This window comes from Sinohyriopsis cumingii, chromosome 1 (genome assembly GCF_028554795.1).
Source record: "Sinohyriopsis cumingii isolate HCF-2022 chromosome 1, ASM2855479v2, whole genome shotgun sequence".
NCBI classification, from domain to species: domain Eukaryota; kingdom Metazoa; phylum Mollusca; class Bivalvia; order Unionida; family Unionidae; genus Sinohyriopsis; species Sinohyriopsis cumingii.
This window is the reverse complement of record NC_142961.1, coordinates 88047731-88109195: the sequence shown is the minus strand read 5'-3', so window position 1 is coordinate 88109195 and position 61465 is coordinate 88047731. Positions and strand designations below refer to the sequence as shown.

The 61465-nt window shown below is 34.7% G+C and overlaps 1 protein-coding gene across 5 annotated transcripts; it reads left to right on the top strand.

Moving 5' to 3' along the window:
- Positions 1-6876: 6876 nt before the first annotated feature.
- LOC149807301 (armadillo repeat-containing protein 7-like) lies at positions 6877-47921 on the top strand. 5 transcript variants are annotated; one of them, XM_089965024.1, is made up of 8 exons: positions 6880-7050; positions 15268-15366; positions 22028-22096; positions 28442-28508; positions 38961-39031; positions 39770-39861; positions 44310-44435; positions 44476-47921. In XM_089965024.1, the coding sequence occupies exons 1-8, from the start codon at positions 6942-6944 to the stop codon at positions 44500-44502; spliced, it is 660 nt and encodes a 219-aa protein (XP_089821150.1). In that variant the 5' UTR covers positions 6880-6941; the 3' UTR covers positions 44503-47921. The 5 variants fall into 5 exon arrangements, 4 of the variants coding, with proteins under 4 accessions (XP_089821141.1, XP_089821159.1, XP_089821150.1 ...); XR_016422301.1 differs by having other exon boundaries at positions 6881-7050; positions 44310-44778; positions 44814-47921; XM_089965015.1 differs by having other exon boundaries at positions 6877-7050; positions 39770-39849; positions 44310-47921.
- Positions 47922-61465: the final 13544 nt, after the last annotated feature.

Sequence of the window (61465 nt, the reverse complement as noted above, 5' to 3'; positions counted from 1 at the left end):
TAATATACTCTTTTCTTAAAATCAGGGTCACTTTTAAGTGTAGCATAATATCTGCTCAAAATAACTACATTGTCGTCATCGGGTTGAGGATCCAGTTCTTCCCCAAGTTACTTGGTCCTTTACTCTACGTTTAATGCAGTATTTGTTATTCTTAACTTCTACATCTCTAAGGTATCTATTTTCAATGATAAAAGTTGATTTGACGGTGTTACCTTTTGTAAGGTCCCAAATCCCAGAGTCATCGAAAAATTCACATTTTTCCCTGCCTTTATCCTGTCAATGTTCAGGTTGTTCTCTTCCAATACGAAGCAGTTGGGTTGTCTCCTGCAGGAACATCTGTATGTATGTCGTTTTTGTTATTTTTAACGATTAAATGGTAAGCTTCATCAGATGAATGTCATTTGCCTGAAGGTAATGGTCGGACATTGTCGGGACAAGGTAAAAGGATTTCATCTGTAGTATCATCTAAAACAATATGCGTATCGCTTCCATTTTTTTTCAGTCACGAAGCTGTGGTAACCAGAGTTTTCATATTTTCTTGCTGGTTGGTTGACTACAGTTTTGATGCCTGATGTGTGCAAAAATGTATCAGTGTTGTTATGATCATCTAAATTGGATTTGCTGATATTTGTGACCATGAAATCGAGGCCCGTGTTATCTTTTATTAGGAATGTCGCCTGCGTTTTCCAATCGGTAACTGGCGTGATTATATCATTTGGCATGAAGTGTTCAGTATTTTGAATCAGATCTTCAGTGGTACCATGTATGAACACTGGGAAAAAATGGTTAGCAGTCCATGTGGGCCTTTGGCCCGGCAACCCATTCTACTCCATAATATTGTAAGGGGTTCTTTGTTAGCATCGGGCGAGAAGAATTTCTTCAGTACTTCAGACGCTTTGTCAATCGGTCCATTCATTGCAGGATATAGTGTATGTATTGGCAACCCAATTACTGTTGATAGAGCCATAACTGTCTATATCGAAGAATATTCGCCGTCAGTGCAGCACGACCTGAGTGACTCTTCAAATGAAGGTAAGTAGTCCATAAGTTGGTCGAAATCAGGTCTCGACGTGTATGTATTGGAATTGAGTAACATTTCTATGACGTTCTTAGCCGAAGTTCCGTCGATGATTTTTCACCACCAGTAAGCGCGATCGACGCAGCATTAAACAGACAATTGCCATTTCCTGTGGTCATTAATGGGATGCCGATAGAGCCTAATTTGCATTTCCCATGATGTTTTGTGCATCCTGTCGATTTCCACAAACGCATGCTGGATTAACGATTTGCCGTAGAAACTGAGAGGATTTATCCTGACTGACTCACGTTTTCAGCATACTGAATATTCTTTAAGCCGTGTAGCGGTGCCCACTATATAAAAGAGAAACAGAAAAGACATATCAGCATAAATGTGATAAATACTGCATGGGTCAATTAATGTTGTACCTGATTTATCTATAGACTATAGTAACTATAGGCGAATGCTAGCTATTCGGCCCATGGCTGATTCTACCCAATTTATTTATACTTGTTTAAAATATTATATTTCTCATTATTTCCCAGGTGCGTTGATGAATGTCTGATAATCATTAAAGAAACGAAACACCAATTGTACGCATGATAATGGTGATGCTATTCTACAACTCTAAGGTCTTAAAATTAGTATCAAGATTGAGCAAACACGAATAAGTTTTATAAAATTTACAAATACAATTTATTTGCCTAAAATATAGACAAACAATATAAAAACTTGCTGTATGGTAAATGAATTCCTATCATCCTAAATGTTCTATCAGTTCTAACAGTTTCATAAATAACTCTTTATACAATTTGTTTTGTAAATATAATGCGAAGAAAGCACGGTTTGCTAGATAACTCGATAATTAATAATACGCATTATTGTTTAATAGTGTTAACGGTTTGCACGAAAAATCGATAATCAATAACTATGCATTATTGTTTGATAGCGTTGATAATGGCCTAATTTAGGAAAAAGTTAACTTTATATTTCTTTTTGAAACATTGGAAATGTATTTGGTATTTAAAAAAATGTAAATGCGATAGCTCAAATCTTTTGCTGATTTCTGCAAGAAACTTGTTATTTCATGTAAATTTAAACGATGAAATTCAACTTTTTATATTCTCTTACTATGCTTGCGAAAACATTTATAACTTTTAACATAAACCAGGTATGTGGGTTTCATTGATTTTCTTTCTTCTTTAAATCAGTCTGTATTTTGGGACGAATCATCCCATAATTTCCGCCGAATAAGTGTGTTTCCAATCAGCCATGATCCGAATCAGCATGTTACCTATAGCGGCAATAAAACATATACAAGATATTTGCGGAAAAGAAATCGAGGCTAATTCAATTGTAAGAAATGAGTTTGTTTAATGTACTGCTGAATTTTGTTATAAAATTATAATAAGGATGTAGTAGACATCAGGTAGGCTAGGTATTTTTATGGAGTAATTGCAATAACCATGACCCAGACGCTAAGAAATATGTTTACTTAGATTAATAATGAGAGCATATAATGAATTCATAAACAATAAAAAGATAAAAGTAATGTTAAAAGGGGAAGGGTCACAATGTTTTGTGGGTTTTTTTTATATCATCGAAAATGACGATAATTTTTTTTAATAAACAGAATCTGACAAATTATAAATAGTTCGATAAAACTTAACATTTTGAAAATTATCTGACATCTTGGTCTATCAGATATTTTCCTTGAGTCTAATTGTTGGATTTTAAACATTTTTCGAGGTATATGTTTTAAATGAGAGATATACAACTTACAGATTTATGTAAGTTTTGCTTTATCTTCCAGATATAGGAGTATTATGTATGATATAATCTCTTGAAACATAAATGTAATATAAATCAAAACAGTTGCTTGAATCAGTAGTCAAGGCATGCAATACTATTATTAATATTAACATAAATGCAAACCAAAATAAGCAGCATATTGAACAAGCACACTAAAGAAACAATACATAAAAATGGATAGGCCTACACTTGTAAAGTTATACTAAATTTGGTGCTTCCTACACGCGTCATTATTGAGGAAATAAATAATTTAAATTCCTAATGTCATGCATATAGAGATACATTTTAAAACATTACTAACTGATTAAAGTTACATGTGCCAAGCGATTTAATCCTTCGTTGTAGTTGTAAGTAGATGTACTGACCTCTAAGACGAAACATTTGTTGCAAATATATAGGACGTCAAAATGTTCAGTAAAATAGCAAATTCTTCCATAGACAACTGTTCAGACTTTGAATGATTCCATTGACGGCAAGAGTCACAATGAATGCAGTTAGACATATAGTTTAAACGACAGGAACCGCACGGGAGAAACGCAGCTCTTCCAGTAGTAGCAATTACCCGCTTTTTTTGAAACATTTTGAAACTTGTTTGTCAAAGGACAACAATTCAAACTGGATGAAAACTTGCACAAATAACTCATGAGTTATATATATATATATATATATATATATATATATATATATATATATATATATATATATATATATATATATATATATATATATATATATATATAACCAATCGGCCAATTCTGCTTGTCGGGTAATTCTTGAATCATTAATGAAAGTACCGCATGGTCGGCAAATGTCCTTTAGTGTTGCTTACTGTAACTGTAAGATCAAACACTCAAGCCTAATTACTACTCAAAACACCTGGATGTAAACCAATTTTAATCACGAGTGTTAGGGGTTGCAAACATCTGTTTATTCCGGAACTCAGTTCAATACCCTTAACTCTTTAAGCGCATTCCTGCCCGTACTCATAAAAGTCGATAGATACATTTGATGTTAACTGCCAATATATGTTGTTATTTTAAGTTGACGTAGAGTTGTTCTTTTTTATATTTATTTCCTTGAGCAAATGAATTTCAAAATTTTAAGACATCTCGAAGGCTTATGGATGCTTCTTTTAAAAATGATCGCTGTCAACCAACCCACCCTCACCCCAAGGGCTAAAAGTCCCAGTCAAGTGTGTGTGTGTGTGTGTATATATATATATATATATATATATATATATATATATATATATATATATATATATATATATATATATATATATATAATGGTGGTGGTGGTAACTTTTTGGTAGCTGTGGCCTAATACATTATTATTTATTCCACGGTAATTTTGGTCTTAGCACGTCAACCTTGATTAATGGAACGAACATATAGTATGTACTTTCAGCTAGCTCTATAGCAATATGCTCCAGAAAGCTCTTGTAAGTTCTGAAAGAAGCGTGTGTGTGCAGAAGGACAGGGCCAATACAAATCGGACGTTCGTTTGTACTGTTTCCGACAACTATTTGATACGTTATAATGTCGTTTTACTCGTCAATAACTCTTTGTGCAATTTGTTTTGTAAATATAATGCGAAAAAAGCACGATTTGCTAGATAACTCGATAATTAATAATACGCATTATTGTTTAATAGTGTTAAAAATGGCCTAATTTATGAAAAAGTTAACTTTATATTTTCTTTATTGAAACATGGAAAAGTTATTTTGGTAAAAATAAATGTAAATGCGATAACTCATATCTTTTTTTCTGATTTCAACTAGAAACTTGATATATTAAATAAATGTAAAACGATGAAAATCGACCTTTTATATTATTTTACTATGCTTGCGAAAACATTCATAACTTCGAAAATAAACCAGGTATGTGTGTTTAATACTTTGTATTTCTTCTTGTAATCAGTCTGTAATTTCGGACGAATCAGCCCACAATTTGCGCTGAATAAGCATGGTCCCAATCAGCCATGATCCGAATCAGCCTGATACATAGAGCGGCAAAACTGAGGAGGGGTGGCAAATTTTTAGTTGTGTTTAAAAATAAATGCCTCTTTTGAAACGAACAGTGACGTACTAATACAGGAAAATACCATTTATTATTGGATTCAGGCTATGTCTACGAGCTGCGACATTTGCATTGCATAAGACATCTTGAGATAAAGAGACAAACGTCATTTCCGTCAACGTTGACTAACACTTTTTAAACAACCCTTCAAATAAATCAGTTTTCGACCAGCGTTCCTGCGATCCTATTCACAAAGGATTTTAAATCCAGTAAAGGCATCATCTTTGCTCAACATATGACAGAGTTTTGGCATGTCCTCTCGATTAGCTATTGAGACAGAGTAATTCATACATTGACATAATGAATGTAACATGTAGAAGACCACTAACTGTATTCATTTCAGTAAATACGTCTTAGTATAAGGAATACATTTTATTTTTCAATATACAGCATAAGAAGAGCAACAACTTGGTGGAGGGTTACCCCCCCCCCTCTCTCTCTCTCTCTCTCTCTCTCTCTCTCTCTCTCTATATATATATATATATATATATATATATATATATATATATATATATATATATATATATATACTAGGTAATCCTAATCATTAAATGACCTTTATATTCAGACAGTTTAGATAAATTACATCTGATATATCAAGCATGATATTGATTAAAATCAAGGAAATTAAAGAGCGATTAGGGCTACTTAAAATCAAGAGAAATCACTCCCGTGGAGTTTCAAACACTTTTTTTGGTGATGTATTCTAGACGTCTGTCAATAATTTTGATGCACGATTTGAAATGAAAATTTGTATTTAAACAGTTTATAAAAACATAAATGAGAGAAGTATGGTGCAGTGCCATTTAATGAGGAAATTATGTAAATACAATATTATGAAATTACAGAGATTTGAAGCATAAGAGTTAGTTTCCGTAGGTTATCGGAAATAGGGCCATCGACCAATGCTATCAATCATTGATAGTAACAATGTCCATATGTGTTTTTGCTTTTTTTCTCCCTTCATGCTTCTTGGCACGTTTTTGCGAGATTTGGTGCGAATATATGTACAAAATGTGTTCTCTTTGCTACGTTTCACTGTCGGACTCTAGTCCAACATACTTATCCGACCTCACCCATGTGTACACACCAGGAAGATACTTACGCTCCTCTTCTTACAGTCGTATACTCATTATTCCCACTATGAAAACAAAGTCATATGGACAACGTTCTTTTGCATACCAGGGCCCAGCAACGTGGAATGAATTGCCCACCGAACTTAGACACAAAGACACAGTGATCGCATTCAAGAGTGCTCTCAAAACTCACTTATTTCGACTGCAAGAACAAACTTAAAGACCTAATAATGTTTCCTACCTTAAATATTCTCAGCATGTTTTTTAAATAATGTTTTCAAATTCCATGGTATTTCTTTTGTAATCATATCATTATATGTTGTTTTTTTTCATATCTTATAGGTGTTGTTTAATGTTGTAAAGCGCTTAGAGCTTCTAAAGATTAGAGATTAGGCGCTATACAAAGTCCTCATTATTATTATTATTATTACTGGGGTTTTCTTTGATAGTCTTGGGGTGTCATAAGGTGTCTTGGGGTGTTTAGAGAGACCGACAGTTAAGGTGCAGAGCATTCGATAATAAGGACTGAAAAGACTTTGGTTAAAGAAAGTTCGTGTAAAATTTCAAAAGAACAATTTATATTTAATTTAAAATGAATAAATGCGCATGCATGACCCAAGTGACTTGTACTATAGCCACTGACAGTTTGCACAACATATAATTCTTAATATAATCCAAAATGTTGTTAGCGAACAGTATCCGTGCGAAGTGTCTGACTTAATGGTATGTATTATGTTTAACTGAGTTAAATCATTCATAATAATTTGGTTACTCTTCCGTTATACATTAATGGGTTGCCGTGCAGAATAGTCTTTTATATTCCGGGTACATTGTTTCCGTGCGAATAGTCGTGGTCAAATGTTGGTACACGGTGGCCGTGCGAATAGACACTTCCTGCCGCCCGTTAATTAGGGAAACCCCTTCCAAGGGGATTCCCAGTACACATACGTCTTTAACATGTTTAGCTCAAAAGAGCAACTGGAAAAAAGAACTGGACCTTATGGAATTGGAAGATTTAGTTATTTACAGTCATTAGTAACTGAATATCAGAATACCACAAGCGATGGTTGGCAATTCTTTGATATTGTGCGAGTTTTTGTTGTTTGTGATATTGTTTATTTTCTCGAGCACGCATTGCCTGGAACAGATGAAGCGATACATAACATTTTCCCCTCGACGTTAGTCGTCATCAGGTTGTTTTGCGTTGCCATACATCCTCTGTCCCCCCCCCCCCCCGCCACTTTTTAGGTCTTTAAAATTCTATAGCCTGGAACGCTGTATTATCTCGGTACTTAATATTCTAATCAGTACTTATTAAAATTGTTTTGCCTTTGATGCTTACTTATAATTCGTAACGTTTCAATGACTTTCCCTCTTTCTGTTCCTATAAAAAAAGAATCGTTGTCAATCGCAGCGCGTACATGTATTTAAAGCAACATTTATTGGCTGACCCAGATTAACGTACCATGGGGAAACAACTCTTTATTATATGCTCATGTTTGTCTCCGTGAACTTTACATTGTCAGAATCGTTAAGTATTTTACGATATTGCATACCTTCATATTGCACTCATGTGCAGGATACATGTGCCCACTAGTGTATTAGGAACTACTTTGTAAACAAATCATGTACACTCGTGTTGCAGATGCTTTATGTTTTCATTGATTAAATTTGTTTCTGAATGAACTAAAGCAGATGTTTCATGGACTGCCACATACCAGCTGCTTTGCTACATTCTGCACTAACGTTTTTGATACAGTGCTTCAGATTTTGGCGATGGTCGCCAGATTTCATAAAATTGCTGGGTACCTACAAATAAGATGCAAGTTACAAGGCATAGTCTGTCTCCTTTAGCTGGTAATAAAAATGGCAAAAATATAAATACAGTTTTAAATAAATTTCCTCAAAATGTACTTTCTTAGTTCTGCAAATTTGAATTACATGAGCCATGTCATGAGTTCTCAAGCTTGATTACATATTTCGAAAATGGTACTGTAATTTCGACTATATTCCAAGTACAGTTGCATCCTCTTTAATGCACTCAAAATGAAATAAGCATTAAATTCAGAAGTGTCTTTTTGATAATTGCAATTGAAAGACTTCATATTTTCCCACATTATGATTTCAGATAGTCAATGACAGAACAAGCACACTTGCAGATGTTAACATGCTTCTCCTGCGCTGCTTCAGTCCAACGTATTTCATGTACAATTTGCACAGATGAATCCAGTCCATAATCACAAAATTTTGTAGAATCGACAAAGTACCAAAATCTATTCATTCCAGATCAAATGGGAAACTTGTTGCACAGTATGAATCCAAATTTAAATTTGAAGCAGACAAAAATGCAATTTTTTTTCAAAACTTATGTCTAACGCACGACAATTTCAGAATTATCTTGGTAGAGTTATGTATGCATTAATAATGTTGTTGTGTAAGGATGAATCTGTGCTTGTGTATTTAGTTTGGAATACGACATACATTCATTTATTTTGTTTCTTTTAGTGTATTTTGTTTATATAATTAAGCCTTAGGTAGAATAAGAAATTGAGCATATAATAAAAAGGTTACAGCATTTTTATGGAAAAATATGAACTCGTTTTGTTGGATGGATATACTGCACTCCCAAGGTCATGCAGTATTTCCATCCAAAAAACTTGTTCATATTTCCCATACAAATGCAGTAACCTATAAATATTATCGCTGTATTTGCCTAACGTATGTATGGTAGCACGTAGGTATTTTAATAAACATAAAATACAACTTATCTATGAGAATAAATGTCCACGCTTGTACTGGCATACTATTTCCACAATAAACAAAAGGATCCAATGATAAAATCAAACAAACAAATGTAATTCAAGTGTAAATCGTGAATAACATTACAAATTAAAAGCAATTATTGTTTAACTTTTTAGACTGTTCTGATGGCCTAGTGGTTGGAGTGTATGCCTCAGAAGTGGGAGGTCGAACCCTGGCCGAATCATACCAAAGACTTACAAAATGATATTGACAGATGCCTCACTAGGCACTCAGTATTAAGAAATTAGTGTTAGGACTGTTCGGCCTGGTGTCAGGATAATGTGATTGGGTGGGACATCATGCTACATGTCTGCGGCATGATGCCCCAGTGCTAGACATCACTATAAACTGCAGACATCGTAGCGATATGAGTGAAAAATTGTTAAAGCTACATAAAAAATCCTAATCACACACACATATTTAACTTTATATAAATTTTAAATGCGGTGTGGGCAAAGAAATGTAAATATATAACAATTATTATTAATATTATTATGGAAATATTACTGATTTCAAGAAAGTTCAACTGTTATTATATTCTTATTTATGTATGAGAAGTATGATCATAAGCAACATTTTGTTAATTTTGGTCCATATTGGCTACCATGAAATGAAGTTGCAACTGTAATTTTGTAAGGACATCTATGTCACCATCAGTATATGACCCATAATAATAAAACATTAGCTGATACACTGAATATATTTTGTAATCAAAGCCAGTGCATGTATCGCAAGTTCGATGGAGATTTTTATATGATGATCAACAAAATTGCATGCACTTAAAAAAAAGTGATGTTCATTCTTTTTCATTGTAAACTAATAAAAATTGTTTCTAGAAGACATTGTGCTGTAAGATATTTGTTTCCTTACTGGCTACAGCTATACATCTGTAAACAACAGCTAGATGGTGCGTGTCCAACATTAATAGGAAAATCCTGTTTGCTGTGACAATATAGAGCCCGCGATAATACATTGTTGGAATATACAAGTACCGATAAAGATACACCCCTCTCAGGAGTATCCTCTTTTATTTGAAAGTTCAAATATGGTAACCCTAAGGTGGTTAAGGTTTGCATTTTCACTTTTATCATCATCACACCATGTAACATGATATGATTTGAATGTGATTGAACAATGATAAAAAAGCAAAATGAAGTTTGGTTGAAGTGATTTTTAAATGAACAACTGGTATTTACATTTTTTTCTATTTATAGCACAATTGAGGTAATGAAGTCACTTGGTCATACTTGATTAGACAGCTTGAATAAAACGAGAATAGTAATACACAGAATGAAAGTGTCAAATATCACAGTACAAAATTATTCTCCAACATTTTACCATATATTTACTTTGACATTTATTAATATAGATTTTGACAAAAAAAATGTTTAAAAATTCTTTGCAGACCCTCTCCATGTGACCCTCTTGTGTGCATGTGATCTGTTTTAGGAAATGCAACAGCATATGTCTCCCAAACATCAGTCATTAGAATTTCCCCCCCTCCCATTATTTAACTTCTTCTCTGTCAAGAAAATTGCCCTGATTTAATTGCCTTCTGGATGTTTGTATGTGGCATTTTTCTCTTTTACCTCATTTCATGAGTCAGTTTCGTCTTTATTTACTTTAAAACACATTAGTATATTAGTGGATTATTGTTCACATGTATGGGGAAATGTCATAAGACCTTAAGTAATAATTAAGGGGTGACATAGTATGCCAAATTTATTTAGATATGCATTCTATAGTCTCACAATCATGATCTCATTTTATCATACCAGTCCAATATAGTAAAATCAGAGTATTGCCGAGTGACGTCATTATATGAATTATGATAAAATTTGGTAAAAACTTAATAATTCCTACCAAAATTACTTAAATCAATGTTTGTTTTGCTTTTAATTATTATTATTATAACAATTGCAAATCATAATATCAGGGTATAGACGGAAAACATGTAAACACTTGCGTATTTCTATGTGTATTTCAGTTTTTGAGCTTATTTCGGTGATTCTAGTAACTGGTCTCTTAGATTTTTATAATTGATGAGGGACTGATGATTTAGTTGGGGTGGGGTAAGGGGTGGAATTGTTTTGAAAAGAAAATTCGTCCTCATGTAGCTTGAAAAATTATATACTTGCTCTGCTTCATATAAAAAAGAAACTAGTGATATAAGCATTATATTAGCTGAAGAACAAAAAAAATTCTTGCGTTAAAAGAAACAAGTATCATGGCTAAAAAGAACATCTAAGGCCCCTCCCCCCTCTCGACAGATTGATATTTCTTCAATAGAAGTGACAATTTTTTGCATAAGTTTCTGTAAGAAGTCAGTTGTGATGCTGTAACAATACATTGTGTTCAATTACCCTGTGTGAAAATCAATCCTCTTATCAAAATTGTCCTATGTTTGGCCCCCTCAAAAGAGGTCTGCAAGTTTTCAACCTAAATATCCAACGCATCATCCCTAAACTGAATGAGATAAAGTTGATATTACAGCAAACTAGATCAGTCAATATTCTAGGTCTATGTGAAACATTTCTTTCTGATGATACTGATGATTTGGCTCTCCAAATACAGGGGTTCAACTTTGAAAGAAAAGATATGGAATCCATAGGGGGTGGGGGTGTTCTTCTCTATGTAGACAGTTCCATTACGTGTTGATCTAGAGACTATTGGGGTTGAGAGTATCTGGATTGAAGTAACCCTTGCCAAATCAAAGCCAATACTCTTATGTTCAGTTTACAGGCCACCTAGTTCCACATCTGATTGGATTGATAGATTTGAGGTGCAAATTTTAAAATCATTACTAAAGGAAGATTTAGAAACTATCATATTAGGTGATTTTAACATTGACTACATGAAAACTCCAGCATTAAAATGAATAGGTTACTTTGAAACTTACAACTTTACTCAATTAATTAACACCCTACCTGTCTAGAGTAACAGACAAAAGTGCTACTATCATTGATCATGTCTATACTAAAATACCTGACAATATAAGTGAAATTAATGTGCCAGTATATGCACAGAGTGACCACTACCCAATCTGTATAACTAGACATGTTCCCAAATCATCTAAAAATGGTCAACACATTGAAATACAATGCAGGCACTTTTTAAACAGTTTGATGAGGAAAAGTTCTTAAATTATTTAGTTTGCAAACCCTTCCAATCAGTCTGCAATATAGCTGATGTCAACACTGCCTTAGACAAATGGTATCAGATGTTCAGTGCAGCTTTAGACAAGCATCCCCCAATTAAAAATAAAAGGGTTAAACACCAAATTATACCTAAATGGATTACCCCTGAGATCAATGAGGCTAGGCACCTAAGAGATAAAATCCACAAGAAAAAAGACATGAAAACTATAGAAAGTGGAGGAATAAAGCTAAGTACCTGATAAATAAGGCAAAAGAGAACTACTATAAACAGACTATAGATGAAAGTAAGAATACCAAGACATTCTGGAAGCATCTAAAAGAGCTGAACCCACCCATGAACAGTTGTTTTCCCCCTAGACTTAAGCAAAATGATGATACAGCAACATCTGTAAAAGACATTGTGGAAATGTTCAATAATTTCTTCATAAGCATCTCCAGTAACAGTATTGAGAACCAGACTAACAGCCCAATTGAACATGATGCTCTTCTATTATTTATAAGGGCTAAAATTGCTGATAATAATTATTTTTCAATAGCTAATGTTGGTGAAGTTTATGTTTTTGATATGCTCATTATGGTGAATAATAATAAATCCTCTGGTTTGGATGGTATGGTTCCACAAATTCTTACAATTGCTGCTCCAGTTATAACAAAGTCATTAAAGCATGTCATAGACTTAAGTATAATGAGTGGTAATTTTCCAGAAATGTGCAAAGGTTACACCTATCTTTAAGAAAGGAGTAAAGGAGGATCCAGGGAATTACAGACCCATATCAATTCTACCTGTACTGTCAAAATTATTTGAAAAGCATGTAGCCATTCAGGTCTATAAATTTCTTGAAACTTACTCTCTATTTCATAAAGCACAATCAGAATTTAGAATGTACCACTCCTGCCAAACAGAACTTACCAAATTATTTGATCGTTTGCTGAAGGAAATGGATAATGGTCATATCTCGTTGATCATAAAATTCTGCTGCAAAGTTGAACTGTTACAGGTTCGACAATCCTTCTTTAAACTGGTTTAGATCATACCTAAACCAAAGGTCTCAACTAGTAAGCATTGGCAATATTATCTCAAACTCACCCTATTCATTCAGGGGTCCCTCAAGGGCTCAGTTTTAGGCCCTTTCCTCCTTTTAGCTATATCAGTGATCTGCCAGTAAATAATGAATCCACAAATGCAGATTTGTTTCCAGACAATGCAACCTTGTATAATAATAATAATAATAATGAGGACTTTGTATAGCGCCTAATCTTTAGAAGCTCTAAGTGCTTTACAACATTAGACAACACCTATAAGATAAAAAATATATAATGATATGATTACAAAAACAAACACCATGAAATTAGAAAACATTAAAAAACATGATGAGAATATTTAAGGTAGGAAACATTATTAGGTCTTTAAGTTTGTTCTTGCAGTTGAAATAAGTGAGTTTTGAGAGCACTCTTGAATGTGATCACTGTGTCTTTGTGAGAGAATACTGTCCAGAGTAACACCTAGGTTTCGTACTGATTGTATACATCTAGTTCTAATATGGAAGTTATCCAAATGAGATTATTAAACTCAGACTTTGTTAGAGTTCAAAACTGGGCACAACAAAATACGATGGTAATTAATGAAGGTGAAATGAAATGTATGATTTTAGGGACATCACACAAACTACAGGTTAGGGAACCCAGAACTATCTCTTGCAATAAATAATCATCCATTAGAAAATGTCAAACATGAATAGCTGGTAGGTGTATCTACTGATGATAATTTACTATGGGATGACCATTGTTTTACAAAACTTATCAATATGGTAATCCCATTGTAAATTATTAAGTTTTGTAAAACAATGTCATCCAAAAATTGCCCTACTCAGCAGAATCAAGACATATTTACCTATTCAAACTCGCAGTCTTTACTACAAGTCATATATTCTTCCAACAGTGGATTATTGTTCAAATGTATGGGGAAATGTCATAACACCTTAGGTAATGATTAAGGGATGACACAGTATGTCATAAGACCTTAGGTATTGATTAAGGGATGACACAGTATGTCATAAGACCTTAGGTATTGATTGAGGGATGACACAGTATTTCAGATGACACAGTATGTCATAAGACCTTAGGTAATGATTAAGGGATGACACATTATGTCATAAGACCTTAGGTAATGATTAAGGGATGACACAGTATGTCATAAGACCTTAGGTATTGATTAAGGTATGACACAGTATGTCAGATGACACAGTATGTCATAAGACCTTAGGTAATGATTAAAGGATGACACAGTATGTCATAAGACCTTAGGTAGTGATTAAGGGATGACACAGTATGTCATAAGACCTTAAGTATTGATTAAGGGATGACACAGTATGTCAAATGACACAGTATATCATAAGACCTTAGTTAATGATTAAGGGATGACACAGTATGTCATAAGACCTTATTTGATGATAATGGAATTACACAGGGACTACAGTGCATGATACAGCTCTCTCTCTCTCTCTCATTATAACACAGTAGTTAGGGTCCATAGCTGCCATTCATGGTATGTATCAAACTGTAGGATAGTGATAACTGTTTTGTACCAACCCAAAGTATAGTGATAACTGTTTTGTACCGACCCAGAGCATAGTGATAACTGTTTTGTACCGACCCAAAGTATAGCGATAACTGTTTTGTACCAAACCAAAGTATAGTGATAACTGTTTTGTACCAAACCAAAGTATAGTGATAACTGTTTTGTACCCAACCAAACTATCGTGATAATTGTTTTGTACTGAACCAAAGTATAGTGAAACATGCAGACCCAAGATAACCAAGTGGTCTAAAGCACTTGCCTTTACTGATCACTGCCATCTTGCCTCTGTCCACATGGGTTCACGTATCAGGCTCAGCCTAAGTGGGTAGGTGGAAGAACTTGCCAGTAGCTTCCTGTGGGTTGATGGTTTTTCCTCCACCAGTTATACTGGCTTCCATGCATTGCCTATCATGCATGGAAAATGTCGTTAAGTCAACAACAAAACTTGTATGTACCAAAACCTCAGTATAGCAGGGAATGAGTACATTTTGTCAAATAATAATGTTTTAAAGAGGAATTAATGGTATAATCCTAAGTTTCATGTTGTTTTCTTACAGACCATATTGTCATACATTTGATAAACCAATTCAAATACAATGGTTTCAGTTTTGGTGGTCTATAGTGGTCTCATGTTATATCTGGAATCACATTATAATGAAGCGTGTTATATCAAGGAAGAGATGTATATATTCATTATTCCATGACTTTTATGAAAACATTTTAAATTTATCTACTTTATTTTCAGAGGCAAAGAAAGAAACTCTGGCCAATCTTGCCAATTTTGCCTACGATCCAATCAACTATGAACATTTACGCAAGCTAAATGTTCTTGATTTGTTCCTTGGTAATTTGTACTCCTTCTGTTATTCTAGTTCCATTTTAACCTAACTTTGTGCATTAATATTTGCCTATACATATTGGTCATCCTAACTTTGTGCATTAATATTTACCTATACATATAGGTCATCCTAACTTTGTGCATTAATATTTACCTATACATATAGGTCATCCTAACTTTGTGCATTAATATTTACCTATACATATAGGTCATCCTAACTTTGTGCATTAATATTTACCTATACATATAGGTCATCCTAACTTTCTGCTTTAATATTTACCTATACATATAGGTCATCCTAACTTTGTGCATTAATATTTACCTATACGTATAGGTCATCCTAGGTTTGCATCAGAATTTCCAAATTAGTTACCAAATGTTTCAATGAAAAATGTTGACGTGTTTGATTTTCTAGTGTTCCAGAAAAGTACCTGAACTATGGAATTTTCCATTCCAAGTCTGGGTCCTGTTAAGCTTATTTCATTACCCATTATTATTCATTATTTCAAGACACGTTATTAATTATTATTTCAAGACCCATTATTAATCATTATTTCAAGACCCATTATTAATCATTATTTCAAGACCCATTATTAATCATTATTTCAAGACCCATTATTAATCATTATTTCAAGACCCATTATTAATCATTATTTCAAGACCCATTATTAATCATTATTTCATGACCCGTTATTAATCATTATTTCAAGACCCATTATTAATCATTATTTCAAGACACGTTATTAATCATTATTTCAAGACCCGTTATTAATTATTATTTCAAGACCCATTATTAATCATTATTTCAAGACCCATTATTAATCATTATTTCAAGACCCATTATTAATCATTATTTCAAGACCCATTATTAATCATTATTTCAAGACCCATTATTAATCATTATTTCAAGACCCATTATTAATCATTATTTCAAGACCCATTATTAATCATTATTTCAAGACCCATTATTAATCATTGTTTCAAGACCCATTATTAATCATTGTTTCAAGACCCATTATTAATCATTGTTTCAAGACCCATTATTAATCATTATTTCAAGACCCATTATTAATCATTATTTCATGACCCATTATTAATCATTATTTCAAGACCCATTATTAATCATTATTTCATGACCCATTATTAATCATTATTTCAAGACCCATTATTAATCATTATTTTAAGACCCATTGTTAATCATTATTTCAAGACCCATTGTTAATCATTATTTCATGACCCATTATTAATCATTATTTCAAGACCCATTATTAATCATTATTTTAAGACCCATTATTAATCATTATTTCAAGACCCATTATTAATCATTATTTCAAGACCCATTATTAATCATTATTTCATGACCCATTATGATTCATTATTTCAAGACCCATTATTAATCATTATTTCATGACCCATTATTAATCATTATTTCATGCCCCATTATTAATCATTATTTCAAGACCCATTATTAATCATTATTTCAAGACCCATTATTAATCATTATTTCAAGACCCATTATTAATCATTATTTCAAGACCCATTATTAATCATTATTCCAAGACCCATTATTAATCATTATTTCAAGACCCATTATTAATCATTATTTCATGACCCATTATTAATCATTATTTCATGACCCATTGTTAATCATTATTTCAAGACCCATTGTTAATCATTATTTCATGACCCATTGTTAATCATTATTTCAAGACCCATTGTTAATTATTATTTCAAGACCCATTGTTAATCATTATTTCAAGACCCATTATTAATTATTATTTCAAGACCCATTATTAATCATTATTTCAAGACCCATTATTAATCATTATTTCAAGACACATTATTAATCATTATTTTAAGACCCATTATTAATCATTATTTCAAGACATGTTATTAATCATTATTTCAAGACCCATTATTAATCATTATTTCATGACCCATTATTAATCGTTATTTCATGACCCATTATTAATCATTATTTCATGACCCATTATTAATCATTATTTCATGACCCATTATTAATCATTATTTCAAGACCCATTATTAATCATTATTTCATGACCCATTATTAATCATTATTTCAAGACCCATTATTAATTATTATTTCAAGACCCATTGTTAATCATTATTTCAAGACCCATTATTAATTATTATTTCAAGACCCATTATCAATCATTATTTCAAGATCCATTATTAATCATTATTTCAAGACACGTTATTAATCATTATTTTAAGACCCATTATTAATCATTATTTCAAGACACGTTATTAATCATTATTTCAAGACCCATTATTAATTATTATTTCAAGACCCATTGTTAATCATTATTTCAAGACCCATTATTAATTATTATTTCAAGACCCATTATTAATCATTATTTCAAGACCCATTATTAATCATTATTTCAAGACACGTTATTAATCATTATTTTAAGACCCATTATTAATCATTATTTCAAGACACGTTATTAATCATTATTTCAAGACCCATTATTAATGATTATTTCAAGACACGTTATTAATCATTATTTCAAGACCCATTATTAATCATTATTTCAAGACACGTTATTAATCATTATTTCAAGACCCATTATTAATCATTATTTCAAGACACGTTATTAATCATTATTTCAAGACCCATTATTAATCATTATTTCAAGACATGTTATTAATCATTATTTCAAGACCCATTATTAATCATTATTTCAAGACCCATTATTAATCATTATTTCAAGACCCATTATTAATCATTATTTTAAGACCCATTATTAATCATTATTTCAAGGCACGTTATTAATCATTATTTCAAGACCCATTATTAATCATTATTTCAAGACCCATTATTAATCATTATTTCAAGGCACATTATTAATCATTATTTCAAGACCCATTATTAATCATTATTTCAAGACCCATTATTAATCATTATTTCAAGACCCATTATTAATCATTATTTCAAGACCCATTATTAATCATTATTTCAAGACCCATTATTAATCATTATTTCATGACCCATTATTAATCATTATTTCATGACCCATTATTAATCATTATTTCATGACCCATTATTAATAAGTACCTTCTTTCATAATCCTCCTCTCTAAAAAAAAATTTCATTTCAAACTATTAAAAATTTCATTTCTTGCTAAATTTTTCATTAATGCAGCAGCTTGGTCTTTTTTTAATAAATTTAATTCCTTACATCATTAATATAACCCAGAAACATATTACACCAGATAATGCCAGCAACTTGACTGCAAAAATCAGCAGACAATTGTTTTTATTGAAATTAACTGATATCTAAACAATTTAGTTCTTGCTGGTGATATAGGCAACAACAAAGGAGTGGGGGGGAAAGAAATATCATAGGTCAATATTTATCGAAACTTCAATATCTCTCTTTCTTCCTGCTCCACATTCTGATAGCTCTACTGAAATCAACATCTTTGACAGATGTCACCTCTAGTTGTATAAGCGTAATCTGTTAATGAATTCTGAGCATATTCTGTTCCTTTTCTTTGTATCAATATTGTTCTGTGCTTTCTGAAGGGTCATGTACATAACTAGCTTTTCAAGCTTGAATATGGTGGGAAACTGATCTTTGTGACTGTAATGTACACTTTTCCAAAGATCACATTTACATCTGATCTATGTTAACTTTTAATACTGATGATCATGTAATTGTTTAAAATACTCACTGTGGGATCCTATATTTGTTCACACACGATCTCTTCCCCAAATTTAATTTTTTTTTTCACATTATGTTTCGTACTCTTGGAGAATTATTTTCCATATGAAAAATATGATAAAGCGATTCAGTTGACATAATCCATATATTTTCTTGTCAAAAAGTATCGTTTTATAGGCTGGCTTATATGGTACCATCTATTTTTGTTCATCTGTCAAAATCACTCACTGGTATCTCTGTTAACACTTTCCCAGCTCCAATAATCTGATATACTTCATAATTATAAAAAATTATTGTCATCATCACTATCATCATCAAGTATTTGCTGAACGAAATCGTGATGAACTAAAATAGGTATAAAACATTTTGGGTTTTCTAGCAAGCCTGTATTTTAAACACACATTGGTAAAACTTTCTTCATGAATGGTTCAAACTGTGCCATAATTTTTATTCTGGGGCATGTTGTTCAAATTAAATTTAGTTTCACAACCATGCATGTCATGCTTGAAGAGCCAAGATGTGGAACAGTTGCTACCTGAAAAACAGATGTCAAGACAAAAACAGTTTAATAAAAATTGTATACTTCGCTGAGCACATTTTGACATGTGGGACTTTCAAAAAATTTGTGGGAGTTCTTGTATTTCACAGTTCTCCAGGCATGCAAATTTGTAAACATTTTGTATGATTCGCGTAATGGTACACCCTGACAGCATCTCCACTTAAGTACTTGATATATCTTATGACTTTCCCATGAAGTCTCTCTCTTGATCTTCCTGTTTGTCACACAGAGAATAAGCTATATTGATTTCTGATTGGTGGTTATTGTTTAACCTGGAGCAGAACAAGCAATAACCAAAAATGAGATTTCAATGTAACATTTCAACATGAAACACACTGGTAGTGTAGCTTTCAAATGGACCAAAGGAGTCAAGATACAATTAAAAGTAAAAACTTCACTTGAAAGTGTTTATTAAATGATGAGTTAAGTACTTCATTAAAATGTTGAACACATTTGAAATGTATAGTGTATTTGTGTTAACTTGTAGACGGCGAGTAGGTATTCTCAAATAATCTTTTTCGTTTGTACTAATAAACATGAGTACCTGTGACTGCAAATGCAGTTTCAGATGGATTATAATTTTACAGAATAACATGGCAACTAATAACAATTATTCATGACTGCTGAAGACTAAAATAACTTGTATATGGTAAGTATTGTTTTGTATTGATTCTCCATCTCTTGTATCAATATGTGTATCATTTCACCATAAGTATCAATGAATCGATATATCAATGAATCGTTTTACCCCTAGCTCCCATCAGTATCAGTGGCTACTAATCCACAACGTCACATGCGTTTTGACCTTATACAAGGAAGGATTTAGACTAAAATAAAGACCTCTCTCACCTTCTTGCCACCTTGGACTTGTCTCAGCTGAAGACCTTGGCCCTTTGTATGAAACATGCTAACCCTAGCCCTTTCTTTGCATGGCACTCTAAGCTCCTTCATGTACATTAGAAAGCTGGAAACATTACCAACTCTGGGGTAAGGGGATGTAACTCCCTCGTACCTATTATCCTAGTGCATATAGGTCCACAAACTCTGGACCACTTATGGGTCGTGGGCAGCAGCCGGTGATATATAAATCATATATAGAATACCTGGTAGTTGGTTATGGATGCAAAAAGTTTAAGAACTGTTGTCCCAGTGTATTATGTGTCATGCAACATCTTTATAGAAGAAATCAAACTTTGGAGTAAAATATGTTTCATTAATTGTTATGACTCTATGGTCTTAAACTAAGTAACAGAAACAAGTAAAAACCAACAACTGTTGTAAAGTTTAATGAATAATTTATTTGCCTAAAACACAAAGTGACAATTTAAAAAGAACTTGCATTATTGGGAATTAAATCCCAAATACATGTATTCCTAAAATGTTTATCACAAATCCAAATATATAACTAAATTTCAGAGGTATTCCAAAAATGTTAAAATAATGAATGTGTTGATTTGCCTGTAGTCTCAAACATGGTAATGTGCCAATCGCCTGGAGTGTGGCAATATGCTAAGAATCTTTTGATGTCTCACAATAATATATTCCCAAAATATTCTTGTCTGAATTCACTATAATTCCAAATTAATGTTTTTGTCTTCAAGAATATTATTGATGAGCACTTTTTATTTCCAGCAAATAATAAACAATTCCACTCAATGAAAAACTAAGCATTGCCAATAAAATTGATTCTGCTTCTTGATATTAAAGCAAAAATGAGTAATTTCTTAAGTTAACAAGATTATATAAAAAGCTAAGACACAAAATAGAACCAGGACAAGGGTCAAAAGTTCATTTCTAGAATATTTTAATTTGTCAACAAGATACGGTATATTACTAAAGTTATAATAGAGAATGTGGCAAGCATAAAGTAGACCAGGGTTTTCCATGGGGGAATTCCATTATCATAGACTCAGATGAAGATGAACATGTTTACCTCCATTAATAATGTTCCTAATATTTATTCTGTACTCACAGGGAAATATTAACTGTATTACATTGTTTACAAAATCAGTGTCCCTAGTCAGGTAAACAGTGAACTTGATTTTGGACAGGGTTAAAATACAAATGTATATGACATAATCATTAAGAAAGGTCAACAGATAATAGAAATTAAATATACAAAATAATAATTGCCCAATTACAATACAAGGTTACCCTCCCAAGCCCTCCCAGGAAGAGCCTGCACATCTGCACAAGTAGTGACAGATGAATTGATGGGATTTGGCTCCAATCAAGGAAAGAAAATTCTTTGACTCAGCCAGCAGATCACATTTGGCACATCTGCTGGTAAAACAAGCCTGGAAGTGCTGGATTTCGAAGGTAGCGGATGTTCTCCTAATAAATATAATTATGATCATGTAAGCATTATTGAAGAAACATATTTTACTTCAAAAATTTATTACTTAATTATTGTCTTTCAGATGCTTTGGAAGAAGCCAATGAAAAAATTGTTGAATTTGCCATTGGAGGAATCTGTAATGCTTGCCTTGGTATGTATTTAATAGTGCTGGTAATTTACATATCAGGAATATTTGTTAATATTTAGGGCAATATGATATATGGTATCATAACAAGAGATATAACAAAAGAAGTAAATGCAGTGACCTAATTTTAACACTTGCAAGTAGATCAAGACTCACAGACTAGTTTAACTTTTTAAAAAAACTTTGAAGTATTTTTGTGCACACAATTCCATGACTGTAAGCGACATAAAAGTTGACTCTTGTTTTTCAGAATGTATTTTTGCAGAAAAATGAAATTATTAGTTTCGTCATAGTGTAGATGCATATCTCTGTACATCCATCCATCCACATCCATTCATCTGTCCATCCATCCATCCATCCGTCCATCCACATCCATCCGCATCCATTCATCCATCCATCCATCCACATCCATCAATCCATCCATCCATCTCCATCCACAGCCATTCATGCATCCATCCATCCATCTATCCATCCACATCCATTCATCCATCCATATCCATCCGCATCCATTCATCCATCCTTCCATCCATCCATCCATCCACATCCATTCATCCATCCATATCCATCCGCATCCATTCATCCATCCATCCATCCATCTATCCATCCATCCATCCATCCATCCTTCCATCCATCCATCCATCCTCATCCATCCATCCATCCATCCATTTCTTGTAAACATGATCTTGTTACTGTTCATAATACAGCAGTTAAACTTGGCAGGAGATTTTTCTGCTGGGTGTAAATTTGCATTAATGTTCTGATAGTCCCTCTCTTCCATTTGGGATGCTCTTTTTTCCTCTGTTGATTATGCTATTAATTTTCTTTTGGTGCAGTTCTTAAATTACTCAAGACATAGTTTTGGTATTTTGTTCACAGTCGACCCCAGGGGATTGGGTGGGGTTGAGAGCAGAAGGGGTCAGAAAATAGGACATCACTAAGACATGTTGTCATGGGTGTCAAAATATTGAAGATCATTGAGAATACTTGTGAATGGAATGAATTTAATTGTCTCTTTCACCACTGGGACCCAAAGGGCTGGTTATAAAGGTTAGGAAAAGAAGATGTTGTTACTTAACCATTTTGTCATGTATATTAAATTGATGGCTATTGAAATCTTTGTAAATGTTACAATTTGTTTGCTGTTCATGATTGAGCTTTCAAACTTAGTGACTTATTAAGTTTGCTATTTTCAGTCCTTTTGTTGCAGTTGTAAAATAGCACAAGAGGTAAGTATGTTAATTTATTATGGACTTTGAGGGTCCCTTGGGTATTGGGTCCAGATGGTTAATAATAAGATATCACCAAATCATGTCTTCATAGGAGTAAGATTAAAGGTTTTTATTAGTACTTTAGCATGGAAAGAATTTGTCTTCAAAAAATGACAGAAAATGTATGTGTGTGTGTGTGTGTGATTTGGATTTTTAACATAGCTTTAAAAACTGTTCAGTAATATCACTAAGAAAACCTAAAGAATGTGTTACCTTGCTACAGATGTTATAAATAGTGACATTTATTAGATATTTTTTATAATAACTGTTGTAAAGGGAGCCATAGCAGAAGGGCATGTCATATGTAGAATGGAAATTGGGTTCTGGCCCTTGAGCAACTTTCCAGGGATAGGGTAGGGAGAAAGAATGGGGTTTTGTGTATAAGTATGGATTTCCAACTGAAAGCCATCAAAGTTGCAATACCTAAGGTTCCGTTCATTTAAAAAAAGAAAGCATGTTTTAATATCAGTAATATTACCTGTTACTATTGCATAGTTGGTACTTTTGTGCAAGGTCTCTATGACAAAGATTCCAGAGTACTGGATCACCCCTGACACACCCAACACATACATTCCCACGCATAGTGCCCCTTCATTTTTTTGACAGTCAACTTTGCTATAATGTTTACATTGAAGAAATTTTGCCATCATTTAGTGGGTCAACAAGTGCATTTGTTTTATAAACCTTTGGATCAATTTTGTTTCCTCAGTTAATTTAAGCTGTCATGAAAATTATTAGCATTTGTTCTGTACATGTGTAAGTATTTATTTTTTATTTTTTCCTTTATGCAGGGCTTTAGTGATTCAAATTTGTGAATTTTTCTAGCTAAGGGTAGGTATTTTGTTTAATTTTCATATATTACTGTCTACTGACTCTCCTTGATCCATTTAATTGTTCATTATTAATCATTGTAATTCACATTACCTATGTGGGTCTCCAAGTGGCCGAGTGGTCTAAAGCGCTGTCTGTTACAAATCACTGCCATCTCACCTCTGTCTGTGTGGGTTAGAGTCTCGGATTCGGCTAATGTGGGTATGTGAGAAAGCTTGCCAGTAGCTTCTCGTGGGTTGGTGGTTCTTTCCGGGGTTTTCCCCGGGTTCTTCCTCCACCATTAATACTGGCCGCCATGTATAGCCTATCACGTGCTGAAAAATGGCATTAAACCCTACAACAACAACAACACATTACCTATGTTGTGACTATTGCTATTATTATAGGTGGTAAGCAGGTCACACACCACTTTTTTACCTTCATAACACGTGCTCAGTTATTGAAAACAGGTTCTTTCTCAATATTAGCTTAACATTGCTTTTCTTGATTTTTTTTCATTTATTGTTGGCAATTGTACATTCTGTTTTTTTTGTGTGCTAATTTAGTAGTCCCTAGCTTTCGTTTGATTTGATTATCTTTGTTTTTCTTATACTGAGCTTAACATTACATCCTTTTTTCATTCAAACTTGCGAAAACACCAGTCTAAGGTGACATCTTTTAGCATAAATTTAGTCTACATATTACCTTGTGTTTAATTTTAGTTGTTTAGAAGTTTTCTTTTGTTTAAAAATCATTCAACTTATATCTACAGGAACAATATCTAAGTAGGGTGTAGGTAGGTGTGATCACAGGAAATCTCCCCGGGACATATCCCCACTTGCTTTTTTTTGCACATGCTACAAGAGGTCAAATGTTTTTTATGCAGCCTGTAGTAGATGAGGCCTTGTATCTCAGCAAGCATAGACTTACCTATAAAGCAAGCATAGACTTACCTATAAAGCAAGCATAGACTTACCTATAAAGCAAGCATAGACTTACCTATAAAGCAAGCAAGAAGGGTCTTTCTCGTCATTTGAGTGAGTCCCTCAGGTCTCAGAGAAGGATTACCTAAGTCTCTTCATAGATTCTATGGGTTAGTGGGCCCTCACCCAAAATAAGGTCATAAATAGCAGAAGAGTGAGTTCAACCTTCCCGTTATGGATAAGTAACACCCTTCCTATTTGTGAAGGCAGAGAGGGAGGAGTAACACCTCTCTTTTCCACTAAGACAGGAGAGAGCTCAGATATAAGTCTATCAGATCTTTGGAAGAGTATTTCTGAGTTACCTGATAGGTCCTTGTAGTTAACATTCAGCGAGCACTAGATACCGTTCATTTGAGTTCCTTCAGTACAGGGATCAGGATTGGGCTGATCCCCCCCCCCCATATTGCAGTTTCGTCTGATGTGAGACTGGGAATCAGGTGACAGACACGATATTAGGAAAGGGGATTAGATGGGCATCACCCCTTCCCAAATATCTGTACATCTTTATGGGAATTTTGGACTAGTACTTCAGGGAAGCGATTGCTGCATTCCCTTCATACAACCATGATCTTCTGGTCCTTGGCCGCATGGTAGTGAGATCATTGCCATGAACCTACATTATCTTATGAAATTGGATCAGACAGTGAGGGGAAGGACCTTCTTCCAAATGCTCTAGGTTGGTGAAGTGTTGCCCTCACCCACCAGAATAGTCCACTAATCCCATATGAAACATTACCAGTTCAACTTCCTCTTGCCCCCAAATCGTTTCAGAGGCTTGGTCTGGTACCTGCTTTGGTTTCAGGATCTTCCTCCTTTAGTGAGGTCACCCATATTCTTCCACCAGTTTAATCTGGTGTGATTAAGAAAAGAGATTCACTCTCTTCATGAGAAGGGTGCAGTGGAGAGGGTGTTAATCAACTGTCTCCCAGGGGGAAAGTTTCATCTAATTATCGTCCATTCCTCCATAAACAGAATTTTGCAGAATGAACCTTTTGAGATGGACACAGTCAGGAATGCCATAAAACCTGGTCTCCATTGATCTTCAGGATACATTCCTTCACATTTCTATCTTTCCTCCACATAGGAAGTGCATCCAGTTTTGCTTTGTTGGGAAGGTTCTCCAGTTTCAATTCAAGCTCTGTCACTCAGCCTAACCTCTGCCTGGGTGTATACCAGGATCATGGAAGTAGTTGCATCCAATTTAAAGTCACTATGTAGCTGAGTCCTCCACTATTTCAGTGATTGGTTGATCCACAATGGATGGTTAGAATCCCTTAGGCTGGATCTGTCTTGCTTTTGGTCCATAGTGACCAGGCTGGATCTTTCACCCAACTTCAAAAATTCAGAGCTGACTCCATCTGAAGATTAATCAGAACTAGAGGATTAGTCCATGTTTTTTGGAACTGTGTAGACATGACCATGTACCAGTCGGCAGCATTGAGAGCAAAGAACACATTGTTGGCTAATCATTTTCTTTCTTTGCTGGGGACCTTGAACGCTGTAGCAGACCTGGTTCCTCTAGGTGCAATGCACTTATGTCATCTTCTGTTTCTCCTTTCAGCAGTTCAGAAACTGCACAGGGACCCCCTTAATGCAACAATTTCTCCCAGTTGGGATTTCTACAATCATTGGATTTGGTAGCCAGTCCTCATGCACTCCTATCTGTTTACAGATGTGAAAGATTCGGGTGGAGATTTTTGGCTGGAGCCAGAATAAATGATTCTTGAGGGTTTGTGGTCCTGGGAAGAATTTATTCTCCACATCAACAGTTCAATGAGGGCAGTGGTTTTAGATCTTCAGAGTTTTGCCAACAAAAGAGGTCACTGCATGATTGTCTCCTGCAACAACACATCAGTGGTAGTATGTCTCAGGAGACAAAGAGACACACATGTACATTCTGTCTGCATGGAGGTTTGGAGCGTCCTTCCCTGGACAACTTCAGAAGGAATTACACTCCATATATATCACATTCCCAGCAAAAATAATTCTTTGATAAACAGTCTGTCAAGGAAAGGGATGACAGTCATCAGAGAATGGTCTCTCCATCAAGGCATAGCAGACTTCATATTCCAATTTGGGGGACTTGTTTACCAGAAAGCTTACAAATAAACTCTTCTTTTATGTTTCCCCATTCCCCAATAAGAGGGCCTGAACATCTCAACCCAAAGTTGGATTGCTTGTTTGCTTACACCTTCCCATGATTCAGGATGATCCAATGGGGACTTCACAAAGTAAGGAACTCCACTGCTGTGCACATTGTGATACCCTCACTGTAGCCACAGTGATCCGATCTTCTCAGTCTGCTGTTGGACCATCCCAGGATGTTCCTTCAGAGGGAGGACCTGCTGTCACAAAACAGGGGCTTTCTCTTATGAATGAACCCACAAACTTAGAACATCTCAAATGATCTCTCTGCAAAGAGTAGTTTTCAAATACGGTTGCCATAATGATCTACATTTAAAGTCTGTGATGCCAGATGAAGCATCTTTTGTGATTGGTGAAGTAGATAACATGCAAGTCATAACTGTTCTGTGAGTTCAGTAGCTGACTTTCTTCTATTCCATTTAGAAACGTAGAAATGCTCAGTTTATACTATCAAGGGCTATAGGTCAGCCTTATCTTGAATTTTAAATTTTACAAAAAGCCTGGCAATCAGGATGGACTCTTTCTTAGCAGTCCTGATAAGGCATTTGAAGCTGTAAAGACCAGTGTCTTTCTCGATTATGCCTGAATGGAATCTTTCTTGTGCATAGATGCAATTTATAATTTTCTTATCATTTTATTGTGAACTCCTTGAAATGAAAGTACCCTGGCATAAAGTTTTAAGAACTGACTTTCTTGGGTACCATGTATGTTTAAAGAGAAAAGCCCTTACCAACGATACACTTGGTTTAATATGGAGAGAGAGAGACAACTCTGGGTTTACTGATTCTTGAATTTAGGAGTAAATGTACTACATATCAACTTGATTTATATAAAGAAGTCTGTCTTCATTTTTCTTGACTTTATTTGACTTCCACAGATATACTTATTATGAATCCATTCACACTAATATTTGTATAGAATAAATGGGATTATAATGATCATAAAAAATCAAAAATTGCTAGTACCCACCTCCAGCTGTCATTATTTTAAAAAATTCCCTTGATGTCATGTGCCTTCACTTATGCTGCAGTCACTGTTGATGGATTCCACTGCTCATAAGTTATAGAGGGAGAGTTGCATGCATGCATGCATTTATTTTCATCACTTATTATGTAACCAGAGTTTTTTAAAATTTATCTTGTCAGACAAGCAGAACAAAGAGTACATCCTGAAGAATGATGGAGTAAGGCTGGTCACAAGATGTCTTTCAAGGTTTGGTATCCTCTTTCTTAACAAAATGATCTCCTTTCCATTTTACCTCACAAGGAATGATGAAAAAGCAAGTTATAGCATGATAGATTGGAAACCATTCCATGTCCACTCTGGTGATATGTGTATGAAACCATTCCATGTCCACTCTGGTCATATGTGTATGAAACCATTCCATGTCCACTCTGGTCAAATGTGTATGGCCTTAACTGTTCTGATGATGCCTGAAGTACTGCTTTACAAAAAATTCAATGTAAATTCCATCATCATTTGATCACTACGCTGTGGAAAACTAACATTAGAGTAAGGACCACTAGACTTGTAAAAAGATAAGGCAGCTTACTGATTACATGAGAGAGGTACCCCACCTTGTTGATACCCTCTGACTTTACTATACTTACTCACAAATGATTTCTCTTTGGTTGCACTACTTTCCCTTCCTAGTCAGTAAATTCCAGATCATTTCTCCTGTGTATGTACAGTACGAGTGCACATTTCCTGTACATCTGCTATATGTGAGGCTAGACAAATGTGAAGTATTCAAAAGAATCTTTTTTGGGGGTGGCTGGAGATCTCAGCCCATAACAAAGTCAACCCATTACAGATTTGGCCCACATAAATTTAATTAATAGATCTCACCATTGCGTACTCGGCCCATTACAGTGTTGGGCCACAACAAAGTCAGCTTTACCTTTCATCTTGTATATCTTCGTAAGACTTGTTATTGAACAAAAAATAGCAAACAATTGTCTGTTTTGGACAAAAGTTTGTATTTTTGTAATCTTGTATGGCTTTGTAACACCTGATGTTATTGAACAAGAAATATTTAAATGTAACATGTTATTTTGCTGTCTAATCAGTTAATCATTAATGATTAATTTGCTGTCTAATTGATCATTTATGATTATGCAAACTTTATGAGTTGGATTAGCTGTGAGGAGAACAGCCACCTTCTTTTGTAAATGGGTGCTTTGAGTAAAAACAAAATTAAAAAGGTATTGGCATTTGATCTTTGCATCAACCTATATATGACCATTGTTGATACAAGATTCATGGTGTACAGAATTCCCTTCTGTGTAACTGGAATCAGATTCACACGTGTCAACACATGTTTACAATCACAAGTAATAGAGTAGACATGTGCTTCCTTCAACTCAATTTAGCAATTAACAGCACCAGGACAGGAATCTTCGCTAGCCAAGGTTCTGATATGTTAACCTTTCTACACCTTGCTGAATCGATCAGATATTTTAGTGCATTGTCCTAGCGACATCTTTCATAAGTTGCCTTCCTTAGTATATAATGCCAACTAACCAGTAGCATGTAACATCAGTGCATTGTACATTATGCAAAAAGGTAGAGGCAATTGATGCCCATGGTATACTTTGTAAGTTTAACATTGAAAGTATAACCACATACTAGAAAGATGCCATTCCAGGTATGTGTCAGGGAAAGGATGTGTGTATGCAGTAGCATATTGCTTATTTATGAGTCCATTCCAGTTGTGAGTGCCCTTTTGTCTGGATTATGTTGGAACAGTACTTGTTGACTTGCTGTTACATCTATTGAAATTCACAGACCCAAAGCACTGAAATATCTCATTGATCCACTAAGGTGCAGATAGGTTAACATATCGGAACCTTGGCTAGTGAAGATGTAGGCCAAGAACAGTTTCAACATGTTGATTATGCAGTTTGTAAGTTAATTAATCTGGAATTCTGATTTTTTTCCACAATATTTCTATTGCAAAATAAATGACCATCGAAAGAAATGTACAAGGAATAAAAAATTTAATGACCATTGAATAAAGAACATAACATCCATATTACAGTTATACAAATAATGGGCCAAAAGGCCAAGTATGTAATGGGCTTAGTACATTATGGGCTGAGTACATTATGGAATGAGTACATTATGGGCTGAGTACTTTATGGGATGAGTACATTATGGGCTGATTTGGGTAGACCAAGTTCATTATACGTGGAGAACATTAATGGCTCAATTCTGCTATGGGCTGAGTAATCCTGGAACCTTTTTTAATCTGTTATTGGTTTTTATTACACACTAATCAAACAATGATGTAGCCTGTGTCAATTCTTTCGCAAGAAATGAAAAGTGTATAAAGTATGTCCAAGATATACTGTATGTTAAGTTCTCTGATCTGAATTTCATTAAACTCAACATGAGAATATAAAAATGTTCAGTCTTTAAAATTCAAATGAAATGAAAAGTGAGGTCAGTATTTTAATGTTAACCCCCCAAAAGAACATGTTTGAAATCATGTTTCATGCAATTGTCCTTCAAATAATCAGCATTCAAAATCTGGGCATAGGTTTCTTGGAAAGTTTAAATGTTTTATGAAAGAGGGACGTGGCCCCAGTTTCACTAAACATAACCAAATTTATTTGGGAATCCTCAGATTAGGATTTTTAAAAGAGTCTGTCTTATTGCTTAATTATTAACAATGATTTGTTTTGTCAAAGAACATTTGATGAATTATTTTCCTTGCATCAGGGCAGCATCTTTTAATGCTGGCTGTCTTTCAGACACAAAAGGTTTTAAGACATGCATCAGGCATTAAAATACAATCATAAAATCTTGATTTCCTGACCTTTGAAGAACTCCTCAACTCATTATACAAGTTTAAAAGGTTTTCTTGTCTCAAATGTTTAATAAAAATTTAATTTTTGTCATCCTTCCCACTATCTCTACGACAGAGAAAAATATTGATATTGTTGGAAGTATCATAAACCTGATATTGTAAAATCTCAGTTCGATGAGAAATTTTGCAGTTTTTTTGGGAAACTAGGACCTAGATATGCATTCTGAAGCTACAATTCTGAACAACTACAATTATTTGTTCATTCACACACAATGTAGTTTGCTTATATTGCTGTTCATTTTGATCATTACTTGGAAGGCAGAAAAGAAATAGAGATACTGGTGACCAGGGAGATATTTGCTTTTTTAAATCCAAAACCATGTAAGCCTTTCAAATCTGTCATGAATGCACATGATGTTTAAACTTTATGTATATTTATATTGTGTGCTTAATTTTTGTCCATGACTGAGGGTTGTGGGTTTTTTGCCTATATGACTTTTGTCATGGTTCTAAGAAGTAAACAAGATCTATACTAAATTTTTAGTTCAAGGTCATTCTTGCTTACAGTTAAACTAAGATTTTTCGTTTTAAATCTATTGCATAGTTGGGCGAGTGCATATTTGTATTAATAGAGGATTGGTAAACAATTATTCATTCCTGTTTTATATATAAATCTTTTGGAATCTATGGACAAAATTTGTAGTTGTGTTAAGATATAATTCTAGAAGAATTTATTAAAATTATTCATTGGAACTGCTAAGTGCTCATTGTGATTTGGGACTAAAACACTACTTTCATATTTTGGGTGACTTAATTGTAAGTATCTCTTAAATTTTCACTTTGTAACTTATGGAAATAATTTATTTGCTAATTTTAATAAATTGGTTTTGATTATTTGTGTTACATAGTTTAAGACCTAGAGTCAACACTCTAATATTACATTACAGTATATAAAAAATAGCCAACTTTGTTCAGTTTCTTAATTAATTTATTTACTATTCACTGCGCATCACATCTCCCTGATCTTTTGCAATCCATCAAGGATGAGATGTTATTCCTTGTCAGTTTTAAAGGTCTAACGTAAATAGATTCTGTAAGCATTAGTGTATTATGCACACCCATCTGTGTGCAAGATATAGCCAGATCTGACATTACAATATATAATTATTGCCTGTCTTTTGAGACTTTATGAAAAATCTAATGCATATGTCATGTTTCTCAAAAGCTCTGTCCAAGGATGACATGTCATATGTTATAGAAAACTGCTATATTAGACTGAAGAAAAGCAGAATTACAAGAATAAAATAAAATGGCAGAATTGGAATCATTTTGTTTTGTGTGGTGAAACACCATTTTTTGTACCTGTGGTTTAAACACTTGTAGGAAAATGTGATTATTTACTTGAGAGTAATATTACATAATGTTTTGGGTACATGAGGATCACGTTATGTGCTCTTCAGGTAATATCTGCGGAAATGGACATCTTTCAAGGAAATACAGTGTGATGTAAAATGTTGTGTAAAATGTTGATGTAAAATGTTGTGTATGAATTTAAACCAAATGCATTCTAAAACTAGAGTATAATAAAGTGCATCAACTGATCAGGGTCTATGCTTTTTGGTTTAAATCATGAATATTGAAGTTGACAATTTGCCAGCATATTATATGAAAGCAGACCTGACTGAACAGCAGAGTCACCAATTTGCCAACACTTTATGTAAAGGCAGACCTAGCTCTTTGTAGCTCACATTTGGATCAACATCACTGATGGACACTTAAAGGAACAATAATGTTGTTCTTTATGACAAGTGTCCCTCACATAGAAATTAAAATTCTGTATAAAAATTAAAAATAAAATAATGATAATTTATTGATGTTGCCCATCTGTCAGTAATATGGATATGTCCACTAAGAGAGATTTCATTGTACATGCAGTTTGTTTGAATAATAAACTTCAACTTGTTCAGTGGTGTTTTGATATTCCACCCAGTAATGACGATTCATTCTTTCAATAAGTAATTTTAATAACTTGGATCAGGCCGACCCAAGTCAACTGCCTTGGTGTGACCTTGGGAAAAGCACTTGGGTAACTCACATCTCCTGTGCTTGATATAATAATAATAATATATATAATATAATATAATTATATAATATGTATATGATATAATATATGATATAATATAATTATATGTTAGCAGCACTTTATAAACCAATTTTAAACAAACTTCATCTATATTCTGTTTCAGTCTTTCAAGTCAGGTGGTTTCTTATAACATGTTTGTGCAAGATTACTATTTTTCAACGTCAAAATGCAGAAGGTTTAAGAAGGGAAATTATGCAATATTGTTATAAATGTATTTGTTTCCTTATTAATAGAACTTGTAATATCACAATCATTTCATCTCAGGATAATTTTATAGATAAAAGATATATATGTATCATAAAACATTTGGAATTATATTTGAAGATCATGTGTACATGTAGGTTAGCGTATGAATTGCAAAATTAATAAGGTAATACTTTTATTTATCCTGTCAGTAAGATAACTTGACATGTCCATTATTTCAGACTTGCTTCAAAGGTAACATTAGAACTGCACAGTTAACTATGAACACTTATCCTCTGAATGAATTTGCTGTTTTGATTTAGGTAAAATTGGAATTTATATGTACCAGTGAATGAAATTCAAGAACAAATTGACTCATCCAGAAACAAAAATAGATTTTTTTAAAAGACAGAGCCAAAACTCGTCATTCACTGATGACATATTGAGATTAACTGGATAAACTAAGTTTAACAACCTGCATAACAGTGAACAGGTGATGATTTGGTGTGGGTTTTAGTCAAGTAATGTCCAAAAAACCATCAGATCTGGAAAACTATAATCAGTTACTAAAGACAAAGGCAAATATCTCATTAACCCTTGGCATTATGGATCGACTCAAAGACAAACAACATCCTCAACCACTGCAGTTAAGCCATTTCAAAAGAGTTCTCATTAGGGCATTATGGGTGGCATTGTGGTTTTTCATGAAAGATAAATAAACAGCACAAACTTTAGAACTATGTATATCTGTGATGGCTCCTATTAATGAAGTAATGGTTAATCATAATGGGGACTTACAGGACTTCGGCTGTGCAAATAATTGTTAATGACATTTACTTTACAACGGTGTATGTTAGGTAGCATTGACTTTACAACGGTGTATGTTAGGTAGCATTTACTTTACAACGGTGTATGTTAGGTAGCATTTACTTTACAACGGTGTGTGTTAGGTAGCATTTACTTTACAACAGTGTATGTTAGGTAGCATTTACTTTACAACGGTGTATGTTAGGTAGCATTTACTTTACAACGGTGTATGTTAGGTAGCATTTACTTTACAACGGTGTGTGTTAGGTAGCATTTACTTTACAATGGTGTATGTTAGGTAGCATTTACTTTACAACGGTGTATGTTAGGTAGCATTTACTTTACAATGGTGTATGTTAGGTAGCATTTACTTTACAACGGTGTGTGTTAGGTAGCATTTACTTTACAACGGTGTGTGTTAGGTAGCATTTACTTTACAACGGTGTGTGTTAGGTAGCATTTACTTTACAATGGTGTATGTTAGGTAGCATTTACTTTACAATGGTGTATGTTAGGTAGCATTTATTTTACAACGGTGTATGTTAGGTAGCATTTACTTTACAACGGTGTGTGTTAGGTAGCATTTACTTTACAATGGTGTATGTTAGGTAGCATTTACTTTCCAACGGTGTATGTTAGGTAGCATTGACTTTACAACAGTGTATGTTAGGTAGCATTGACTTTACAACGGTGTGTGTTAGGTAGCATTGACTTTACAACGGTGTATGTTAGGTAGCATTGACTTTACAACGGTGTATGTTAGGTAGCATTGACTTTACAACGGTGTATGTTAGGTAGCATTGACTTTACAACGGTGTATGTTAGGTAGCATTGACTTTACAACGGTGTGTGTTAGGTAGCATTTACTTTCCAACGGTGTATGTTAGGTAGCATTTACTTTACAACGGTGTATGTTAGGTAGCATTTACTTTACAACGGTGTATGTTAGGTAGCATTTACTTTACAACAGTGTATGTTATGTAGCATTTACTTTACAACGGTGTGTGTTAGGTAGCATTTACTTTACAACGGTGTATGTTAGGTAACATTTACTTTACAACGGTGTGTGTTAGGTAGCATTTACTTTACAACGGTGTATGTTAGGTAGTATTTACTTTACAACGGTGTATGTTAGGTAGCATTTACTTTACAACGGTGTATGTTAGGTAGCATTTACTTTACAATGGTGTATGTTAGGTAGCATTTACTTTACAATGGTGTATGTTAGGTAGCATTTACTTTACAACGGTGTGTGTTAGGTAGCATTTACTTTACAACGGTGTGTGTTAGGTAGCATTTACTTTACAACGGTGTGTGTTAGGTAGCATTTACTTTACAACGGTGTATGTTAGGTAGCATTTACTTTCCAACGGTGTGTGTTAGGTAGCATTTACTTTACAACGGTGTATGTTAGGTAGCATTTACTTTACAACGGTGTATGTTAGGTAGCATTTACTTTACAACGGTGTGTGTTAGGTAGCATTTACTTTACAACGGTGTATGTTAGGTAGCATTTACTTTCCAACGGTGTATGTTAGGTAGCATTTACTTTACAACGGTGTATGTTAGGTAGCATATGACAGTAACCTGCATCACCTATAGATATTAGGAACTGTTAGCCAGACTGGACTGTTCATTTTTTATATATCACAGACACTCTCATAAATGGACTAAATGAAGATCAATGGTATTTATGTTTTTGCAATGTTGTTTTAGAAGAATCTGCACTTTGCAGACATTCCAAAGCAATCGTGTTTATAACATGTTCATTGTTTTGTGAAACAGTTGTTCATAGCAGTGTCAAAATACATTTTTTGCTAGAAAATCATTGTTGCTTGTCTCATTGTGCAGGCAGTCACTGACAACAGTGCATTTATATAATAATAAAATTGATTCTTGAATTAAGCATTTCTTTTCCTCATAACCATCTGTTTGTTTGTCCATCCATCAATCACACATTGGTCTAAGGTGCTTGCCTTTACAGATCCCTGACATCTCACCTCTGTGTTCGTGCATTCAGATCTTGGATCAGACATTATGGGTTTGTGAGAATGCTTGCCAGTAGCTTCCCTTGGATCAGTGGCTTTTCCTGGGGTCCTCCTGGGAACTTCATCCACCAAAGAAACTGACCACCACAGTTAGTCTAATATGATTAAAAACATGGTGTTTGACTCATAAAACCAAACCAAAATCACACAATCTTGTAAATACATCCAGTCACCCTGTTTTTGTTTGGATTGCCATGGAATTTGGTAAATAATAATGTCATCACCTTAAGATTATACATAATTTTATAGAGTTACTGCCCCTTTTTGAATTGCAGCTGAATGCAGTGTATGACAGATTCTTGTGAATGCAACTAGTCTGACATTTTGAAATATATGAATGTTATGGTCATCACCTGAAGATGGGCATGTCAACAAATCACATTAGTTCCACATTTGTTGTTGGACTTATTGCCCTTTTTTTTAGTCTTAAAACTGAATTCAGTGTATAGTGGAATTTTGTGAACTCGTATAGTCTCAGTTTTTAATTTAATACTATGAAACTTGATATATACTGTATTATCACTAATTTTAATGGGGTACCTATTTTTTTTATTTCATTGTTACCTGAAAGTGTGAATTTAAAGACCCAACAAAAAAAAAAATATATGAATTAGCCCTGTTCCCTTTCTTACTGTGTCGCATTCCTAGAGATCAACACAGCTGTTTAGTAAATTAACATCATTTCTGTAATTGGGTAATACATTATTAGCTTTTACATGCTTGCTTTATTCTACCAATTTTAAGAAAAAGAATTATAATGTCTTTTTATACACAAATGATTGTCAAGCAAATAATCCTGAAAAATTATTGAATCAAAGCTGTGGAAAATTATGTCCAGTCTTTTAGCATTTTCAAATGAACCTCAATTATCCATTCAGTTGGATTAATTGATTAGGTTTTTGGTCTGTTAATACACTACACTGATCTTTACCAATGACATCTTTCTTTTTCCCGTTTAGAATACATTCTTTGGAAATATGATTTTAATTTGTCTTTGTGGTCTTTACTTACTGTAAAGTCTGGTAGGTGAAGTTGGTTTATACATGAGGCAATTCCATTGTTTTTCAATTTAGTTAGCATCTTTGCAATTTGATGGACTCAGCACACACATCAGCTGTTGACACTGCATACTATCTGCATTTAGCAAGCTGCAGCTGTTCCTGTGTTTGGTTCACACATGTATTGATAATGTTATCCAAACTGACAGAGATTTACGTTGAATTTTACCTCTTTCGTCACTGTCTTAACTTTCTGGTCGTCAGACTGTACTAATGATGCATCTTTATGGAAATTATTTTAAGGAAGAGATCATACACATGTACTTCAGTAACCTATTAGTCTATTGTTGATTTCTGCTTAGGAGCCCTTTGATGTGGAGTGAAGTGACAGGTGTTTGTGTTCATACAGGTGATAGTGTTGTTTGAACCATTGAAGCAGCTACCATTTCTTGTTTACGTAGTTTTTCTCTTTTATTGTCCTTTTTTGGATGTTTGAAGAGGTTAATCTATGAAATTAAATACGTACAAATATGCAAAACCATGAAGTTGAACAGCCATGAAAATTGAGAGCCATGTGAATAAATTATACCACCTTATTATGGTCATCATTGGAATATAAACAAATCACTATGTTCCTGCAATTTTTCTTGGCATTTTCACCTTCCTGACTTGAAGCTGTAAATTTTTTTAAATTGCTTTGTTTCCTCAATTTTCATTAGGGGCCCCAAGTGGCCAAGTGGTCTAAAGCGCTCTCCGTTATGGATCACTGCCATCTCACCTCTGTCTGCCTAGGTTCGAGTCTCGGAATCGGCCAATGTGGGTATGTGAGAAAGCTTGCCAGTAGCTTCTCGAGGGTCGTTTGTTCTTTCTAGGGGGTTTTCTGGGCTCTTCCTCCACCATTAATACTGGCCGCCATGTATAGCCTATCGTGTGCTGAAAAATGGCGTTAAACCCTACAACAACAACAACAACAACAACAACAATTTTCATTACAGTTATTGCCCTTTTTGTCTTGCAGCTGAATGCAGTGTGTGACAAAATTTTGTGAATGCAACTAACAGGTGTTTTTGTTGGAGTTATTTCCCATTGTGCCTTGGAGTCGGATGTTCTCAAAAACAGAATATTGTGAATGTGACTTATCTGATAATTTGATATAGATTACTATGAAACCTTATACATATTTTGGTTATCTAGAGAAACTGTTTTTACAAATTGTTGTCCTTCCCCACTTTTTATTAGAGATTCTGCCAGTTTTATCTTGATGTTGACAGAATCTTGGAAGTGTAATTGGTCTTGCATTTGTTTTGATGGCCTACTGTGAAACCTGGTCAACATTTTTCACATATTGATACATCACTGATTCTTGTAAGAGTAGTTGCCCTTTTTGACTTACTGCTGGAGCTGGATGCAGCATGTGACAGAAAAGTGCCACTACTCAGAGGATGGCTGTGAGATCAAGTATTATGTTCATTATTAGAAGATGTTCATTTTGTTGATTTCTATCAAGTATTTCAACTGCACTTGTTGGACTATAAATTCATCTCACCATAGGGAGAGGCATGTGTATATTTGCCTTTGCATATTGTTCATGATTCCTATAGGTAATTTAAATTGTCTTAGTTGTGAATTAAGTATTTAATTACTGATAGACTTTTGAAATTGTTTTATTTACAGTCCGAATGAAGAAACCGTGTTGTCTGCTACCACGACACTAATGTACTTGATGACTCCATCCTCTAAACAAGGTATGTTGATGAAAATTCAATGCATATATTGAATTCAGTACCGGTGAGTTTTATGAGACTTTTACCAACCATATGTAGCATTGCAAGTGATGGGTGTGTGTGTGTGATTTAGGTTTTTAATGTAGCTTTAACAGTTTTTCAGTCATATCGCTACGATGTAGGCAGTGTGACAGTTTATTGTTATGTCTAGCACTGGGGCATCGTGCCACAGGCATGTAGCATGATGTCCCCCCAGACACATTATCCTGACACCAGGCCGACCATAGTTTATTCTTTTTCTTTTCATTTGTTGATTTGCAAGTATACAGTGACATGTTTCTGCTGTAAATGCTTATATGTTACTGTCTGACATTATTACAATATTGTAAGTACAGTTTTCTTTTAATACCTCATCCTCATGTTTCTATGTTTGCAATATTATGCTTCATTAATCACATCAGCCACATAATAAAAGTAAATATTACACTATTGAAGAGAGCTTGAAATAAGCATAGGCTTGTTGCTCAGTCCTCTGTATCTGTTGATTGATTTTATGTACTTTCCATGATGACTTCAGCATAAAATACTATTTTTTTTATTACACACCAAATAATGGCACAAAATTCTGAGGAAGGTATGCTGATATATATATATATATATATATATATATATATATATATATATATATATATATATATATATATATATATATATATATATATATATATATATATATATATAATTTATTTTTCCTGACAGAAATCACATCATTACCAATTGTGGAGTGTATGTTAAGGTTCTCACAGTCCAAGAACAAGAAACTCAGTAACTTAGCTCAGGTATTCTTAGAGGTAAGATAATATAGGAATCATACAGTAATATAATATTTCCATAATTTTTAAATGGTACAAAATGTTTTGACCAGTCTTTATTTACATGTCTTGAAAGTTCCATAGAGGTGCCTTTTGATACTTAGAATGTTTTGTGTTCTAGCTTTTTATGTTACCTTGGAAAAAAGAAAAAAAAAAAAAAAGTATAGCATAGGTAGTATGTGGATTGTGAGTGCTGGATCATACTGCAAAAGGAATGTTTAAATAAGTGGAGGGCCAGGGAGACATGTTATATCTAGATGACTCTTGTTTGAAGACAGACATGTTTATTTTTTCTAAACGAACTTCATTTAAATAATTAGGTTCATTTAAAAAAGTTGATGGATTTCATTTAAATAATTAGGTTCTTTTCCATGACATGATAAAGTTCATTTAAATAATTAGGGTCATTTTCATGACATGATAAAGTTCGTTTAAATAATTAGGTTCATTTCCATGACATGATGAAGTTCATTTAAATAATTAGTTCATTTCCATGACATGATGGAATTCATTTAAATAATTAGGTTCATTTCCATGACATGATGAAGTTCATTTAAATAATTAGTTCATTTCCATGACATGATGGAATTCATTTAAATAATTAGTTCATTTCCATGACATGATGGAATTCATTTAAATAATTAGGTTCTTTTCCATGACATGATAAAGTTCATTTAAATAATTAGGGTCATTTTCATGACATGATAAAGTTCGTTTAAATAATTAGGTTCATTTCCATGACATGATGAAGTTCATTTAAATAATTAGTTCATTTCCATGACATGATGGAATTCATTTAAATAATTAGGTTCTTTTCCATGACATGATAAAGTTCATTTAAATAATTAGGGTCATTTTCATGACATGATAAAGTTCGTTTAAATAATTAGGTTCATTTCCATGACATGATGAAGTTCATTTAAATAGTTAGTTCATTTCCATGACATGATGAAGTTCATTTAAATAATTAGTTCATTTCCATGACATGATGGAATTCATTTAAATAATTAGGTCAAAGATTATAAAGATTATCACACTCAGACTCTCACTTAGCTTCAAATGTCTCATTAGTCCTTGGATTTTAAATCAAATATAAAAATGTTGATTTTCAGATTGAGTTTTAAAGATGCCAAACAGTACAATTGTCAAGGAATTGTTCCTAATTGTAATCTCATATTAGACCATTATGATCACTTATGTCAGATATAATTTCATGTAGTCATGCTGCAACTTTTGGTCACTGGTATATTCACATCGCATAAATGCTTGTAGTGTCTGATTATAATTTATTTGTGAAAGCATTCCAAAGTGCTGTTGAATACAGACCTGTAAATAATCATGTTGGCTTAGCATCAGAAAGAAAATTCAAGGGAAAAAAGTTAAACTGAAAGCAACTGATAATGATTATACTTTAATGAAAAGAACTATCATCAACATTTTAAATGGAAAACACAAGGCATCAGTACTGGATGAATATCATGCCTTGGCAATCCTACCATATCTATCAATGCTATTTTCTGCTTCTCATAATTTCTGCACAGATTTTATCCAATTATTTGGGACAGCATTTTTGCACTGTCACCAATAATCTCTAAATATAATATGTTATTCACAATTAGCATGTCCCATGATGGGAAATGTTACTACAGGAAGCACATTTCAACCCAAAACCAGTTTAAATCAATAACAGTTCAAATAAATTCTTGGAAAAACTTTCCAATATTCCTTTTATATGTTCATACTAAAGAATTCTTGAATCTGGTCTTCCAGTTTCACACCAGTAGGGGCTGGCACTCTTTAGTGTGAGTATTGACTTTAAGGCCTGTAAGTGTGAGTATTGACTATAAGGCATGTTAGTGTGAGTATTGACTTTAAGGCCTGTTAGTGTGAGTATTGACTATAAGGCCTGTTAGTGTGAGTATTGACTTTAAGGCCTGTTAGTGTGAGTATTGACTATAAGGCCTGTTAGTGTGAGTATTGACTTTAAGGTCTGTTCGTAAGATGTAGTAAATGAATCATATGGCCTTATGCCTGTTGTCTGTTCTTCATTATGTTTTGTCTGGCATCTGTCATATCTATCAATGTTTGCTATTTTCTGCTTTTCATAATCTCTGCACCAATTTTATACAGTTAATTTAGGGAGCATTTTTGCATTGTCACTCATAATTTCTTAATAAGATGTTATTCACAATCATATATGCTTGCAAATGTTATTTCAATCAGATTAGGTTGTATGCGTTATTTCAATCAGATATGGTTGTATATGTTATTTCAATCAGATATGGTTGTATATGTTATTTCAATCAGATATGGTTGTATATGTTATTTCAATCATATATGGTTGTATATGTTATTTCAATCAGATATGGTTGTATATGTTATTTCAATCATATATGGTTGTATATGTTATTACAATCACATATGGTTGTATATGTTATTTCAATCACATATGGTCGTATATGTTATTGCAATCATATATGGTTGTATATATTATTACAATCACATATGGTTGTATATGTTATTCCAATCATATATGGTTGTAGATGTTATTTCAATCATATATGGTTGTATGTGTTATTGCAATCATATATGGTTGTAGATGTTATTTCAATCATATATGGTTGTATATGTTATTGCAATCATATATGGTTGTATATGTTACAGACAGAAATGCCTATAAATGACTTGTCTTTAAAAAACCTGTGCAACAATACTTAATTCCATTTCATTAGCATCCTGTCATCAAGGTCTTTCCATTGTATAATTATGATGCCAAACTGCATTCAAATATGGTTGTTTTACACCACTTTTACTCAAACGCAACTCAAAAAATGTCACCGACAATTGAGAGACATCAATATGACAGCAGTACCATTCTTACTGGGCCAAATAATATTATACCAGGTCCAGGTAGAGCTGCGTTTAATAAGTATAAAAGGTGTGTTGTCTTCTTCTCATAAAGTGCCTGACTAATTAAGATCAAATGCAGCAGCACATGTTTCAAGTTGTCACTTGAATTCATTTTACATTTGTATTTTTCGTACTAAAGGATATTCCAGATCTCTCTTCAGAGATGATAATGCCACTTATTTTTGGTTTCTTTTGGGGGTATCACCAAAGCTTCTAGTAAAATTTGTACAGAAAAAGACAAATATGTTCAGAGCCAACCTGTACAGAAAAACATGTATTCCCCATCCCCCAAGGATACTGAAAATAAAAGTTTTGTAGCAGCTAGAGCTCTCTAAATGTGTAAATAATGTTGCTGTATTATCAACAATGGGCAGCACTGACAAAAAGATAAATATTTTCAAAAAACACTTTTTGTGTTTAAACCAGGTTTGACAGAGAGCAATTTAGTATGAAATGGAAAGCCTTTCAGATTTATATTTCAAGCAAAACAAAATTATTTAAAAAACTATGACACAAAAATAGAGCCAGGATGTAGGTCAAGAGTTCATTTCTAGAAAATGCTCCATTGAAAACAGATAAAATCTGTTCATAAAATTGTAATAGAGAGCACAGGAAACATCAAGTACAACAGGTTCTTCATGGGGAAATTCCAGTATCCTAAACCCACACTTAGAGAAGTATTAACTATGTATTATTTGTTTGCAAAAAAACATCAACTTGATTTTGAACAAGGTCAAGTCCAAAATACATTTCTAGACAACCTATAATAATGAAGAAAAAACTAGCAAATACAAATTAAATATACATACCAATATACACTGGTGCACATTGTCTGCAGTTAATTTTGGGTGGAAATGACAATAAAACATGTACACATTCAACTGATCTACATCATAGTTAATGCTCTTCAAACAATACTTTTTTATATCTTTGCTTATCTTCATCATCACTGTGAATTACTAGAAAATTCAAGGTGTTACCATATCATCAGTAGTCTTTAATCTTTATCCTCATAAGGAGCTAGGTTTTTTTGTTATTAGTAAAATTAAGACAATGCATTATGAGAATTCTTTCTGCCAGATTTTTCACTGTTTAGCAAAACCCTAAAAGAAATGGCAAATTTGTCATCTGCTACAAAAAAGGTGTTTTTAGATCCCTGTTAAAAATGACTTCTGAAGTAAATAAATGAACAATCATCATCAGATTTGATGGGGATCACACTGGCATTGAGATGTCTGGACATAGAACACCTGGCAACTGCTTTTACATTTACCTCAGCTTTGGGAGCAGTCTCGTGGTCACTTAGGTCTCTTGTTCTAAGTTCTTGCAACGGTGGCTACATTCTTCTTTTTGCATACTTGAATGAACTTTATGCTAGAAGGTTATGTTTTATTATGTCCCAGTTGATTATAATGAGTTTTGATCATGAAATTTAATAAACATTTTTATGCATGTCTGACAGTTTGTTCTAAAATATGTGGTATTATCTATATTTGTTCATTTTCATTGTAATGTAGGATTACTGCTCAGAAGAACAGATCCAAGAGGCAAGGAGAGTCCAGCAGGAGTTAATTAAAAGCTCAGCCCTAGAGAAGAATCAGTCTACTGAAACACACAAGCAGGCTACTGAAACACACAAGCAGGCTACTGAAACACACAAGCAGTCTACTGAAACACAAGCAGGCTACTGAAGCCCAGACTTTTTCATGAATGAAACTAAAAATGTAGAATAAGGAAAACAGGCTGTTGTGCATCCAGTCTAGTCCAGCACAGGGTTATTGTACCATACATGTGTATTCCACGAGCTGTCTCTTATTTCACTGGTGTGACTACCTCTGCCTGAGTCAGTAGATATATATGTACGTTTTTCAAAGAATGGTGCAACAGTCAAAATAAACCTGGTGGTATCTTCTCATCTTTGGAATAGGGCTACCCTAATGGCTTGTTAAATGTTTGGAATAGGGCTACCCTAATGGCTTGTTAAATGTTTGGAATAGGGCTACCTTAATGGCTTGTTAAAGGTTTGGAAAAGGGCTACCCTAATGGATTGTTAAATGTTTTGTAAATATATATCCTGAATGCTTAAGAGTACTTGCAAAATATAGGCAAACTACAAAATTTATCATCAGTGGAAACTGAAATCTTAAATTTCATGGTGCAAACTGATGATTATACCGCCCTTGTGTTTCACTTATTGGAACAAATAGGATACAGTACCATGCAGTAGAAGTTAGATTTGAAACAACAGAAAAAGAAATGTGGCTCAGACCATCCAACTAGAAAAGTAACTTGATTTAGCAAAACGTTTAGTGATCAGTTCACACTCACACTCACACACACACACACGCACACACAAACAAAAGTTGCATTATTTGTTTCATATGTTTTCATCTCACTTTTTCAACTCTTTTCTGTTGATTTCCAGCACCATTCATACATGTAGATTGCTAATTTAAAAGCTTTATTATGTCATTTGTGTTGAGTGTTTGTTTTGTATATGGGAATTGTTTCTTCCCATCACAATGAGTTTGATTATCTTGAAAAACAATTGATAACTGTTTTGCAACTGCACCATTACTAATTTGTATGGGTATATATATATATGGCCATTATAATTTCCCCCCATCAAAGTTCCTATGTAAATGTCATGTAATCAGTGGACACCTGTCTTCTGTGGTCATTGTCCAGGTGTTTCTTAACTAAGCAGTGGTTTCAGTCTGCCTTCTGTGGTCAGTGGAGCATATCAGCAGTGATTGCTCCAAGTATGTAAATTAAACTTCTCTTGTTTGATGAGCAAGGCACGGTATATGGTATGGCAAGGCATGGTATGTATAGAAGGATATTAAATGAATCAATATTTTAAGTGTTTCATATTTTGATTGTACTTTCCATAATGCTTGACATGTTTCCAGGATGTTATATCAAAGCTTACTCTGACGAAAAACAAATAATCTCCACGTAGAGGTACACTGCACTAGTGATATCCCATTAGATTTAGGTGCTCCTAACAGCAGCCCTTTATATTATCTAATCATCAATGGTCACAAACAAAAGTCAAATGTCTTTTGATCTTGGTGAGTTTGAGCAACTGCTTAATCCATTAATTGTTTAAAGTGTGAGCATCTATTATTATGCCTAATTATGCCTGCAACTCTAATAAAAAGTCAGTTGTCTGTTTCACAATTACAGGTAAGCTGTCAGTAAATCAGTAATTCTATTTAGGAGGCATTTTCTGCTGATTATGAGATAAAAGTGTTTACGTGTGTAAGAGAGAGCTAGATGTATGAATGAGTGCATGTACACAGTTGAAGTTTTCTTGATTTGATGAGGGTGTATTTATCAGATTGGTTTTGTAGAAAAGTCATTTACTGACAAACGCAAACATATGAAATAACAATAATGATAATAATACTACTAATAATAACGCTAATGCTATTCAGTTCATAGTACATGAATTTATTATGAACCAAGTTTGAGAGCTGAACCTGGCTTAAGAGGTCATCCATCTACAAAGGCCACTTTTCTTGTGGGTGGCTGCTGTAGACAGGTTTGATTGTATATATAATCAATGGAATTTTCAATACTGTTTTTCTCATCATATCAGCTCCAGCTTTATGTTTTCTTTTATAATAGACAAGAACAAATGCAAGACGTTCGAGTTCACCTGGCCATTCATTGTACATCAGTCTGCCATTCATTGTCTATTGTCAACACTTGCTTAGAGGCTTCATGTCTGATCAGATTTTTAGCAGATTTGGTATGTAAACCTATACAGTAAACCCATATAAGTAATCTTTTCCCTGAGATACCTCACAGGTGTCGAATTTGATTGACTCAAGATGAAATTTCCAATAGGAAATATTATAAAAGTTACTGGTTGCATTCCTTTAATCTCACATTTACAACAACCAAAAGCACCAAAATAAAACCTTTGTCAATAAATGCATTATTTATTAAGTTTCAAAGATAAAATGGGGAGCTGAATATTCATCCTAGTTGAACACATAAAAAGTGGCAGTTCCTGCTTGGAAGTCCATGCTGTGCATTCATATGTATACACAAATGATGCATGTCTAGGTCTATATTTTGCCTCTTTTGTGTTAATATCAATTTGCATAAGTGAGACGCTGGAATACATGTAAATTTGGAGTTTACTGTATCATCACAACCTTATCTGAGTTTGATTAGGAGTGACATCCAAGCATGTTAATGAGGTGATCTTGCATCTGATTGGCCATATGTTTGATCCGATTTTGACCAGATTTGGTATGCAAACACTGATCATCAAGACCTTGAATGAGTTCCATTATAAGCGACAGCGACACATAATAATGATGTGATCTTATATCTGTTTATCTGATATCATGAAAATTCTAGAGGTAATATATTTAATTAGATCTATAATGTCAAGCATCAGATGAATTCAACTTGTCAGTTGTATTCGACACTTAGGCAGAATAGTGTTTTCAAACATTGTAGGTAGATACGTTAATGGATCATAATTGCTTTGGCAAAAGCATGCCAGACAGCCTTTATCGCTTGTGGCTTAGTTTCCTAGACATTGTTGCATGTCTAACCTGCTTTCTTGCTAAAATGGCTTTGCCAAGCTTATGGAGTTTGTACTATATTGGTGAAGCAGGCGAGACAATATTCATCAATGGGAGTTTTCTTCAATGCAATATTTCACTTGCATCCTCTTTGTTTAGCAATATTTTTCTTATTATTTTCTTAAAGTAAAATGTATTTCCTTGTTGGACTATTTCTCAGCTTCCAGCAAGAAAGTTTACCTTAAAAAAATATAGTGTTCCTGCCATACACAATGTAAAGAAAGCTAACTTTTACCATTGATATCATGTCCCTTTTCAGCTTCCTACACATGCATGAAGTAGAGAGGGGGGTATTGGCAGAATTGTGCAAAACAGCAGTTTTAAATTAAAATGATCTAAATAGAAATGAATAATTTGATTAAAATAAATTGTCCATAAGTCAGAGATTGATTTATTATATCTGCATAGATACACCAGGGGAGGCAGGTCTACTTTTCAAATAGATTTGTAGAAATTTTCATTATTATTGTTAGCAGCTAAACCATGGATTACGCTTAAGAAAAATAAACTTTTCAAGTATAATCTGGTTATGTACATTCATCATTAATAACTGTTCCTTTGCAGAGTAGACACCATTGCATCTTGCAATGTGTACATTCACCTTTATCACTTATGTTAACAGCCATACAAGGTAATATGATTGTAGGGTCTACTTTTCTTACTAAACTGTCTACACTGTGTACTGTCCTAGTAAAGCAAGTGACACAGTATTGTTCAGAATTTCCTGTCAAACAAAACGAAAAAAGGTAGAGAACAACTTGTTGGTCTAGGGTGGGACATGACGCTACATGTTTGTGGCATGATGCCCCAATGCTAGACATCACTATAAACTGGCACACTGCAGACATCATAGCGATATGACTGCAAAATTGTTAAAGTTATGTTAAAAATCCAAATCACACGTACACATCAAATCACACACACAATTTTAGCATACGTCCATTGGCGCTATGAATTCTTTCTTGTAGAATGGACCTTGAAGCCTGAATCCAATCAGTTGTCATGTACGATTAAACTAGGTGGAATATTAGAGTTGGCACATTGTTTATAATTCGTAAGACTGCACAGTAACTTCAAAATACTTATAAAAATGTATTCATTATGGCTCAGCTGCTGGCATCAGACAGTCAATGTAACGAAGCAAACCTACAACGTCGCCCTCTTGGTAAGAGAGGTGGTTAATTGGATTTGGCTGGCGTTATCTAGAGGATGACTTCCCTCGATATTAACTAACGGTGGAAGTGGAAATTCAAGAGAGAAATGAGCAAGAATATTGGGAAGAAATAATGCAATACGAGCCCCCTTAGACAAGAAAAACAACAAATTTAATAAAAATAAATTAATAGGGACAAATCCAATTCAATCTAAATTATGAAAAGAGAGTAATGTCCACGACTGATTGTATCACCTTTCTCCCGTGACCGTGTATCAACGTCCTCCTGTTTCATCGAGCCTTCCTATTCTCTACACCTTACCTCTTTCTGGACTTCCTAGTCCTTCATTCGGACCTCGTCAATTCTTTCTTTCGGATTTCCGTCTTCGGACTGTCCTGTTTCTCCCCAGAAAGCTGTTTTTTGATGCTGTTCTCTTGTATAAATTGTGCGTTCTAGAACTAAATCCTATCTTTTCTCACAAGACAGCCACCCGGTCCCCTTTTCTTGATTAACGAGAACAGCACTATTCTTTTTAGGCGTCCTCGGATCCACCAGTCCTTTTCCAGGAAATTTAAAATGGAAAGAATTTCGACTAAGGTCGTCACTTTAAATTCACATTATTTTCAATGTGTACATCTTAATTTACTCTGCCCAATCGTAAGCAGCGGTTCCTAAATTATCCCAAGATAATCATTTCTTTCGTCAGATTTCAGACAGCACAGAATCTGTGAAGTACGGGCATATCAATTTCCCTTTGAAAACTGTCATGGGTTCCTATCAAGCGGTTATGGTTGGTAGCTCAAATGTTTACTTTTTCGGGACAGCGTAGCAATGCGTTGGTTAATCTCACTGAATCATACATTCTAGACTTTCAAGTGTTAACACTGACATGGGGAGAAAAAAGAAAGGTCGAAGTGACCTCTCACAAAGACATATCTGGTTTAAATGTGATAAAATTTTAATGCTCAATGCATTCAACTTTAAGGTTCAATACAATTCAAATTCGAAAGTTTACATAGCCCATCTTTAAGAGTAAAATCGGGGATTTTGCTCTCCGGCTTTTGAAGTTCCATTTCAAGTTATATTTTACATGTCCTGAAGTGACCCTTTCACCTCAGAATCAATTAGTCTACGTAGACAGTTTGCTCCTACATTGGTGCTTCCCTTTATGTAACGCAAGTGAACTTGATATTGCTGGAAAAATAATGACCATCTCGTTAAACGTTCATTGGGCCAATTGGTGATCAGTTTCCAGAATAAACTTTCGCCCATACATATAGCGCTAGAACTTGGAGATCTCAAAGATAATCGCTAGGCATTCTCTTTCGGTAACAGCATAATTACGCTCTGCTGGCGACAACTTCCTGCTACCATAAGCAACCGGGAATAAGTTTCCATCATGCTCCTGAAGTAAAACTGCACCAAGACGCCTATCAAAAGTGTCGGTACGTAAGACAAAGTCCTTTGTCACGTTCGGTAGTCTCACTACAGCGTCTGACGTCAACCTATCCTTCAACGTCTGAAATGGTCTCTTACAAGCGTCTTTCCAAATAACCTTCGTCGGAGCCTTCTTCCTTGTCAACTCAGTCAACGGACTAGCAATAGCGCTGAAATTAGCGACATACTTACGATAATAACTTGCAAGTCCTAAAAACGATCTCACTTCTGTCTTCGTAGTTGGACGTGCGGTGTTCCGAAGTTGATCGACTTTAGCACTTTCTGAGGTTAATGTGTCTTCACTGAGTGTGTGTCCTAGATAAGTCAGCCTCCGAAATCCTATGTGACACTTAGATGGTCGGGCAGTGAGCCCTGTCGGTCTAAGTCGTTGCAGAACTTATCTCAGTAAGACCACTTGTTCTTCCAAAGTATGTGTCGCCAATAACAAATCGTCCATGAAATTTGAAACTCTTGTCCCTCTTAAAGGTTCTAGCAGTTTCCTCATCATTCGGGTGAAAATGCTTGGTGTATTCTGGACCTCGAACGGCATGACTACCCATTGATATGTCCCATCTGGTGTTGCAAAGGCAAGTTTTTTGCCGATATCCCATGGATAAGTCTATTTTAGAAAAAAAAATATTTGGCGTTGGTTACGCTGGCAATTATGGAGTCAGGATCTGGTAACATTTCGACCTGAAATTATATGATCCTGTTTAATTTCCAAATTTCAAAAGCGGTGATCACCGTCCTTCTTCTGGACCAAAACATCCGGTGAATTATATGCAGATTCGGCTGGTTCAATGACCCCTAAGTCAAGCATAGTTCTAATTTCGTCCCGTACAGTTTCTAACTTCGCATGAGGTAGTGGATAGGGTTTTAGTTTCACAGGCGTTTCATGCAGCAGCTTCAAACTTAACTCTTCCAAATCCGTCATGTCTGGTCTATCTGTCCAGATATTTGAGTAGTCGTGGACTATCATCCACCTCCTCATGTTTTCTGACTTTAACGTTACGCCAAGGACAAAGTTGACGTAGGTTTCATCCCTCGTCAAAGGACAACTAGGAAGTACTTCAGCCACTCATCCGTTGTCGTCGGGTTCTTCAGTCACAACTGTAGCAACTGCGAACTCAGTGCGTGTCTCTCTTTCACGATAGCGTTTAAGGTTAACGTGATACAACTTCTCTTTATCTCCTACCTGGATACGGTAGTTCTGTCCACCCTTCTTTTCCGTACGAACGAACGGTCCTCTCCAGGATACTTGGAGTGTTTTGTGCTCCAACGGCAGCAACAACAGCACTTTTTCACCCAGTTCAAACTTCCGTTCCTTCACCTTCTTGTTGTAATACTTGGCTTGACGTCTCCGTGAGTCACATATATTCTTCTAGGCCAAATTGCAAACTTCCTCCAGCTTGTTACGGAGATCAACAACATACTGATACGTTGTTCGTACTTCCTCGGATGCCTTTTCATGCATCCATAACTGTTTCAATACAGCCATGGCTCCTTTCATTGTCCTCACAAATCTAGTTCGAAAGGTTAGAATCCTAGACTAGCTTGGGGGTACATCGCGGTACGCGAAAAGTATCGCGGGAAGGTATCGATCCCAGTCCTTGGATCGACCTTCGCACAAATTCTTCAGAGCTTGCTTCAGCGTCCCACTGAAACGCTCTACTTGACCATTGCACCGTGGTCATACGGAGTAGTAGTCAGGTGCCTAATGGAAAGTAACCGGTTCACTTCTTCCATTACCTGGCTAACAAACTGCTTCCATTGGTCAGTTAGTATCTCTTCAGAAACACCAACTCTGGGACAAACTTCTAACAAAACCGCAGCCACCGTAACTGAATCAATGTTTTTCAACGCAACGGAATCCGGGTATCGGGTAGCGTAATCAACAATCGTTAACACAAAACGATTACCACTTTCTGACCCAAGCTTTATTGAACATATCAAGTCCATCGCCACCCTCGAGAAAGGTTCAGCAATCAGAGGGGTGGTTCCTAGTGACACTGGGCGATGTGAGGTCTTAGGACACCTAAGACACTTGTCACACGACATTCAACATCTCTTTACATCCCCATACACACCTGGCCAGTATAATTCCCTCATTAACCTATCTCTCGTCTTTGCCACGCCCATGTGACTACCAAATAGGCTCTCCTGTGCTAGCCTAAGCACTTCTCTCTTAGACTGAGGTACAATCACTTGCTTATACCTCTCTGATCCCTTCCGGGCGTATCGATACAAGATACCCCGTTTCAGCACGAACTCTACCTCACCGTCTTGCAAGTTCAAAGAGTCTTTGGGTATATGATGGATTAAAGCTAACTTCTCAAACTGAGTCAAAAAGTTATCGATGATTTCGTCTCTGTCGTTAAACATAGGCATTGTTATCTGGACGGTACGTCTATCCTTTGATATTCTGCTTGCAAGTCCTGAATGTTCATTTAGTTCTTGGCTCCTACTAGATTCAGCTTCGACCCTTAGTCTCTCCATGCCTTACGTATGTTCTCTCTCCCTGGCTCTTTCTTCGGTCTGCAATCTGGCTAACTCGATTTCTGTTTCTCTTTCTTTATCGGGGGCCTGGAGTGGCCGAGTGGTCTAAAGCGCTCACCGTTACGGATCACTGCCATCTCACCTCTGTCTGCATAGGTTCGAGACTCGGTTTCTACTAATGTGGTTATGTGAGAAAGCTTGCCAGTAGCTTCTCGTGGGTCGGTGGTTCTTTCCGGGTTTTTTTCGGGCTCTTCCTCCACCATTAATACTGGCCGCCATGTATAACCTATCTTGTGCTGAAAAATGGCGTTAAGACCTACAACAACTTCCTTTATTCTTAGTCTGTCTAATTCTTTATTTTTCCTCGGCTTGTCTGATTTCTTTTTCCTCGGCTTGCCTGGTTATTTCTTTTTCCTCGGCTTGTCTAACTCTTTCTTTTTCCTCGCTGGTCTAACTCTTTCTTTCTCTGCCGCCTGCTGTTCTCTGTATTCTCTTAGAGTCCGCTCTACAAATTCCGCTAATTGGGTCCCTTCATAATTTAAATTTGTCAGTACCAATAGACTTAAACTCTTTGACCAACTGCCTATCAGTTGGCATTTTAGTCTATTCGACTTTATTACCAACCAATTTACTTGGCTTAAGTAGTTACTAACTCATTCTACCTTATTTGAAACAGGTTCCTTAAGAATACTTACCCGTATTCTATTCCAATAAAGTCTTAACCTACGGACTTACTTCAATCACAGTAAAGCAACCTGACAGCGTTTGGCAGTGCAAAATTCTTAATTTCTCTCCAAATTTAGCTTGCTCCCACCAACAATGTGCAATTACTCTCTCGGGACTTCCCTAATTATCTCTTCTCTCAAGAGTAAATAAAAGCAATATTTCTTTCGGAATTACTTTAATTCAGACAACGACCACGCTTTCAAAGCAGTTCAGGTACAGAATCTTAATTTCTTGCAACGTCATAACATACATTAAGAAATATTAAACAATGGCATGCACTAACTACATAATACATAGATATTGACTCGATTCACTCTTCTAATTCCTCGCTTAAACAATAACCAAATTTATCACTGATATGGTACTCTGCTTTGTATTAAATATCCTACTCAGCCTCTGTCACTCAAACCGTTCAAAATAATACCGGATGAGCCCCACTTTGTAACGTCGCCCTCTTAGTAATAGGGGTGGTTAATTGGATTTGGCTGTCGTTATCGAGAGGATGGCCTCCCTCGACATTATAGCCTGGTGGGAGTGGAAGATAGAATTTCAAGAGAGAAATGAGCAAGAATATTGTGGAAAAATAATGCAATACGAGCCCCCTTAGACAAGAAAAATTACAAATTTAATCGGGGCCGCGAGTGGTCTAAAGGGCTTTCCGTTACGCTCTCACCTTTGCGTGGGTTCGAGTCTCGGATTCGACTAATGTGGGAAGTGAGAACGCTTGCCAGGAGCCTCTCGTGGGTCGGTGGTTCTTTTTGGGGTTTTCCCGGGTTCTTCCTCCACCAGTAATACTGGCCGCCATGTTTAGCCGCCTATCGTGTGCTGAAAAATGGCGTTAAAACCTACAACAACAACAACAGCAACAACAAATTTAACCAAAATAAATTAATAGCCGCAATTCCAATTCAATCTAAATTATGTAAACAGAATTTAATGGCAATGTCAAATTTGGATTTGTTTCATCACAATAACGAGTGGTGAAAAGAGAGTAATGTCCACGACTGATTGCATTACCTTTCTCCCACGTCCTCTTGTTTCATCAAGCCTTCCTATTCTCTACACTTCACCCCTTTCTAGACTTCCTAGTCCTTCATTCGGACCTCGTCATTTCTTTCTTTCGGACTTCCGTCTTCGGACTGTCCCGTCTCTACCCAGAAAGCTCTTTCATAAATTGTGCTTCGTAGTACTAAACCCTAGCTTTTTTTACAAGACAGCCACCTGGTCCCCTTTCCTTGATTACCGAGGAAAGCACTATTCGTTTTAGACGTCCTCGAAGCCACTACTCCTCTTCCATGAAATTTAAGAGTAAAGAATTTCGACTAAGGTCGTCACTTTAAATTCACATTATTTTTTATTACGCTTTAATTTACTCTGCCCAATCGTACGCAGCGGTTCCTAAATTATCCCAAGATGATCATTTTTTCCGTCAGATTTCAGACAGCATATAATCTGTAAAGTACGGGCATATAAATTTCCCTTTGAAAATTATAAATTGTCATGGATTCCTATCAAGCGGTTATGGTTGGTACAATTCAAAATTCGATACTTTACAAAACTAAAAAATAACGAAAGAAACTAATCACTTTAAATAGTTTATCGCATACTCTTCTTTCTCTTGGATATGTTGACCGAACTGCGAAATATAAAATTGCTTTTGTCCGCCTATCTTTTTCAATGATTGTAACTACATTGAGATTGAAACGATCGCTAATAGTTACATTGTTTTACAAACTTCGACCACGCAGTCCCCACACTCCCACCTTCACTCCTCGGGTTGTGTATTTAACATGCCCACCTTTTATAAGTCACTATGTATCGAGTTCAGGTTATAACAAGAGGTCTATACTACCTAGAAAAAAGTGATCCCGTACCAAGGTCCCTTGCCGCCCTAGGGATGTATTTAGGATTCAAACCCTAGTCTATTCACCGTTGTGAAACTTAATACCAAACATAATCGCCTTCTCTCACTCTGTGTAGATAGACAAGACCATGCCAAAAAATTATCCAATAAATTGCGGATATGAAACAATACTATATAAGAAAAGTACTTCCAAACAGAGAGCATTTGTGGCCTTCAATGTTTCTCCAGTCATACCTTTATGGATGTTTGCAATGACATTTTTCAAGAGTGTGCAATAGAAATGATATTCAAAATTAAGAAAAATTCAGCTATTGAATTTATTTTAAAAATATTCACAGATTCAAAGAAAATTTCGTTTTTGAACAGACGTTTGCTGATGAATTGGTAATGAAATGATATTCCATGGTGCAAATAGGTTGCCGATAATGATGTCTAAATTTATCGCAGTATCACCTAGTTAAGTGTCTTTCCTAAGGCATTTCCAATTGTAACAAATGAATGGGTAGAAAATGGAATCGAAGGTAATTCAGCTTGGTTTTCAGTCCCATAAAAAGCGCAGTTTATGGCATTTTTGTCTTTGTTATTATTATGAACAAAAGTATTGTCATAAAAAGATAAAATGTGCTACTTTGATCGATTTACGAAAGCTTTCGAAATGCTGCACAATGGCGTACGTTATACATTACTTACATACATTGCAACAATTTAATTTTCAATATAAACTCAGATATCATATATATTAGAGACATTGCTTTAATTAGTAGTCAGATTGTTTCAATATTCATAAGGGTGTTAAGCAGGACGAACCCATGTCACCTGTGCTGTTTATGTTATTGATGAAGGATTTAATTACATTATTAATCTATGGTAATTTTAACTGCTTACAAATAGGTTTCTTTTGCTTTGTTTTCTTTTGGATTTTTTGGTGTGTGTGTGTGTGTGTGTGTGATTTTGGATTTTTAACGTAGCTTTAACAATTTTTTAGTCATATCGCTACGATGTCTGCAGTGTGCCAGTTCATAGTGATGCCTAGCACTGGGGTATCATGCTGCAGACATGTAGAATGATGTCCCACCCAGTCACATTATCCTGACACTAGGCTGATCAGAGCTAATACCAACGTCTTTATGCTGAGCGCCAAGAGAGGCAGCTGTTACTACCATTTTTGTAGGTCTTTGGTATGATTCAGCCGGGGATCGAACCCGCGACCTCCCGCATCCGAGGCGGACGCTCTAACCACTAGGATTTTTGGGGCCTAATTACATTGTGTCATATTTTAAATTACGTGGAGGCTTTTAATAATTGCCTAATGAACTGAAACTTTATTCTGACCAATATGGAATCAAAGTAAATGCAAACAAGAACAGATGATTATCAGACGTGGACATGGATGCCCATATATACGTTTTTTTTTTCTACGCAAATTAAATCATTTTTAAAACATTAATGCCTTAAGTAATGAAGATTTCATTAATGATGGATGAATATTTTCATTTGCAATGATTATTTTCTGTTTCAAATACATTCAATATCATTTATACATGTGTATGCGTCGTTTATTTTTATTGATATAATTTAAGCTTTAAATATATGTTTGCTCTACTGTGTCTTTAGGCACCGTTATTGCGTTGTGGTTGCAATGAAAGTCAAGTCAAAATTAGAAGAGAATTAATTTTTTTTACATGTTACGGTGGGATAGACAAGAAAAAAGGTAAAATATATACATATCGTTACCAACAAAAGACAAAGCAACGATAATGCAATTTCAAATTTATAAATCTATTAATAATAACAATTAGTGATAATACATGATTATTTGTTTCTACACATACACACTACAACACTATTGCGCATTATGGCTGTCAAATAAATTTAACAGTACAATATATCATGCAATTCTAAAATAACAACCTAAAAATATAAAGTACAGACAGGGAGGTGGGGGGTGTATAGAATGAGGTACACTCATGAAGAGTATCGCTTATTGTCTATGCACACCCACCCACACAATGCAACATTTACCCTTTACAAACCAGAAAGAGTACGGAATGTAGGGACAGGTAATGTTGACTCACAATTGTGCTTTCTCCAGCATATCATGTCACAACAATATCACACATAGGCAGCATATGTTCTGTATTTGTTGAGTCACTACGACACACCAAGAAACAGACTTCAAACTTTCAGAAACCAATACTACCGTCAGTGCCGGATTACCAAATAGGCAGAGTAGGCACCGGCCTATAGGCCCCACACCTTTTGGGGGCTCCGTGACAACGGATCAAAATAATATTGATTTGATTTTGAAAGACAATTGCAATCAAGCTTTCTTAAAGTGTTTCCAAAAGATAGAAAAAATGAATCAAATAAACGAAAACTTTACATTAAAGACTCTTTAGAGAAAATACTGTATTGATGTAGGGCGATGGGGCCCAAAGATTTCGACTGCCTAAGGGCCTCCACAGGGTTTAATCCGGCACTGACTACCCTCCTTCCCCCGAAAAAACCCAGGTCAAATTAGTATCAATCTTTATCTTTTTCTTCCCAACTGACCACGTATTAAATGAACCAATAGAACATGTACACAAACAGCTTATTTTTCATTTTCAATAAGTAACACCGTTTGGGGCTCTATAAATCCGCTTGCATTACGCTCGGAACAAGCTTAAATTCAAGTTTGCAAAGTACCAATCTAATTAAAATCAGCTCTCCTCTGTCCTACGTGAAGATCTGACGACGACCGCGTAATGGTTATGTTCTGGTGACCTTTGAATTAGCCAATTGAAATAGAGCTTTAAAAAATCTGAAATCAAATCGTTCGGTACCCATTCATGCTCTTCATCCACAGTGCTCTGTCTCCAAATGCGAAGATATTAGACTTCATCTGACTGGTTCATAAAATTATGGCAATAACATAAGTTACCAGAACATGACCCCTAAACTGTCGCTGTCAAATCTTAAGTATAACAGCGAAGATCTGATTTTAATTCGATTGGCAAAGTACTTGCTCACAGGCAAGCTAACAAATTTAGGAGACATGCAGAGTGAACGTGATAGAGGTCGTGTTCAGTTCGCAGTGCTTTGTGTTCTTCAAGTTCTATACTCTGCGATCTCATTACAGTACATATATCACAACTTTATTAACGTTTTATACACGCTTTCTTATATTGCGTAACTTCCCACTTTCTTTCAGCTTTTGATCCTTTATTTCAAACAATACACTTTCAAAGTCTCTATTTTTAACTCAGTGCCAAGGCTGTCTCGTATTATCTCGCGCAGGCAGATTATGTTAATTGCTTTAAACATTTTACATAAAACAATATGGGATTGAACAGCCAAGGTCTTTTCCCAAAATATACAAAATTGATCCAAATGTGACATTCATTTTACAAAAATTTAAGTTTATCCTTAAAACAAGGTACAAATTTCGTAGTTAAAGGACAAGAAACATTTTATAGGTAAAGAGAATAAATATATAGGCATGTGGTTAAAAAAGCAATTACTGAGAGAGACAGAAAGAAAGACGTTGTACTGGCTGCAATCTCTTGACCATTTACAAATTTGTTACCTAGAATATAATTGTCAGTATTAAAAACGTCCAGTTTTGTGGATATATTTTGGAAGACCTAGGTGTATGACAAAACTGTTTAAGTTCTACTTCACCTTTCAGTACTACATCCAGCGTTACAAGGTGTGTGTTAAAAGAGTAAAAGATCGTATTAAATAAGTGACAGTAGAAAACTGTTCAGCATCGCCACTGTCATAGTCACACGCACGCGTGGCAGAGTTAACTATTCACTCAAATGATCGGATTTGGGACTGATTACACGGGTGTCTAGTATGGACTTTATTAAGGTGACTTAACAATATCATTATACGGTGACGATGGACCCATTAGCAGAGTTAGATAAATGTTTTTAAATATATAAAGCTTAAGAGTTTCGGATATCTTCAGGGAGAGAATCACACAGACAAGTCCTACATTGGCGATAAAAGCGTCTAATAAAACAAACTGAATTCTGGTAAGGACGGTTGTAATGTTTTGGGTGTTACGTGGACGATAACAAGGTACCTCATATCACCTTTGTGGAGGAAAGTCGCTTTAGGTAGGTGCTTTAATATTGATAATCAGATAGAATACGTATAATCTCGTTTCATGTGCCAGCCAGTGTCTGATAATCAGATACAATACGTATAATCTCATTTCATGTGCCAGCCAGTGTCTGATAATCAGATACAATACGTATAATCTCATTTCATGTGCCAGCCAGTGTCTGATAATCAGATACAATACGTATAATCTCATTTCATGTGCCAGCCGGTGTCTGATAATCAGATACAATACGCATAATCTCATTTCATGTGCCAGCCAGTGTCTGATAATCAGATACAATACGTATAATCTCATTTCATGTGCCAGCCAGTGTCTCATAATCAGCTCTGTAGAACAAGCAATGGGAGCAGCTTCCAACTGAACTTATCTATTGTCTATTCGAATCTTCAATAGATCAGTTATTTAAGAAATCAGAAACATTCTAAACTTGGATATAATGAATTATATATATATATATATATATATATATATATATATATATATATATATATATATATATATATATATCGCGCGCAACGTAAATACGTAACTATTTTACGTGCATTCTTGACAAGCATTCAAATATGATCAATCCATTCAGCATCAGAAGACGTTGTTAGTCCAAAGTGTCTTATTTTCAACAGGAAGCAAATGCATATTGTCAAAAGAGAACTTCAGATAGGAAAAGTCGGTCTGCCTGTATGCAACTAATGTTTTTTTCGAGTGCTAAAGAGTAACATGCATGTCGTTTGTTTATGAATTAGTTTTTCTGGATCATTGTTCATAATCTCTTGTTCTTGTGGAGGGTCTTTAGAATAAATCGAAAGTATCATCAATTAGCATCGCAAGCAATTGAAGTTGTCCGCTATATGGCTGACACAAATAATAAAAGCCCTAGCACTGACCCTTTGGGAACTCCAGCAGTGACTGGACCGTTTGATGATACTTAAGTGAGATAGAAATCTCTAGTAACGGCTTGGTAAGTAGCTTCCGAGCCATGATAGAAGTTTACCGGAAATTACTTATTTTGAAAAATTTCATCTAAATTAATTAATTTTTATTCATGGCAGTAAATTGTACAAAATATATTTAGTGGGTTTTTTGTATACCTTTGATAACAAAATTCTTAAAGTTTCACAAAACGTTTTGGTATTTTGTTTCTTTCTGTTACTTAGTTTGTGTGCCGATAGAGTCCTAACATGATAAAAACTACATCAATAAAGCATGCATCTATCCAGAATGTGCTTCATAACTGAAATATAGTTTCATGTGTCAATAACAGTCCCCATACGATTTTTCTATCCACTTTTAGGCTCAAACGATAAAAAGTTAACCCATCTTTAGAAATAGAAAATAGAAAAAGAAAATATTTTAAAAAATTTTTTTTAGGCCTACATTCCCAAAAGTAGCAAGCCAAACATTGCTGTCGGGAAGGCCAATCTATCACGTTAGACTCGCCCTACCCCCCCCCCCGAAAAAGAAAATATTTCCATGGGTCTAATGCTATAAATTTTTATTGAGCGAGACATACATATTTCCTGTACACCGATGAAACTCTAAAGATGTTTTCTGATCAAGTTTGACTTGAAAACGCCCAAAACCTCATCATCCAGTTTCTCTAGAAAGACCGCAATAATTAGGAATTCCATGTTGAGTACAGGTTTCGGACTCATTTATCGGACTACTAATTCACGTGCCTGTCGGACCCGTCCGCAAAAAAAAGAATTGCCTGAATGCAAGAGCCCACCGACTGAATGCTGCATTCTTTCTTATAGACACTTGTAATTTAACACTCTCAATCCATGCATATTACTTGTGCATAAAGCGACACACGTGACCCATGAATAGCTCAAGTTCTGTTCTCCGTATTTCCTTTATTACCTATAATTACCTATAATCAATGCTCATTTGTATCGCATAAATGATGATAAATTGTGACTTGCTCATTGACGGTTAGCAAGTTGCATGTTGCATATTTTGTTTCATTCTGTCTTGAATTTTCTACGTGTGAAGGATTCACAACGGCCAGTATTCATTACTGAACTTGTTAAATCGTGGTTTCGATTTTCATGTGAGTCAATCGATGTACAATTTTATTATACACGTTAACATTTTTAATCGCATTTACTAACTCTAAATTTCCTCTTTGCGATTTATAAATTTCATTTTTCAGCATGCTATTACGTGTATGGGTGTGTGGGTGTGTGATTTGGATTTTTAACGTAGCTTTAACAATTTTTCAGTCATATCGCTGCGATGTCTGCAGTGTGGCAGTTTTTTTAGTGATGTCTAGCAC

Coding starts and splice junctions, on each gene's coding strand:
- LOC149807301 (XM_089965004.1), top strand. CDS start 6,942: ATGTTTAGCTCAAAAGAGCAACTGGAAAAAAGAACTGGACCTTATGGA. Junction 28,509..38,960: donor GTCACAAGATGTCTTTCAAG/GTTTGGTATCCT, acceptor TTTTATTTACAG/TCCGAATGAAGAAACCGTGT. Junction 39,862..44,309: donor TAGCTCAGGTATTCTTAGAG/GTAAGATAATAT, acceptor ATTGTAATGTAG/GATTACTGCTCAGAAGAACA.